The sequence below is a fragment of the Dasypus novemcinctus genome, chromosome 2 (genome assembly GCF_030445035.2).
Source record: "Dasypus novemcinctus isolate mDasNov1 chromosome 2, mDasNov1.1.hap2, whole genome shotgun sequence".
In the NCBI taxonomy this organism is placed as follows: Eukaryota; Metazoa; Chordata; class Mammalia; order Cingulata; family Dasypodidae; genus Dasypus; species Dasypus novemcinctus.
This window is the reverse complement of record NC_080674.1, coordinates 9,906,206-9,978,294: the sequence shown is the minus strand read 5'-3', so window position 1 is coordinate 9,978,294 and position 72,089 is coordinate 9,906,206. Positions and strand designations below refer to the sequence as shown.

The window sequence follows — 72,089 nt, the reverse complement described above, 5'->3', positions numbered from 1 at the left end:
GCATTTAGAATGGGCTTGCTGGTGCATGTGACCACCGGGCAAATGCATGCAGCATTTCCTGGTGGTTGGTGTTTGGACAGCTGGTGATTAGAAAATGCTGGACCCCACTTGGCAGGGGAGGATCCAGTTATGCCATACTGGGGAGAAACTGATAGTTTCCCCTGCCCAGGGCAGCTTCTCCATTCTTGGGAAACAGCATATGTTTTTTCTTTGAGAACCGTATCACCTCCTCCACTCTTAGCTTCTGTGGTTTGTGTGAAAGGGGTTGACTGCCCCCCACCCTGCTGCCCTCCACCCCCCAGTTCCAGGGGAATTTTCATCTCTCATAGAAGCGACTGGTGGTACAAATCCATGAGAACCCTTCTCAGCCTCTTCCCATCCCAGGCTCTTGTTCTGTTAGGCTTAAGGCCAGTGGGATGCCTGTTGGGTGTTGCTGGAGGCTGTTCAGGAAAGAGGCCCATGCAAAGAGGAAAAAATATGGACGTAGGGGAGGACAGGGCTTTATGGAGTGGCTGGATCCAGTTTCACTGCTACAAAGTTTAAACAATGCCCAGGACCAGGACACTGGCACGTGATAATGACAGGCAGTGATGAGGCTCCGTGGCACTACAAGAAATGTTTTTGATTCTCTGCCCTGATTCCTTGGCCACAAGGGGCACTTGCACCTTTGGTGGACAGTCCCACACCTGCCACCTGCTTCCCACCTCAAACACGTGTCTCTGCCTGAGGACTTTCTCTTTATAGGTAGAGAACTTATGCTGGCTGAGGCAGGAGAGGTCAGAAGCATAAGAGAGACTCAACTCACCATTACTGGCTTTGACAATGAAAGAGGTCACAAGCCTGGGAATGTGGGTGGCCTCCAGGAACTGAGTATGACCCCCAACCCAAAGCCAGCAAGGTTGTGGGGGCCTCAGTCCATGATTGCATGGAAGTTAATTCTGACAACAATCTGTCTGAGCTTGGAAGTATATTCTCCCCCAGAGCCTCCAGTAAGGAATGCAGCCCTGCTGACACCTTGATTTTGAACTTCTTACCTGCCTGTAAGATAATAAATGGATGTTGTTTTAAGCTAAGTTTATAATAACTTGTTATGGCAGCAAAAGAAAAGGAATGCACAGAATGAATAAAAGCTCTATCCCATGATCCTGTTCTTAGAAAACTGCCCGAGGATGTGCTCCGGCAAAAAGAGGGAGTAAATGAAGAAAGGGGAAAGATAAGGGATCTAGGAAATAGCATCTTTCATTGAAGGGAGTGGAGAGGAAAAGGCCCATGATGATAGCTGTGTGGCACATCTGGACAACAGCAGCCAGGTGGGAGCAGGGGTTGAAGTGCTTCAGGGAAACAACAGGAAACGGAGGCTGAACCAGTTGTGGGTTCTTGGAATGATGAGCCATAAATTCCTGGCAACCATACCTACATAGCACACCCAAAGCTCAGGCTGGTCTGGAGAGGGACACCACACTGAAAAGGTACAACCTTATTCAGAAGGCCCCCAAATAATAAGCTGGGAAGAAAACCACAGGAAAACAGAAGCTTACTGCCTCTGACATCTAGCAGCCAGGGACACTTCCATTGTAAATCATTGCAGGAGTGAAACTTGGCATAGACCACAGTAGAGGAGTTTGTAAATAAACTTTTGATCTTTCCTTTGAATTCAGATAATGAAACATCTGTGGTGAGAACAAGAGAAAAAGGAGGGAGTGTTTTTCCAGTTCATGTAACAAGAATTAGATGTTTAAATGTATTATTTAGAGCTACACAGTTGAACAAAAGAGGAACTAAATAAGTGATGTAGTTGTCAGGGAGGTGAGGGAGGGAAGGGGAATGGGGGATGAAACCTCATCAATTTCAGCAGGAAATCAATAGATAGTGTTTAGAGTTGTTAAATCAAGAAAGCTGAACAAGCACATGATTTAGAGACGTGGAGGTAACCCTCAGGAGATGAAAAGGCAGAAACAGTTAAAAGCGGTTTGTTTGCAGAGAAGAGCAGGGATGAGAAGGATAGAGCAAGGCATATTGGTTTTCAGTATACGCCCCCCTGTGCTGTTTGGCTCTCTAATTCTATGTGTGAAATCCTTATACACATATTCTTATGAAAGAGGAAAGAAGGAAAAGAAAGAAAGAAAGAAGGAAAAAAAGAAAGATAGAAAAAAGGAAGGAAGGAAGAGTGGGAGGGAGAGAAGGAGGGGCAAGAGCAGGAGGGAAGGATGGAAAAAGAGAAAGGGAGGAAGGAGAAAGGAAGTCCTTTAGAATGTTCTATAGCCAGAGCCCCGAGGAGATGCAAAGCTGGGAGTTCTTGGGCTGCCCCCAGGGAGTGCCTGGCGTCACTTCCCTCCTGCTTGGGTGGGGCAAGCCCCTTCAGGAACTCTGGGTGGGGCCCAGCTCAAGCATGGAGAGAGGCAAGAAGCTGTGGCGGGGAAGGACTTGGGCTGAGCCTGGCTTCCAGGCTCACCAGGGGAAGACCTTCATTCAGGGGACAACTTGAACAGGTCCAGCCAAGGAGCAAGAAGCTGACAAATGCCTGGGTCTCCTTCTCCCCCCTCTTCTGAGTGGCCTAAGAAAATTGAAGTGAAGTTCAAACTCTCTGACTTGTTCAAGGTCAAGGAAGAAGAGCTACACCTGGGATTCAGTTGCAGGATTGTGCAGTCCTTAGCAAGGCCAGCTGGGGTCCCGGGATCTGGTGGGACCCTTCCCATACCTGAGAATGAGGTCTCGGGCCAGGGTGCAGGGTCCTATTCTGTCAACCAGGTGTCCACCTTCCCAATGCTTGCCCCACACAGGGACTGCACATAGGATTTTAGGGTTCACAGAATCCACACGTGACCTCATCTAGTTCCCTACAAACAGGAAATGTTATTTCTTACTCATCAGTGGAATAAAACTAAAGCTCAGAGGGTGAACGATTGCTCCAAGGTCCTGCCTGCTGACTTGGGGCTGGGGCTCGTTCTCAGTGCCCAGAGACCTCACACATTCTCTGGACCTACAAAGACACTGCCTCTTTCTTTGTGGTGGGTAGTGTAAGAACAGCCTCTTCTCTCGAGTTGCTGAGGGGCCTAGAAACTTCCCTGAACCCATTCAACTTTATCTCTGCTTTGGCACACCCATAATGAGTAAGGCTTTCAGTGGAATGCTGAGTGCCAGAGTAAATCTAGAGCGCATGCTGGGGTGGAAAAGATCTTTTTAGACCTTCAGAGGTTTGAGTCTTTTATGTGGTCCCCAGAAATTTATGTTCCTAAATCAAACCTATTGTGAAACTTTTAAGTCAGATTAGTTCAGGGCCATCGGATGAGCTTGCATAGCCCGGGGAGGGGCTTTATCTTTTACTGGAGTCTTTTATAAGTGGAGGAGTAAAGAGCCGCAGGGAGAGAGAAAAAGCCACAGAGATGGAGAGAAGGAATCCAGGAGCTCAGAGAGGAGCCCAGGAGAGAGAAGAGCCACGAATGGAGCATCCTGAAGCAGAACTAGCAACGAGGCCTGGAGGAGAGGGGAGAGAGCAGCAGATGGGCACCGTGCCCTGCCATGTGCCTGATCGCCCACGGCTGGGCTCGGGGAGAAGGTCAGCCTGCAGGAGGAGGCAGAGACTGGCAGAACCGCCATTGTGCCTTGCCAGGGTCACCAGCAGCCAAACTTGGGGGAGAGAGCTCCACCTGATGCCTTCCTTTGGGGATTTTTCTCAGCTTTAGGACTGTAAGCTTTTAACCTAACAGATTCCCATTATAAAAGCCAGCCCATTTCTGGTCGCATTTAGCAAGCTGCGACACTGGGTTCAGACAAAAGGCTTCAATGGGTGCTAAACCTTGGAGGAAATGTTGAAGAGGAAGATATTTGCATGGTCTTAAAGTGACTCCTCACAGATTGCTTATTATTTGCAAGGGGAAAAATAGTAACTGCACAATGGATCAATGGGCCCATTGTCTGTGGGATCCCCTGGTAAAGAGGCCCTGCAGGCTGAGAAGGAGCTTGATGGCTGCACAGCTCAGCTGCTTTGCCAAGGTTGGGAGACCAAGCCTGGGTCTCAAATGACATGCTCACTTTTTGTCAGCATTCTCTTCTGCGGCCCGACAGCCATCATTTGTTACTGCCTGTGAATGCAATGTATACTGAAGATGGCATTATTTTTATGAGTACAATCGTACTAACACATCCTTCTCTTTCTGTTCATGGCACCCAATTTACTGAATCTCTGCCAAGAGCAGGGCACCCTGGAAGAGGTCTGTTAGGGGCTGTCGGTGTCAAAAAGGAGAATTGGTCTCAGCCCGGCATCAAATGCAAGGTGATTGCAGACTAGGGAAAAGGTGTGCATGTGGCTAGAACGTGACATGGGCAAGGCTGGGCATGGCATCGCAGGGAGGGTCTACGTCTTACCGGAATAGTCCGTAGACAGAAAGACAGAAATGGCCTTTCCTGTGAAGAGAAACAAATGATGTCTCTGAAGCTGCATGGGACAGCAAGCCAAAGCTCAGGCCGTGAGGCAAGGGTTGGCGGTCACAGCCAGGCTCCACTCGACTTAGTCCACCTTGTATTAAAACGAGCCCGCACTGGTATCTGCGACATGCAGTGCGGATTGCTGAAAGACCGTCCTTGCCTTTAGAGACTTTGTTTTTATGCTGGCATCCTGATTAAAACTCTCCCACACAGCCACCGTTCCCTTTGAGCCAAGCAGCAAGTCCACTGGCGGGTTTCCAGCGGCAGGCCTGCGCACGGGCGCGCGCCGCTGCTTCCGAGAACGCGCTCAGCGGCCTTTAATGCGGTGTGCGCTACGGAGTTGTCCTGCGGGCATTGCAGCATCAAAATATTTTCTTTCAAACTGAAAATCCCAGTAGCTCAAAAGTCATCGGAATGTAACGAACCAGGCAGAAATCGGATTTAATACCCTTCTCTGCAAACTGAACGCTCAGGTGAAGAAGGCAGGGCTGGGGGCTTCCCGAGGGTGGGAGGAGCTGGTGGCGAGGGCAGCCATCCCACCTGCGAATGGCAAGGCGAGGGGCTGGCAGAGAATAGGGCAAGGCCGAGATGCCCCTGCACAGTTCAGGGGAGTCTATGGAAATTGCAATCACCATTCTGTTTCTTAAGTCAAAGTATATTTTCCCTGCCCCTCACCTTGCCCTCGCAAAAAAGGGATAGCTCTTTGGAGTCCGTTTAAGGAGGAGGAACTTACTTTCCTTCTGGTGGCTCAGCGGTCTCTCGGCTTGGCCCATTTTGCACTGACAAGGTGAGTTGTGTTTCTGGAAACAGGTTGGTTTGGGTTTTGAAGGTATGGAGCTGTCAGACTTGTTAATGAATGGGCCACAGTGATGAAAGAGGTTGTTGATGTGGGAGGAGTGGGGTGGGGGGGTGGGGTATATGGGAACCTCTTATATATTTTAATGTAACATTTTTTGTGATCGACGTATCTTTAAAAAAAAGGCAATTAAATTAAAAAAAAAGACGTGGCTGCTTATGTCGTCTTTTTGTTGTCTGGGGGCTTGCTGAGACTGGAACTCAATGGTTTCTCGATCATATGAGAAAACCTTCACGTATTTAAACAAATAGCTCTCAGGTCCTCGGCACCTGTTAGGTGCAGTGGGGATCTCCTGCCTCTGGGGATGGCAGAGGTCTACACAGGCAAAGAGGAGAAGGATGCTGATGGAGGAAGGGGCCAGAGCAAGGACACGGGGTGTTGGAGGGAGGGGGACATTTTTCCACGGACTGACTCAGCTGAGAGCTGAGGTCAGGGGCAAGGAGGGTAACAGGAGAAGGAGAGGCAGGCACAGGTTCCGCAGGGTGGAGTACGCGGACGGCACCCTAGGTGCTGATGTGCCGCAAGAGCCACTGGAGGACTGTTGTCTTAGGATCCCTTGGCAGGATGGCTCGGCTGAGGGAGAAGTTGCAGAGAGGGTAAAAGAAATCGTCGGGACAGCTTATTTTCCCGGGTGGTCTGTGGCAAGGTTCCACCAGCTCTGGAACTTCTCACCCCTCAGACAGTCCCAGCGGGCGACAGGCAAATGGGGTCCGGGTCCTCGTTATCCAGCATTCCGAGTCTTCATTCATGGTCTGTGGCTTCAGAGACTCACACTGATCTTTTCATGCCTTTCTTTTCCAACTCAAAATAACAAATGGCCTCCTATGGTGCCCAGATTCAAAAGGCACATCAATGATTGGAAAGCAGCTTGAAAGTGTGAAGTACCCAGAGATGATACGTGATGGGTCCCGTGATCGTGCAAAGCTGGCATGGTCTCTTCGTCCCGCAAACTTCTGATTTTCCTTGGTTTCCACTGGCCTTTCTCCAAGTATTTGACGGAGAGTAGGTTTTGTTCTCAGCTTGTTTTCTTAAACGTGAACAGGATATCCTTTGTGTGGATATACAGCCTGGTTCAGTTTTGCTCTCCCCTTTGCCTCCCCATTTCTCTGTGAGGAGGACACGTTTCCTACACCCATGAGCCGCTCCGAGGTGACAGGGCACGCAGCGACGGCGCGTGGACACGAGATGTGGCGTTTTGCCGCCATCGGGGGCCTGCAGAGCTTCTGCAATAAATGGAAGGCGCAAAGTTGTGGGAGAATGGATCAGAACCTGTTCTACCTGGGCACCGTGCTCGGGTTGTCATCATTTAATTGCGTTATGCTCCAGCCCAGGTGCCCTGGGAGGCTCATCGATTCATTTGTTTCCAGTTCATTTCTTTAAAAATTGTGGCGAAATTCATATAAATGTGAAATGAACCATTTCTAAGTGAACAGTTGAGTAGCATTTAGTACATTCAAAATGTTGTAGGCCCTCTTGGCTCCCTGGTGTGGTGGTTGACCTTCCTCACCTCCATGTTAGCTGAGTGGGGTAAGTCCAATAAACCAGAGTGTAGGAGCTGCAAGTCTGTTGAGGCTCAGGGCCTGGCTATCACATGGTCAGCCAAATGCAATGAATGTCTCATGATGATGGAGGAGATTGTTGTTATGGGGGGAGGAGTGGGGTGAGGGGGGTGGGGGTATAAGGGGAACCTCATATTTTTTGAATGTAATATTAAAAAAATTAAGACAAAAAAATACAAAAAAAATGTTGTACACAAACATTTTCATTACCCCAAAAGTATCCCCGTACCCATCAAGCAGCCACTCTCCCTTCAGCCTCCCCTCCAGTCCTTGCACCCACCAACCCACTTTCTGCCTGTAAGGGTTTACCTCTTTTGGACTTTTCCTATCAGTGAAACTGGATAATATGGGACCTTTTGTGCCTGGCTCCTTTCACTTAGCACAGTTTCTGAGGTCCCTCTACATTGTAGCATGCATCAGTGCTTCATTCCTTCTTACGGCTGAATAATGTTCCGTCTATGGAGAGACCACATTTCGTGTATCCATCCATTCATCTCCTGGAGGACACTTGGATTTTCCCCACCTTTTGGCTGTTGTGGCTAATGCTGTGAACTGTGTGTACATGTATTTATTTGAGTCTCTGCTCTCAATCCTTTGGGGTGTATACTCAGGCATGGAATTTCTGGGTCCTGTGGAAATTCTATCCTTTCTGAAGAACCACCAAACTGTTTTCCACGGTGGCAACACCATTTTGCATTCCCATCAGCGATGCACGAGGTCCCTCGCTTTTAGGGAGACATTTGCTCTCGAGATCACGCAAATGCTGACGCTGCACCTGTAAGCCTCTGACAGTGAGCACCTCTGTAAATGTTATGCCCTTGGTGCCTCGCTCTCCTTACCCTAGTCCCGGCCCTGATCGAGCTGCAGGTCAGGCATGCTCTTTCCATTAAAGGGCCACTCTGAGCTGATTAAGGTGAATCCCAAGAGCCCCTCTGTGACTGGAAAGATGGTCTTTTCAGTTTCCTGCTGGGTTTATGCAAAAACTCTTGAGGCTATGGGCATCAGTTTCCTTCAGCTAGGTCTCTTACTGCTAGGGAAGCTAGAAAAGGTTAATTTCATGTCACCTTAATAGGTTTTGACGTCCAGTTGTTTGGTGAAATGCTGGCCTAGCTGTTGCTGTGGAGATATTCTGCAGTTGGGATTAGCATCTAGAATCAGTTGACTTCAAGAAAAGGAGACTCTCCTCCATAACGTGGTTGGGCCTCAGCTAATCAGCTGGAAGTCCTAAGAGCCAAAAGAACCGAGGTTTCCAGAGAGAAGTCCCGCCTCAAGACTAAGCCTGCGACAGCTCTCTGAGTTTCTAGTCTGGGCTCAAGACAGTCACGTCCACTCTTACCAGAACTTCTTGCCCACTGGTCAGCTTCACAGGTTTTAGACGCTCTCTCCTTATACCTCCTGAGGGTTCTGTTTCTCTGGAGAACGCTGCTGACACAGAGGCCCAGCCTGCAGTGCTTGTGCTAGTGCTTCTCCAGCTCTAATGTGCACCCAAAGCACTGGGGGCTCCTGCTAAAATGCAGCGCTCCCTTCAGTAGGTCAGGACTGGGCAGGCGTTCTGTATTTCTCATGGGTCCACAGGAGCTGCTGATGGCTTAGAACACGAGAAAAAAAATCACTAATAGGGTCACACAACTGTGAGGAGAACCAGACAGCTGGGGCTCCAGGTCTGACCATCTTTTTTGTTCTCTCACCTTTGCTCCTTTTGGAGTCCCCGCCTTCCCTCTCTCAGGTGCCTTCACAGGACCAGGAGCTCCCTCCCCCACTCCTGAGCCTCACTGCTCACCTGTCTGCCCTCTCTGTTCATGCTGCTTCTAGAACCAGGCACCAAGTTCCCGGGGTGAGGTCCGGTTTGACTTTTCTGGGTTAGGCATCCACACTGGACCGGCAGCTGGCAGCCCCCATTGGACACGCTTGCTGGGAGTGAGGGGGAAACGTTCTTTAGGATAAAAGTCACTTTTCCCAGGGGAGGAAGGAAGGGGTCATGGGAAGACAAAACAATAGGTGCCCATCTAATGAGGGAAGGGAGAGGAGCTTCAGCCTGCAGCTGCAGGACCCGGACTAGCTAAGGCAGGAGATTTTTCTTCTCAGGGTACCGACTGTGAGAAGGAAACCAGGAAAACCAATTGCATATGGAGAGGGTTCCCAGATTTGAGATTTTGCTTACCAGTGTTTCTATTTTCTATAAAAGTGACACGGCAACTTCCTAGACCTCACCTACACTGTCTCAGTGTTTCATAATCGTTTCCACATCTGGCACATGGACACCGGGGCAAACAGAAGTGGCTGCCTATGGCTAGAGGCTAGCAGGCTGGACTCTGGGTGCTCTGAGAGCTGAAGGGATCAAACCCCATGCCCACCTCCAACTTACCTGCCAAACAGCCCTGTGCTGCGGCACCCTGCTCGGAAAGCCCTTTGCTAGAGGGCTGTTCCAGGTTCCATGACCTTATCTTTCTTAAGAAATCTGCACCTTAGTGTCAAGCAGCATTGATGAGTATGGTTGTAATGCAAGGTGCCGAAGGAGTAGAGGAAATTATAACAACTAGCTCTAAGAAGTGTAATGACTACATCCAACGTTTTATTTATATTTTAGCTTTGTCATGGATCCAAATGAAAAAATGCTGTTTTCTTTTTAATTTCCCTTGAGTTTGTTTCATCTAAGCAAGCGTTAACCCAGTGATGAGTACCACCCTCTTCCTTCAGTCACTTACTGCACCTAAATGGCTTATTAAATGAAGAACCTTGCCTGTGCTACACTGACCACAGACGAGGAGAGGATTCGTGTGGTTAGAAGTAATATCTATTCATTGACTTATAGACCCATAATACCACAGAGAGTTCTATGAAACCATGTGACACCGGAGCCCTGGAGTTTGTATATTAAATCAGAACTAACTGGAAAAGGTTTCAAAGTGCTCCCTGGACTGTTGTCTATGCTACAGAGATATTTCTTCTTTGGAAAGTGCACAATATATCTTGTAATCAATTCCTTTTATTTTTAATGGAGGTAGAGGTAGAAGTGGAGCCAGGTCTCAAGGAAAAGTTCAGCAGTCAGACAACAGCTCCAGGCTCCTCCACTGTTAGCACTGGGGCAGAACCAACTTTAGTTCTTGTTAAGTCCTGGCTAGTAGGTATTTATTGGGAAAGTGGGGTGTCAGCAAGTGTCAAAATTATTTATCATCCCAAAGAACAGTACTTATCAGCTACTAGTCAGTGGAAACATGGCCAAAGGACAGATGGAGTAGATAATTGAGCTGAAAAGAGTTGGTGAAAGGCTACATAGTTTGAAATAACATAAAAGGGAAATACAAAAGGATGAAGCAACTCCTTGCCATCATCTCCTAACATGCCCTGTGCTGGAAACTACCTGGAACATCCAGGGTGCTCAAGAAATGTTTGCTGGAAGAGTAGATGGATGAACCCAAGCTTTCTTGCCTTTTCTTGCCCAAGCTCAGGAAAAGCAGACCAAAAGCAGAGATTATAAATCTAAGTAGGGACAAATCCAAGAACAAAATTAGATTAGAAATGTAAAACATTTTAAAATTGAGGAAAAGACACCTAGAACAAAAGTAATTTTAAAACGACTCAGTGATTAGTGGAATAATCACCAGCCTGGGAATTAGGAAACCTGGGTTCTCTACTAAAAATTTTTCCACTTGATATGTGCCTCAAGGAGGCACTATAAATCAGTGTTGGGAAGGGAAGGAATCATCAATAAATGGTGTGGGAACAAATGGTCTGTGAATGGGAAGAAATGTCTTTGTTGGACATGAAGGCATACTATACAATTGAATTAGTCTCTCTCTGGATATATAGATGTAAAGTTATACATATATAAATATTAAGAGATTTATTATAGACAATGCTTACATGACTTTGGGGATGAACAAGTACAAAATCTGCAGGGCAGGACACAAGTTGGAAATTTGATGAAGGTGACGAACTCCCCAGGAGAAGCCATCTGACTGAAGTAGAGATAGAAATTCTTCTTTGCTAAAATCTTCAGTTCTCCCTTTAATGCCTCCAGTAGATTGGATGAGAAGACTCCTTTCATTGATGAAGGCAATATTCTTTAGTGATGAAGATGTAATCAGCATGCACTTAACTGACTAATAACTTAAGTCCACAAAATACCCTCTTTGGAAGAACCAGGCCAGTTCTTTTTTGGTCAGACAACTGGATACAATAACGTAGTTGAAATGAAATTTATCATCAGAACAACTAAATAAATTCCAGTTGTATTGAAAAGGTAAATATAAAAGTGATAAAAGTTATAAGCTGTCAGAAAATAGAATTGTGTTACTTACTGGGCATCTGTAGGAGGAAACTTTATTTATAAGATAAATCGAAAACTACATAGGCAATACACAGACTGTTGCATTGACCAAGCTCTCATGATCCCAAGTGTAGCCACTGGTGGGTGCCTCCAGGTTATCTTGAAAAAAGAGGTATCACACCTTATAAATTTTTCCGAGTCTTGTATTTTTCATTCTACATTGTGCCTTAGAGAGCTATCCATTTTAGTACATATTGATCTTCTTCTTTCTTTCTAACTGCTCCAGGCAGGATACGAAGACAAATAAATCAATGCCTTCAAAATTCTGAGGGAAAATGATTTTACACTAGAATCACACTAGAATTCTATACCTAAAATATCCTTCAAGTTTAAGGGCCACATAAAGACATTTTTCAGACATGCAAGAACAGCAAGTATGTCCCTGTGGTAGGAATTACTAAAGGATGTACGGCAAGTGCAGTGAGCACGTAAACCAACAAAGAAGATGTGAAAGTTAGGAGACGGTGTTTTAGCTTCTCAGGCATGATCACAAATACCAAGAAACAGGTTGCCTAAACAACAGGAATTAATTGGTTCATGGTTTTGAGGCTAGAAGCCCAAATTCCAGGTGTCAGCAAAGTGATGCTTTCTTCCTGAAGATCTGGTGTTTGGGCGCTGGCTGCCAGTGATCCCTGGGTCTTTGGCTTTTCTGCCAGGTGGCAATGCACACAGCAGTGATTTTCCTTTCTTTCAGGGTTCTGTTGATTTCCAGCTTCTAATTCTCCAACTGGCTTTGTCTTCATGAAGTCTCCAGTAATTGGATTAAGGCCCAACCTTAGTCAGGTGGGCCATACGTAAAATGAACGTCTTCAAAAGTTCCTTTTACAGTGGGTTCACTCCCACAGGGATAGCTTTAGATTGAGAACATATTTATTCTAGGGGTACATGATTCAATCTACAATGGAAACAGCCCAGAAACACTCCTCCTCCATCCTCCTAAATCCTAAATCCTCCTGTGATGACCGCCTCTTTCAAGACAGTTCTCATACTTCCTGCTTTCTTTCCTCCTTAGGACACTCTCTCCTTCATCTTAGGCTCCTTCTACATCTCCGCAGCTCTCACGGTAACATATAAAGCCAGTCCATCTTCCCTTTGCTCCCCCTGGCCAGCTGTGTCAGGCCTTGGAACTTCCCCTTTCAAATGTGAGAGGCCGAGTACTTTCCTAAGTAGTCACCTCCCTCCCTAAGTGGAATTCTCATCCTCCTTACTGCGTAAGTATCCAACTTGTGGGGGTATTTAAATCCAGGCACTACTATAAAAGTTACTCAGTCAAAGCTCTTCTCCAAGCAAAAGGTGCTTGCAGATTTTTCTACTGTTGTGTTTTCTAAAATGGATTTCTGCTTTTTTCTTTCATAATTCTTCCTTTGGCTTTTCTTGATTTAATATTTGTTCTCTTCCTAATTTTCTGAGTTGGATGCTTAATTCCTTTATCTCCATTCATTCTTACTTTCTCTTCTTTTAATCAATAGACCTTATGTATTTTCCTCTGACCCTTGTTTAGCCGTTTCCCATAGATTTTTACATTTATATTGTTTTTTAAATATTATGACTTTTTGTTTGTCTGTTCTCTTTGATAGGAAGATTGTTTGAGTGTTTTTCCCCCCTGTCAGGTGGAAAGGTGCTTTTGTGTTTTGATTTGATTTTCATTTTCTTGTTTTTTTTGTTTTTGTTTTTTGCATTGCAATCATAGAACGTTTTCTGCCCTATTTTTAGTATCTGGAGGTTTTTTTCAGGCCTAACTATATCCAATTTGTATGCCACTTTTATGGGTGCTTGAACTAAAGTATTCTAGTTCATTGAAATATTAAACTATTTTCTTCATTTTCAGGGTGTGTGTGAATATATGCATGTTTGCGATATGATATCTGTATCTACCAGATCTACTTTATTACTTATGCTATTTAGGTATTCTGAAACTTACTTTTTGTCTAGTTTTTGTGTCAAGGTCAGAGGGAAGAACACAGATATTCAGAGCTATATGTATCCTTACTGTGACCTTGCACATTTATCTTCAGAAAGTAAGCATTTTAATCTTTCCTTTTGGTAATGATTAATGGTCTTCTGTCTGTTTTGAATGGTATTAAGATTACAATCCCTGCTATTTTTGGTTTGTATTTGAGTCTTGCCAACCTTTTATTTTCCGTCTTTAGGAATTACCTCGTTTTCGGTGTTGCCTCTAGGTGCGGCTTCGAGTTGAGTTTTGCTTTGGCACCCAGTCTGAAAGGCTGTCCTCCTTCCCTCCCTCCCTTCTTTCCTTCCTCCCCAGTGAATGTTTTCAAAGCCTCTGGTGGGTGTGGCGACCTCGGTCTCAACCTCCGAAGCCCCCCTGGGTGGGGGCCCACCCACCTCCTTGGAAGCCCCCCTGGGTGGGGGCCCACCCGCCTCCGTAGGCGTCTGGGGTGGCTCGGAGCTGCTCGTCCCCAGGAAAGCAGGGTCTTGAAGTGAACCCACTCCCGTGGGTGTGGACCTCTTGTAGGTGGGGCCATTTGGTGAGGCTGCTTCAGCTAAGGTTCTCCATCCTGTGGCTTGAGTCCTTATAAGTGGAATGAAATTCAGGCACAGAGAGAGAAAGCCACAGAGGAAGTGGCCGGAAGCTGGGCGTGGATAGAACCCGGAAGAGAGGGGAGAGCTCAGGAGCGCCACCACGTGCCCTGCGGCGCAGCGAGCTCAGGGCCTCGTTAACCAGCAGCCAGCCTCGGAATGCCGCAGGCTTTGGGGAGAAAGCATCGCCCTGGCCCGTCTTTCCTAATCTCAAAACCATGCATACATTCCCACTGTATAACCTGACCCACTTCACGGTTATGGCTTCAGCGGTCAAGGAAACGAAAACAGTGACCTTAATTTCAGGGCATACCTCCCCCTTGAGTGTCTTAGAGATGTTGCTTCATTACTTTCTGTTTAATGCAACTATGGAATACCCTGAGGCTAACTGATTTTATTTCTTTTATAATTGATTTGATCTCTCTGTCTAGTACTTTTTTTTTTTTAAGTACAGAAACTTCACTATGATTAAGTTTTGGTCTTAATCATTCTAGGTTAACTTTTTTTTTTTTTTTCTGGCACAGTGTATCCTTTCAATTGTGCAGATTCAACTCTTTTTTCATGGAAATTTTTATGAATTCTGTCATTAAATAGTTGCTTTGTTCCATTGTTTTGGGTTTCTTCAGGGATTTCAATTGTATATACATTTGATCTTTATTTTTATCTTCAATAGTTATCCTTTTCTCTCTAATCTTGTAAAATAATCCTTTCCTTATTTTCATTTAATTTCGTATACATTTCTAATTATTATTCTCTATGTTTCTTAATGTGTTTCCAGAGTAGGGTGTAGTTTCCTTTTTGCTTCTTCCAATTTTTATTCATTTTGTGCTCTTTCTTGGAGTATATCAGCTCATGTTTCTTTTCTTTCTGTTGAATAATCATACATTTCCTATATCTCTGGATTTTGACTTTTCCTTTGTAGCAGCAATAGCCTCATTGAATCTTTAAAAATTCAGGGTGAAATATTGTTAAAATTTTTATCTGCTCTATGGCAACATTTTTTCTGGGGCACATTCTTCACCGGTTGATAAATTTTATTGCTCCTTTTCTCATTATTTCATAGATCATCCTTATGTCAGTGCTGTGATAATTTTTTTATTACTTACCATTGATTGATAGTATTTCCCTTGCCCAGCTTACAAGTGGTTCCTGTTTGGGGCAGGGGTATATCAGAGCTAAGATGGCTTTTCGGAGACCGACTGCTTCCTGCAAATGTGGCTTTATGTGTGATTCTTTATGCAGATTCTACCCTTCCGTTTATTTCAGTCCAACCATCCAGGGGGGCTTTTCCCACTGGCCCTGCCCACCCCCATCTCTCACAGCTCGCGGTAGTATGGTCTAGGTGCTTCATCTTCAGGGCCGGCATTTCAGTGGCATTTTCTGAGTTCTGACTGCTGTGTTCTCTCTCCACTATCTGTGCATTTTCTTTTTACTTCTTCCCATGGGGCTTCTGCCCAATGTAGCTGTGTTTGTCTGTATTTACACACATTTTAGAGTCTGCAGACCATACTTTTCTCCAAATTTCACTGAAAAGGAAGTTTCTGCATTTTTAAAATTTTTGTATTTTTTTTTTGTTCTTGCTGCTTGCATTTCTAGTAGTGGAGAGGAGCAGCCTTGCATTGTCATGTTCACACCTGTTTTAGTTTGCCAAAGGCTGCCAAATACCAGCCTTTTTTTTTTTTTTTTTCTGGAAGAGTTTAAATTACATAGGAAGTTGCTCAAAAGTTTGAAAGAACTCACTGGGGGAAATCCTGTTGTCCTACTGTCCCTTTTGGAGGCTGCTTCTTGTTACACTGATCAGGCTCTCGGCCGTGCTAAGGTGTAATAGCTGTAGATCATCAGACTGCCTATGACAAAGCTCTCCAATTCCAACTACCAGATTTGGGCAGCTTCCTAACCTTTGTAAACATCTGTTTCCTTATCTGAGCAAAAAGGCATAATAAACAGCAAGACCAACAGCATAAGGTTGCTGGGCCAATTAATTATGACATCACATGTGAATCATTTACCCAATAATAGCAAATGCTTGGCAAATATGAGCCATTTTCTTATTCTTGATCTAGTCATATTTGCCACCTTTTCTTTTTCTTGAGTAAATTTTAGTAATTAGACTACTGCTAGACAACTAATGATTTCATTGACAGTTAAAGATGTATCACTGCACAGTTGTTCATGGTATGTGCTTATAAGTTTTTAAAATGTCTCCTGCATCTCCGGTTGTGGTTCCTTTCTAATTACTAATTATGTGCATTTATGCCCTTCCCTTTTTTCTTTTCTTTTTAACAAATTTTTTAAAAATGATTTTGTAAGAATATTACATTAAAAAAAATATATATGAGGACCCCTTCAACCCCACCACCCCCACCCCACCACTCCCCCCCCCCTTTTTTCTTGATTAGCTTTTGCTTGAGGTTTGTTTACTTTGTTGGTCTTTCCAAATATTGGTCTTATTTATCAAAGCTGTTTTTTTTGGTCTTCTGTTTCATTAATTTGTCTTTAAGTCAATTTTCTTGTTCTTGCTTTCCTTATTTTGCTGTTTGATGTTTTTCTAGCGTCTAGTGACCATGGCTTTTCTTATCAATTTCTATTCTTATTTAATAATAAAAAAACACATAAAATTAGGAATTTCTAAGTGCTTAATATTTGGTTAATATAAAGTAGGTGTTGGCAAACTGAGGCCTGCTACCTGTTTTTGTAAATAAAGTTTTATTGGAACACATCCAAACCCACTCCTTTACAAATTGTCATGGCTGCTTCCACACTAGCATGACAGAGATGAGTAGCCTCGACAGAGAATTTATGGCCTGCAACGCCTACACTACCTACTGTGTGGCCCTTGAGAGGAAAAGTTTGTCAATCCTTTTATATATAATTTATATATATATAATTAGATATAATTTTTATATATAATTTTATATATAATTTTGCCATTAATTTAATTCCAAATAGTCTGTAATTATGGTTTAGATCCCAAAAGTTATCCAAGAAAGTGTTTTAATTTCCATGTTTGAATTTTCTTGCTTATACTTTTCTTATTAATTTTTAATTTTATTGCATTTGGCCGGATAATGTGGCCTATATAATTTCTATTTTTAATTTTTTAAAGATTTATTGAGGTTTTCTTTTATTGCCTAAAGTATGATCGAGTTTTGTAAATGTTCCAAAAACACTGAAAAAGGATGCCTATGCCTTATAGAAAACAAATTGTGATATTAATGACCACATATACTAAATGTGATAAAATACATATTAATATAATATTTGTTAGCCTTATTCATTATATTACTCAAATCCTAATTATTTGCTTATTGATTCTTTGGGCAAAGATCAAGAACTCAAGACAAAGCTAGGATTGTAGGTTTTATTTCTTCTCCTATTTCTGACAGCATTAATTTGGTTTCATTTGTTACAAACATTCTCCAGTGGGGTATATTGCAAAAAGTTACTATTGTTCCCTTTGTTAAGAAACAAGCTAGAAACAGAGACTTGAAAAGCAGGTGCTCATTGAGGGTTGTTCTTTTGCTGCTCTTGGGACTACAGTATGAACAAGCCCCAGCCAGCCTGCTGGGTGATGAGACACATGTGGCTTGGTTTCCCCTGCTGCCAACCTTGACTCTGCTGACTGTTAGCCAACCCAGCTGCAGAGCCCCAGCAGCTGATCACAAATGAGGAGTGAGCCCAGCTGAGACCATCAGAGGAGCTGCCCTGTTGAGTCAGCTCAAATTGCCAACCCACAGAATAATGAGGTACGGAAATGGTGGTTGCTTTAAGCTACTAAATTCTGGCAAAAATGAACATTTTCATTACATATTTTGCCTTTCATCAATATATGCTAACTTTGTGCAGTATATGAATTTTCTCATGCATTTTGTTTTAACCATATTGTCTCTTTTACTTTCTTTTTTTTTTATTGCATTTTCTATTATGTTTTTGTTCATTGTTTTATTTTTGTTTTTTATGTGTCATTTTGTTTAAGGAGACTGTGTTAGATTGTATTTTCCCCAAATAGCCCTAACAATCTCCCATCCCATTGCTCTTTTTATGATGGAACCTTGACATACCCCCACTGAGAGGTGTGTGTATGGCGTGCTATGTTCTCATCCCTTGAATCTGGAAAGACGTGTGACTACAGTAAAAGCGATGCTATGTAGCTTCAAGGTTAGACCATAAACGGTGGACCCAGTGCCTACCTGGTTCTCTTGGGATGCTCATTTGTGGAACCTAAGCACCATCCTATGGGAAGCCCAAGGAGCCACCTGGACCATCTTGCTGTGCAGTACCACTTACGTTTTAGCCTCAAAGACTCTTTTGCTTCTTTGGAATATTTTCCCCCAGATTTTACATGGATTATTTCCTCAATCAGTTGAATTCTCAGCTTAATTGTCGCCTCTTCAGAGAACTCCTCTAAGACATTCTTACCTAAAATGTTTCTCTTGGAGTCTTGTCTCTCTCTATCCTCTTGTCTTACTTTTTCTTTTAAGCAATTGTCATAACCTGATATTATATTTTTTATGTATTTGTTTGCTTGCTTATAGAATGCCTTTCCCACCTAGAATACACACACATACATCCATATATACTCCAGGAGTACTGAGATGTTACCTGTCTCCTTTGCTGCTGAATTTCTCAAATTTGCTTTTTAGAAGAATGATTCTTCTTGGGGATTAAATTATGTACCCCGTTGTATTACTCAGGGTTCTACAGAGAAATAGAAGTGGCAGTATGTGATCATAACATAACATAACATAACATAACATAACATAACATAACATAACATAACATAACATAACATAACATAACATAACATAACATATAGGAATTGGGTCACACAACCCCAGGGATTGGCAAGTCTGAATTCTGTATGGCAGGTCACAAGTAGGGAAAATGATGGTAACACTGCATTCCCCAAGAGAAGTCATAGCTGGGAAGCCCAATCAAGGTTTTCAATTAATTCCCCAGGAGAAGCTGGCTGGCTGGCTGAAGTGGAGATGGAAGTTCTTCTTTCTGACTGCTAAAATCCTCAGTTCTCCTTTTAAGGTTTCCAGTTGATTGAATGAGCTTCCTCTCATTGCTGAAGACTCTCTCCTTTGTTGATTGTAGATAAACTCAGTCAAAGATACAATCAACTGACTAATGATTTAAATCCACGAAATACCCTTACAGTAACAATCGGGCCAGTGCTTGTTTAACCAGCTGGACACTATATCCTAGAGAAGTGGACATGTGAACTTAACTAGCACAACTGTAAGTTCTGACCCCTCATCCCGTGGGTATGAACTCATTTGTAAATAGGGTCTTCAAAGATCCTGTTAGGATAAGGCCAAATTGAATCAGGTGGACCTTAATCCTATATGACTGGAGTTCCTATAAGTAGAGGAAATTTAGGCATGGAAGTGGAAGCCAAAGGAGGAGACAGGAAGAGACAATTGGCCATTTGAAGGTAGTCTGATTAACCTACAAGTCACCACCAGAGTGCTGCAAACTTCAGAGAAAGCACAGTGCACCTACACCTGAATGCTGGACTTCTGGTCTCCAAACTGTGAGCCAATATGCTCCTCTTTTTTAAGGCAACCAGCTTCTGGTATTTGCCATAGCATCCCTGGCAGACCAGGACAGTTTCAATAAATATTTGTGGAATAAGTGGATGAATCTTTTTATTCATTTCTTGGCTCTCTATACTGTTTCCTGCATGTATTTGTTGAAACATGAGAAGATGGGGGTAGTATCTGTACTATCTTTGCATGTCTGAGAGTCTTTTCGTTGGTCCAACCCCCAAATGGTCTGGACTCACATTGTTTTGTGATCCTAATCCACTCCCCCCTCCCCCCCACACATCTGGATAGGACCATTGGCATTTAGTGGAATGGAAGACAAATCTGAAGCCAACCTGGTTTTACTTTTCGTTTATAGGTTATATTTTTCTCCTCAAATGGATGGTATAGGACTTTTTCTCTGCTCTTGAAATGTACAAATGCCACCTGAATTTGTTCAATCCTTGTATTAGTTTTCTATTGGTGCTGTGACAAATGACCACATATTTAGTGGCCAAAAATAAGGCAAATTTATTATCTTACAGATCTGTTGATCAGAAGTCTGATGCCGACCTCGCTGGACTAAGAGCAAGGTATCTGCTGGGCTGCCCGGAGGTTCAGGGGAGAACCTGCGTCCTTGCCTTGTCCACCTTCTGGAGACCACCTGCCTTCCTTGGCTCAAAGCTGAGTGTCGGGCAGTCCTCTGACTTGGTCATCTCTCTCACTGGGTTTTGTAGTCCCATTTCCCTTCCACTCTCCTCTTCTGCCTCCATCTTCCACATTTAAAGGACCGTTGTGGCTACATTGGGCCCACGGGCTGACCCCGGTTAATCTCCCTATTTAAAATCAATTGATTTGCAGCCTTCATTTCATCTGCAGCCTTAGTTCCCCTTTGCCATATAACATGACCTGTTCTTAGGATCTGGGACTCAGGAAGTGGCTGCTTTTAGGGTGGACATTCTTTTGCCTACCACAGCTGGAATCTACTTTCATTAATTTTCCCTGATGAGGTGGTGGGGTCTTTTAACCAGATGCAAGTTTTGTTTTTTCCAGATCAGCAAAAATTTATTATATCATTAAAAAAAATTATTCCCTTTTTCTCTTTGTCTGCTCTCTCCTTCAGTTTAGCACATATATAGATTGCATGTGAGTTTTATCTCTTTATCTGATTCTTCAGGTTTTATAATTTCTCAAACCAATCTTTTAAATTGCTTATTCAGTTTGTTGCAGTGACTAATCTGCTGTTCAGAGCCTCCATTGTATTTTAAATTCATTGCCAGTTATTTTAAATCTGAAATCAGTATTTACTGATACAGGATTTTTCCCTTTGATCAAAGAATATACCTTTCATTCATTTTGAGAATATGAATGAGAAATTAATTTTTTTTACCTACTTCATGGAGCAAATCTGTTCTGCAGGGAAACTTTGCTTTTATCACTTGCTAATATTCAGCACTTTTAAAAAATCTGCTTGCTGATTATTGTTTTCTGTGGTCCATATGAAATGGTTTATTAAAATTCAAACAAATTTTTATCAAGATAATATTTGTAGGTGGTTTTAAAAATCAATAGGCCCCTCTTCCACTTCTCCCCATTACCAGTTCACCTCACCAGAGCGAAACATTTAAAACTCCTTACTCTTGTAATTACTTCCTGAAGCAGGCAGAATTCTAAGTTGGTTCCCAAGAAGCTCACCCCTTGGTGGACACACCCTACCTTTGGGTATTGGTTGGACTGGTGAATATGATGGGATGGCATTTCCATGTTTAGGTTATTATTATATGGTGAAGATCAAGGATGTTTCCAGATATAATCCAGGTTCCCAATCAGTTAATTTTAAGTTAGTGAAAAGAGAATGCTTCCTGGTGGACCTGACCCAATCAGGTGAACCTGTTCGAAGAGCGTCTAGAGGTCAGAGATAGAGGAAGTTGGATTCAAAGCAGCAGAGATTCTCCTTGTTGTCCTTGAAGAAGCATACTGCCATGTAGTAGAGCACCTGCTGTCAGGGAATGAAGGAAGGCCTATAAGCTACTACCACAAAGACCTGCATGCGGCCTACCACCAGTTTAGAAGAGGACTTCAAGCTACAGATGTGACCTTAACTCCAGCTGATGCCTTGATTCCAACCTGGTGAGACCCTGAGCAGAGGAGCCACTTTACTTGGCTTGGACTCCTGACCCATGGACACGTGAAACAGCACGTTTGTGTTGTTTTAGGCACCAGGGTTGTGCTAATTGTTACTCAGCTATATAAAACTATCACACCTTTCTGTTTCTACATAATGTCATAACGTGCTTATGTTGCTAATTCTGGAATGATTAATTTTAGGCATTCATCTTTTGATGAAAGAAGAGTTAGTTCACTTATAATATCTGCTTTCCTCTTCCAATTTCTTTTTTCTTCCCAATTAGAGGTTTTTGGTTTGCTTTTGAGTTTAAGCTATCTTTATTCTACACCTCAAATAAAGTTATTTTTTTTTTCTTACACAAATGACACAAGTAGAAATGTATACTGTAAAAGATTCAGAAAGTAAAGTAGAAAGAAAAATAAAAAACACAAAACTTATGCATGATCCCAATGCCCACATTTAGCATTTTGCTATTTCCTCTTGGGCTTTTATTATTCCCCATCTTCTTACATGCATCGTTGGATTGTGCTATAAATACTTTTGTATTTTGTTCTTTCCATTTATAGTAAGCACTTCCCATTATAAATTTTTTTACCGCTACATACTATTCCACCATGTGGATAAATCATAGTTTACTTAATGATTTCCATACTGAGAACAGAGTAACAATGATGAAAATGGAATCTGCAGAAGGAAATGACTACCACATTAAGAATGCCCTATACGAGTATATGCTTGTGCTATTCAAGTAATACAGGATTAGCTGTGCTCTCTGCTTTTGTTTGCGTTCGTAAAGCTCAGAAAAAATGATTTCCCAGGGCCTTAACCATGTAAAAGAGAAGCTCCTCCATGTGAATACCCAACCATCTGCCTTAAACACAGATGAGATGTCTATGAAGGCAAAGTATTATCATTATCTTCATTTTATATAGGAGGAAAAATTATTCAAGATATTTTAAATTTCATCAGGCACGTCCTCAAAGTATGTAAGCAATCGTTTTTAGTTTCATTTCATACATTCAAAGGATGCCATTTTGTAAACGGATGTAAAACTATTACCCATTTACACTTTAAAAAATGTCTTACATAAAATAGTTTGAAGGCAGAACCAATTGAGTAAACATTTAGGTTAGTACAAAGTTGCCATGCAATACTCTTATATAGATAACACATTTTAAAAGACCTGGAATATAAAGAAATATAACCAAAATTTTTATTAACCATAACCTTTTAAAAACTATAAGCCACAACTTTTTCTTTTATGATTCAGAAACATATTTCCTCTTGTTGCCATTTTCATCTTGATGCCCACTGGCCTATGGATGTGCACTGGGGTTGCTAATGGGCATCTCGGCCTCCTACCAGCTGAAATGCTCCTTCCTCAAGAACCCCAGGCCTATGAGTGACTCTTTGACAGCTCTTTAAACTGCTTTGTACTACGTAGTCATTTTATAAGTCTACTGACTTCTTTGGATCTAAAGTTTCTGTATAGCCCAAACCTGAATTTGCAAACCACACCATGTGCTTAGCACATGGTGAGCATCCAATATACATTTTTATTTTTCAAACCCATTCCCTCCAAAAATGGATTTGAGGTATAAAACAAGCATTTGTAGGAACTGTAAATGGCATTTCATTCTAAGTAAATTATGCAAAAAATATAGTAAAAGTTTAACAGATGTTTAACCTTTGATGAGAAATTTACTGAATGCTTACTCTGTGGCAGATACCATGCTAAATGCAAAACTTCTCAATTCCCTTTAAGGTAAAGGTCTCTCTGCAAGGTCTCAGCCATTGCTGGCAATAGCCAACCTTATGCAGATCTTCAAATTTATGGTAAATAGAAGATACTCAAAGATTGATAAAAGAATAGAAGGAATCAGAAATGATACTACAAAATTAAGGAAATAAAATAGAGTAAGAATTTACCTTTTTTTTTTAAGATTTATTTATTTCTCTCCCCCTCCCAGTTGTCTGCTCTCTGTGTCCATTTGCTGTTTGTTCTTCTGTGTATGCTTGCATTCTTGTCAGTAGCACCAGGAATCTGTGTCTCTTTTTGTTGCGTTATCTTCCTGCATCAGCTCTGTGTGTGTGTGTGACGCCACTCCTGGGCAGGCTGCACTTTTTTTGTGTGGGGCAGTTCTCCATATGGGGTGCACTCCTTGTGAGTGGGGCTGTCCTATGCAGGGGACACCCCTGCGTGGCACAACACTCCTTGTGCACATCAGCACTGCTCCTGGGACAGTTTAACTACATGGGTCAGTAGGCCCTGGGTTTGAACCCTGGGCCTGCCATGTGGTAGGTGAATGCTCTATCCATTGAGCCAAAAACTGGATATCGAACTTTCATATAAACCCCAGACTAGTTAAGAGCAGGGTAAGGCCATGGTATAAGCACAGAAGCCAGAAAACAATGAGCTTGGCTTCTTGGCACCTAAGTGGGGTGGGGGAGTCTAGGGGAAGAACGAAACTTCAGGCTCCATCACAATTCACAGAAAATGGAACAGTTTTACTCACTGCTCTCTGGATCTAGACATATGAGAAGACACCCATTTAAAAAAATGCAAAATGAAAGAAAGGGGAGCAGTTTCAGACCTGAAATACTCAAATTTGCATTGGACACTTCCTCTAAAACACTAATGTTGCTGAAGGTCAATTCTCACAGTTCCTCTGACTGGACCAGTGCAATTCAGCCAGTAAATCTCAAGGTCTTCCCCAGTGAGTTTTAACAAAGGGCTCACCATGTAATGCTCCAAGGATGAATCCTAATTGTGCTTTGTTGCTCAAGACTTTCTCAGTTTTATCGTTCATCTGTTGGAAATTAGGACCAGTTCCATTTCTCACCCTGCAAGTCCTCAAATTTATGGTCTCTCTAAACTCTCTCAATTCTTCTTGCAAAATACCATTTCCTGTAAGAACTTTTTTCTTCCCTATTGTATCTTGTCAAAAACAGCCATTAGCAAATATCCAGTGCTCCAACATTCTGTTTTCCCACCTCCTGGCTGAAACCACGAGCTCATTGGGTACATTCTCCACCTTCTAGGATATATCAGATGCTTTACCTTTTGCTCCAAAGGCTTTAAAGTTGGGTTTCTTCTCCTGCCATGAGTCCTAAGGTCCATGCCACACATTTTTTTTGTCTTATTAAAGTGGCACGTCACTTCTGGCATCACTTTTTGAATTGTTCAACTTTTCTGTGCTGACAAGCAATGCAGAACTCTCTGAGGCCGACAATGACAGAGGTCTCCTCCTGCTGAGGTGATTGTGGGCTGGCTGTGGCTCATGGGTCTTCTTCCTAGAAGAATGCAGGCAGGGAGAGCAGCCCCTGTCTGAGAGTAAAGTAGATGGTGGTGCAGTGTCCTTCAGTGGCTCTTGAAGCTTTTGCTTGAAAAGATCACATGCCACTTCTGCTCCTGTTTTATTGGCCAAAATGAGTCACGTGACCAAGCTTGTTATCAATGTGGCAGGATGTGAAACTTCTCTCTGGGACTGGCAGTGAGTACCTACCACAGTAACAGACTGGGAGATCTTTGTAAGGTACACAACCAAAAAAGGGCTCATTTCTAGAATAGTTAAGGGGAACCTCTAAGCCAGTAAGAAAAAAGATAGGAAATCCAATAGAAATATGGGCAAAGAACATGAACAGGCAGTCCACAGAGGGGAAAGTTAAATGCTTGTTGTAAGTGTATTGAGAGATGCTCAATCTCAGTAGCAATGGGAGAACACAAGATACCCAACCAACTGCCCAAAATTGTAATGTTGGAGAATATCAAGTATTAACTTGAATGTGAGGAATGTCTTTATCCTATTGGTGAGATAGGGGTAGCTGCTCTGCGGGTATTTGGAAGGAACAAGTGAAATGGCATGGACAGAGTGAAATGACTGAATGTGTTCTGGATTTGAAAGATCTAGCTTTCTGGAAATACTATCATGTCATCCTCCAGGTCTACCCTTCCCTGCCCATTCAGAACTTGACTGGTGAGCATTTTGCTATACTAGAACTTTCCACTAGAATGAAAGTTCATGAGGTCCATGTCTGCTTCTCTCACCATTGCATCCCCACCACCTAGCTTGGAGCTCGGCATTTGGTGGACACTCAGCGTTTGGTAAATAAATGCATGTTTTGAACAGCATATTTAAAGCAGAATGCCTGACCTGTCTGTCTTAGTTTCCAAGGGGCTGCCATAACAAAGTACCACAAACTTTGTAGTTTAAAACACCAGAGATTTATTGTCTCACAGTCCCGGAGGCCAGAAGTCCCAAATCGAGGTGCATGCAGGACCATGTTTCCTCTGAAGTATGTAGGGAAAAATCTGTCCATGTCTTGTCCTAGCTTCTGGTGGTGGTTTGCCAGCCACTCTTGGTGCCCTTGGCTTGTGGCAGCCTCACTTCAGTTTGCCTGCATTGCCTCATGGCCGTATTCTACCCCGTGTGTGCGGCGGCTTGCTCGGTCGGTAGAGGTGGGGTCTGGCTGCGGACGAGGGGTCAGTCCAGCTCAGGACGAGGGGTCAGTCCAGCTCAGGACGAGGGATCGGTCCCGCTTGGGACGAGGGGTTGGTCCGGCAGCAGACGAGGGGTCGGTCTCACAGGGGTTGCGCGGTTCGGCTGACGGGGTCGCCCGGCGAAGCCGGCGACGAAGGGGTCGCCCGGAGAAGCAGGCGACGAACTGGGGACAAGGGAGGCCAGGCCCTTGTCGGGGGCTCTCAGGACTGGAGGGCGCACAGCAGAAGAACTACCACGGAGACAAGGTAAACACGCAAGTCCACTTTATTGAGGGAGAGGCAACAGTTTTATAGGGGCTGGGGAAGGCTGATTGGTCGAAGCCACGCCCTGTTCTGATTGGTTGCCGGCGAAAGGTCAGTGGGAGGTACTGGATGGGGGAGGGGTGGTGATTAGGGATTGGCTGTTGCTGTTGCTGGGGGAAGTGGCAGGGCTTAGTGATTGGTGGCTACTGTTGCTGGGGTAGAGGGCAGACTTGAGTTTCCCGCCAACGCCTGGCTGTTGCTGCTATGGGGGGGGGGGAGGGAAAAGGGCAGACTGGATTTTTCCGCCCACGCCTGGCTGTTGCTGCTGTCGGGGGAGGGGAAAAGGGCAGACTGGAATTTTCCGCCCTGCACCTGCGCAGGGAGAAAGAAGAAGGGTGCCGCCCCACAGGCATCGTGTGGCGCCATCCGGGAGGAGGGGCGGCCGCGGAAGCATGGCTGCCGAGAAGGGGAGACCCGAGGGCACTGTGCGCCCATGCCGAGCTCCCTTCAGGGGTGGTGGTGAGTCCGACCAGCCACCCTATTATGGGGGCAGCGGCTTGGCCTGCCGCGGCTGCTCCCCCGCCAGGCCAGCAAACCACACTTCAGCCCGAGGGGTGACCGCACGTGTGTCTGTGTGTGTCTCTTCTCCCCTAGAAGGACCCCAGTCTTATTGGTTTAGGATCCACCTTACTCCAGGTTGATCTCGTTTTAGTCACATTCTTCAAAGATCCTATTTCCATATTCATGAAGCCAAGGGTTAGGACATGAATGTATCTTTTTAGGGGACACAATTCACCCCATAACACTGCCCTAGAGCAGGAAGGTATGGATCTTGCAGTGTGGAGTTGTGTTGGCTGAGCATTTATTTGGGATCCAGTTTATCATCTGATATTTTAAACTGTATCTTTTGGTTTAATCTGTGTGTCCACACAGAGACTTACACAAGGGTAGAAATTTATCAGACAGCTCAGAATGGAAATATATTTTGAAAGCTTTCTATTTGAGGTGGAAGGGAACTCTGATAGCCCAGTCAACCCACTAGCCTTAAGCAATAGTTGGAAATGGCTGGATAATTTGAGGGTATGTCGTTCTTTCTGAGAAAATAGGGATTTTCAGATCACTCTTTTTCTGATGGCTTGAGTTGTGAATAAATTGGGCAGACATTACATTCAGAAAGTCTCTAAGCCAGTCTGAGAAGGCAGGCATTTGGTATTCTTAACACGGATCTTAAAAAGGACCCCTGAGTGTGCAAGGCCTATGAATTGGCATTTGTCTGTCCGATCTGAGAGTCTGATTCCTCTCAGGGGGAGCAGGGCTAATGCCGAGGGAAGCCATTGTTTGTGCAGAGCAGGGTGCATTGTTGATCCCAGCACCCCTTACTTCTCAGCGCTCCTGTGTGTGTCCCAGTATTCCCTGGCCAGGGAGCACTGCTGTCACTGGGTCACTCTCTCAGAGATCCTGATGTGTTAGGTGTGGGCTAGACTTGGGCTTCCGTGTTTTTAATCAAACCTCCTAGGCCCTTCTGTAGTGGACCAGAATTTAAGAATAACTGGTGGAGAATGTGTTAGCACTTAATTATATTTTTTAATGTTTTTTTTCCTGCTACTGTTTCGTGTGTTTTAGTACTGATTTCTAAACCAGTTTTATAATTATCCAAAGTCCAATACTCTTCTCCTTCCTTCTTCCCTCCCTCCCTCCCTCCCTCGCTCCCTCCCTCCCTCCCTCCCTCCCTCCCTCCCTCCCTCCCTCCCTCCCTCCCTCCCTCCCTCCCTCCCTTCCTTCCTTCCTTCCTTCCTTCCTTCCTTCCTTCCTTCCTTCCTTCCTTCCTTCCTTCCTTCCTTCCTTCCTTCCTTCCTTCGTCTTGTAAGAGTTGTTCAACTGATAGTTGGCAAGACTAGCCTAATGATCTTTTTAAAAAAATTTTAAATTTATTTTTTCATTTATTTCTTTCCCCTTCCCTCTCCACCCCAGTTGTCTGCTCTCTGTGTCCATTTGCTATGTGTTCTTCTGTGTTTGCTTTTATTCTTGTCAGTGGTACTGGGAATCTGTGTTTCTTTTTGTTGTGTCATCTTGCTGTGTCAGCTCTCTGTGTGTGCAGCGCCACACCTGGGCAGGCTGCGCTTCCTTATGGGGTGCACTCCTTGTGCGTGGGGCTCCCCTATGGGGGACACCTCTGCGTGGCAGGACACTCCTTGTGTTCATCAGCACTGCATTGGGCCAGCTCACCACATGGGTCCTGAGGCCCTGGGTTAGAACCCTGAACCTCCCATTTGGTAGGCGGACGCCTTATCCATTGAGCCAAATCCACTTCCCTAGCCTAATGATTTAAAGCAGTGGTTCTTAACCTTTTTTTGTTCCATAGACCCCTTTGCCAGTTAGGTGAAATGAATTCTACTATAATTGATTTATTGCATACATTGTAAGTGAAGGAAATGCTAGATTTCAGTTAGAGGTCAGAGGAAATAAACATAAGTTGATTTTTCTCAATTCAAGCTCACAGATCTCTTGAAATCTTTCATGGATCCTGTGGAGGTCCATGGATCCCTGGTTAAGAACCCCTGATTTAAAGCTTCTTCATTTGCTTCAAGAAATTCTGCCTGTCTTGTGGGTCCTGGGTTTTCAGCCATAACTTTTTCAACTGTTTGCTTTGTTTCTTTCTGCTGCATTGATGTTGGTCTACATTCCACCCTCATGTTGTCTGATGGCACTCAGACTTTCACAGCTATCTTCTTTTGGGTAGCTTAAATTGATCATTCACCCCTTGGGGAGATCAACCATTGGCTCTTCAGCTGAGTATCTGGCTAGGACAGAGGGTACCTGTATTAGGCAGGGTTCCCTAGGAAAACAGAATCAACAGGAGATATCTTTCAATAGTATGAGATTTTAAGAGTCTCTCATGTGACCCTGGGGATGCACAAGTCCAGGTTCCACAGGCAGGCTGCAAACCAGGGGCTCCAATGAAAGTCCATGAAGGTCCTTGATGAGTTCCTGGGAGACGTTGGCTGTCCAAAGATGAACTGGGAAATTCTCTCTGAATTCTGGAATTACTTCCCCTTTTAAGGCATTCAACTGATTGGATAGAGCATCACTCATTGCTGACAGTAATCTCGCTGATTAATGTAGATATAATCAGTCATCTATGGAGTAAAGTCACTGGTGACTAAAGTCGATAAATGTCCTTATATTACAATTAGCCCAGTACTTGCTTGACCAAACAACTGGGCACCATTACCTGGCTGAGTGGACACATTAGCCTAACCATCACAGTACCTCTTCTTCAGTCTGTTCACTGACCACAGCTCTGTCTCCTATGGTGTCCTGATGGCAGGCTGCTTTCAGAGAGGTAAATTGTGCATGGTTCTGCTTGGTTACTGCCTTTCTTCTTTGTGTCAGTCCTGGTTAGATCAGGATGTGACTCCCTGTGGTAAGAGATGTAGGCTTTTCCACCCCATTCCATGCCATGGCAGCTTTGATTTTCCCTTGTTCTGGTGGCTGTGCCATACTGGTACTTGGGTGCCAGCTTTTCTTCAGGAAACCCTCACCAGGCATGGCATGGGCTCCCACAGTCTACCAATGAAGGATCCACAGTTTGTTCTAGGATGCCATCAACTTTCCTTCACTTGTCTCCAAACTGGGTGTCTCAGAAGGTGGCAGTCCAAGCATGTTCTTAGTCTGCCTACCCTCTTCTGTGGATGCATTCACTGCAATACAACATGAGGAGAAACAAAAGCTTAAATAGCTTTGGAAAGGGTTTATCTTCCAACCTACCCAATCAACCACCTAAGTGACGATAAGTAGGATAGACATTTCTTCTGGGATAAAGTTAATTTTCCCATCACCCTTGTAATAATGATTATACCTTCTCTTTGAGCCCCTTTCCAGATTAAGTCATGCCTAGGCAATATCAGATGGGGGGTATGGGGACCAGGCTGGACAGAAGGGGAGGGGAGAGCTCTGACCCTGGATTCTGCCAAGCATAGAGCCAAGGAAGATACTAAAGAAACCTTTTTTTTTTGGCGGGGGTGGGGGGGGATTTAGAGTAATGAGCTGAGTGGGCTGTTATCAGAAATATCAGCCCAAAGGGTAGAAAGGCAGGAAATATTCATGAGGCATAGTATAGAAATTAGGTCACCAGGATAGGGCCCTGGGCTCAGCGTGAGGAATCCACGTGGGTGAACGGCTGGGAGACTGGCATAGAGCACAGCAGCTTATAGATCAGGAAGGAGCCTGTGGTCTCACCAAGGACTGGGGGGCAGCTTTACAGCCTTTCATATCCATGATTTCAATGGATCTTCCCAATTCTAGTGAGGTGGTTGGGGCAGGTGGTATTGTCCCTGCACTAGTTAGCTTTTACTGTGTAATAATCCACCCTGAGTTACTTGTTCTCATGGACCTGGGCTCAGCCGGGTGACTGTGACTGGGAGTCCGTTGGGTATAGCTGGGAAAATTCATCTTCCTCAGGTATTAGTGGGCTCAAGGGGTGTGGCCTTCTCATGGCAGTGGCAGATGTGCAAGAAAACAAATGGAAACACACACGGCCTCTAGGCTGAGACTGGGAACTGGTGTACTGTTACTTCTCTTGTATTCTAATGACCAAAGTCACCTGGATGAGCCTGGGGACGTGTCAGAGTCTTCCCAAGTTAACTGACAAAGAGTGAGGAGACAAGAGCGGTAAAGAATTGGGCCAGTGATGTGTTGACTACACACCCCATTTTCTAAGTATAGAAACCAAGACCGACAGATGAAGTGGCTTCTTCAGGGCACACAGCTCCTTGGTGGTTAAGATGGGTAAAAACTCACTTTGACCACCATCCCTCCAGTGTGTTCTTTTTTTTTCTCTCCCCTCCCTCCCACCACCCAATTGTCTGCTCTCTTGTGTCATTTGCTGTGTGTTCTTCTGTGTCCACTTGCATTCTTGGTGGCACCAGGAACCTGTGTCTCTTTAGGGTTGCATCATCTTGCTGTGTCAGCTTTCCGTGTGTGCAGTGTCACTCCTGGGTGGGCTGCACTTTTTTTGTGTGGGCCGGCTCTCCTTGTGGGGTGCACTCCTTGTGTGTGATGCTCTCCTACGCAGGAGACACCCCTGCATGGCATGGCACTCCTTGTGCGCAGCAGTATTGTGCATGGGCCAGCTCACCATACAGGTCAGTAGGCCCTGGGTTTGAACCCTGGACCTCTCATGTGGTAGGCAGATGCTCTTTCAGTCGAGCCATATCCGCTTCCCTCCAATGTGTTCCTAAATGACAGCTATGACCGATATGGGTGCAGTTGGTTGGTTATAGTTCTGTTACAGTGTCTGGTGGCAGTGAGCACTTGAATATATTCTCTGGAAAATAGATGCAATTTTTAAAAAAAGCCTAGGTTGTCAAAATATGATTTCCTGGTTGAATGAAATGGCTTTTCTGTTCAGGTCCTTGGGGTCTAAATTTATTTTATGTGGATTTATTTAAAGAATTGATTACAGTTCCCCTTCCATTTAGTTCTGAGGGTGATATAATTAGAAATTTAGACAGAAAAGACAGAAATGGCTTTAAATGATTCACGTACACCCCTAAAATTTGCAGAGAGGTAAAAATATAGATTTTAGGTAAAATAGACTGTCATAGACTCATTTTCAGGTTTGACTATTTTCAGTCTTCCTAACATCAATGCCCATTGGGCCTTTTATCTGTTTGTTTTGAGAGGAAAAAAACCTCAAAGAGCTCTGTCTGCTTGTCATTCTTTCTTTAGAATTGCTTGAGGAGAAATTTGAGACCAAGCACTATCTTTGCCATATGCCAGTCGAGCTGAATTCTGCTCGCATCTCTCTGTCTCTTCTATTGGTGATAGAGATATCGATATGTTTAAGTTTCAGTTTGTTGTCAAAAGCTTTTCATTCACTGAAAAACCTATTAGGAGCTCCCACTACAGAGGGATATCTTTGGGGATTTGGGCCAAATCCTGGTAACAAAACGTCTTGGGGCAACCACTCCATTTACAGCTTAAGGACATAAGAAAAGAAAAAAAAAATTAGAAACCGACTTAAAGGTGAATCTTGATCTTATTGGGTGAGGCACAGCGTCAGGCAACAGTCTGGCTTGCCTCTCTGGCCAGCTCTGGCGCAAAGTAGGTACCGCTTCCGCTAGGGTAAGGGTGGCTGGTACGGGCGTCACCGCCCTCGGCCCGCCCTTTGGCCCTCCCACCGCACGTCATCTCATGCCCCCCTCTGCTTGCCGAGCCGACCGCCTGACCTTATAAAGGCATTCAGCCCGCCCGGACCAATAGGGAGCCGGGGCCAGCAACAGCCCTCCCCGCCCCGGCCTGCAGCGCCTCAGCTCCCATACCATAGATAGGCAAAAACCCCGTGCTCACCAATCAGCTCTCACCCCGCACTAGCCCCACCCCCGTTCCCTCGGGCTTATATTGTCAAACACTTCCTCAATAAATCGGATCTGCGCCATCAGCCAGTCTCCGTGGTCTGTCTCCTCTAGCCGGGCCGTGTCGTCCTCGCCTCCTGCGACCCCACGAAACCCCGCAGAGGCTTCAATTGGGCAGGATCAGACTGGGTAAATGATTCAAGATGAAGTCATCTATGAAAAGAGGCGCTTTGAGAAGGGATGGCTCTTTCTCACATGGTGATCACTGGGCAGCAATGATGATAAACCTTCTGGTCTTGTGTGCCTCCACATTGAATTTGAAGTAGAGTTCTTTGCTGCTCAAAGTTCAGTTTCAACCACGGCCAATCTTCAACATTTGATTTCTAGGGACTCGTGATACTACTTGTCAATTTCTGTGTGGTCCTTTATATTTTCACCGCTGCTCTGGTAATAGCCACCATGGGTATACATGTCACCACGTAAGGAGGCAGGGCTTGTATCACACACTTCCTATGTGCTGCTTGAGATCTGAGGTTTCTCCTTATCCTCGTCTGCTTCAGATCCCCCTCTCCTGGCAGAAGAGCCTATTGTCTTGTTTCTCTCCTTGATGCTTGCCCAGTTTCCCCGACCATGACCTTGACTCCCCCTGACAGTGCCTCTGACCACCCCTCCTTATCTCTGCTGCCTTTGGCTGCCCTGGATACCCACCCCCTCTGACCAGCAGAGGAACCTTCCTGATCTGAGGGAGGTCTTCTCTGTAGACCCTGGCATGAGCTGGTCTGGTGAGGGGAAGCTGGGCATCTCTGATCTTTCCCTCTGATCCATACAGGGTTCTGGTCTCACTCTTGTGACATCTGTCATCTATGGAGGCCATACCAGGAACCTGTGACTCCAATCATCTCTCTGTTTTTCACACACATCCCATACTTGCACCCATGGGATCCTGAGCATCTGTTTCATAGATAGGATCATATTGCATTGTGATTATCTGTCTGTGCCACTAGATGGTAAGATCCTCCAAGTCAGTGACTGTAGCTTAATAGCAATAGCTGTCATTTACTGAATGCTTCTAATGGACCAAGCACTGTACCGAGTGCAATACATATATTATTCATTTCATCCTCACAACAGCCCCTTGAGGTTTTATTCACAGAGAAGATAAGGAACTTGCCCAAGTTCACATAGCTTGTAAGTGGCAGATGTGGAATTCAAGTCGGAGATGGCCTCATGCTAAACATTATCATGCCCACATCATGACTTCTGCATGTAAGACCTAAAATTTTATAGTATATCCAAATCTAAAAAATCTTGACCCCCAAATGTTGTGCCTTTGCCTAGATAGATATATGATAAAATCATTCATATGTTAAAGAAGACGCTGTTATTTCTTAGAAGGTATATTGATCATTGCTATTTAAGATCTTATAGAGGATTTTACTCTCCTACTCCAATTCTGGTGCATGTGGTGAACTGGCTTTCAGTGTCCATTCCAGCTTCTTTCTAGAATGTGCCTTCTATTGCAGAATCTAGAAGGCTAAAAGCTACATCACCTTTTCGGCTGCCTTCTTCGTGAAGGTGAATTGGGTCCCCCACTTCAGAGGCTGCTCACTGAGATTTGAAGGTGCAGGGGAAGAGGGACCTGCATTCAGCTGGTTTGACTGGTGCTGCTGTCAAGCAAGACTATGGGCATGACCAGGTTTTGCTACAGGAGCGTTTCAGATGCACGATTGGCCTCATGGATGTGGCGAGGTCATTGAACAGTGCTGGCAGCTGGCTGAGTACCCCAACCTCACTCATTCTGAAGGTGTAGGAGCTCAGCATTGCAGAGCAGGAGGAGACAGCGATCCCTGTAGCAAGGTGCTCTAGGGGTGGGCTTTCAGGCCCCCACATTCTAACTGCAGCTGAGGCAATGGCTTCTCGGGCCCTGGCATCTTGTTCTGGGAGTTATTCCCGGAGGCCCAGTTTACTCTTTCAATACCTCTGACAATGCTATGGGCACCAAATTCACTGTGGTAAGTCTTGCTCTGCTCAAAATAGCCAGAGGGGTTTCTGTTTCCTGCGAATGAGCTCTGACTGATACGACAACCTCATAACTGTACAAATGTTTGGTTGGCTCATTGGTGGGTTTTCTACTTTTTTGCATCTACATACAGCTAAAGCTTGTCATGGTCATTTGACGTGCTCATTCAAGAGAATAAGAAAGGAGGACACTAATGAAAAGAAGTTCTACCTAAGTGGCCAAATTTGGAAGCGACTGTATCAGAGAGAACGGCAAGCCTCAAGCTGGGCCCATTTGGAGGTGCTTCCTCTGAGCCTCACTGTGGTTGATTCCCTCCATCTTGAAATTTTCTCTATAGTGTCCTTTTTATTCCTGAATGTCTGCATCTTTTCTTTTAAGCCTGTGAATTTGGAGCTTTCTGCTGTGTAACTACCTAAGCCCTTCATTGCTCACTTCTGAACACAGGAAAAATGTCCTGTGCAAAAACCATGCCATTTAACTTCAGGGAAGTGTAGATGTTATTTTACCAATTTTACTTTTCTAACTTGCCAATTAAAAAGGTATTGGAGATTTGGGCCCAACGGGTATCGGGAATGAAAGAAAGAAGAGTGAAAGAAAGAGAGAGAGAGAGAGAGAGAGAGAGAGAGAGAGAGAGAGAGAGAGAGAGAGCGAGAGAGAGAGCTGGGACCAGGGGGTCTGCGAGTATCAGACCCCCTGATCCCAGCTCGCTTGTTTTTTCTCATTGTTTCCTTCTCCCTTTTTTCTTTTTTTCATTCCCGATACTCTTCGGGCCCAAATCTCCAACAAAAAGGGAGTGGAAAAATAATTTTGGAAATAACAGTGCCATAGGATATACTCAAAAGTATGAAATTTCAGATCCAGAAGGGACCTTGGCCATCATCTGGAATCCATGTTTATCCCCATTTTATAGGTGAGTAAACTGAGTGCCAACAAGATGAACAGGGAAATGCTCCCAAGCTCACATGGTGACTGCTGGTGGAGTTGAGCTCAGAACGTGGGGCTTCACTTCAGGAGAAGCTTCATGGACTCAGGAAGGGCTTCTGGTTGGTCTGTTTATTGTATATTGAAGCATGTGACCCTTCATAAGGGAAAGATCCTTTTTCCTGTTTTAATTACATGCACATCTATTAATTGGGATGATCTTCTAAATAGAATAGTATTTTTCTAATCATGGGAACTGGCATGTTGGGATTCTTTTTAAGCAGGACTGCTGCAGTGATGAATTCACATTTAGTGCATAAACACTTGCTAAATATTTAATATGAATGGTTAATTTTTAATCATCGATTTTTTTGGGCTGATATTAATTATCATCATTATTAATTTAAAAGGCATTATAGACATCTAGGGTAGTTTAAGAGAAGCCAAATGTCATTACAGAGGGTCAAGGGCAGATTGGCTCCATTCCCTTGTGACTGTGTTCCAAACAGACCAGAAGGCATATGGAAATGTGTTATCCAGAGAGAATAGGCAGGCGGTGACCACTGATCCCAAAGCCCGTTGCCTATGGTTCAGTTGTCTTGGTTGAATTTTTAGAAAATAAGAGTTTAATGAATTCCTGATGGGGAGATTATTTGTTCTGCAATGTTTCAAATCCTCTTTGCAGAGCACGTAGGAGAGCACCATACACAATTAAGAATTTGGTAAAAGTTTTCTGTTGGAATGGTCGAGGATGTTGGAGCCAATAGGATAAACTTAGGCTTGATTCCGAAGCCTTGCCACTAATGTACACAAATGCCAATTCCATTTGTTACTTTCAGACCTGAGAATATACTATGGGATACTCGTAAGGACTGGGCTCTGTCTTCAAGGATCTTACAGTTCTTTTGGTGGGGAGTGACATGACTAATTCACGTGATTAAGGTAAGGGTTAACAAAGTGGAACGTGCAAAGATTACAAGATTTTGTGAGTGAAGATTTTATGAGATGGAACACTTACATTGCCCCCCAGTTACACCCTCTTCCATTTATTATCTCCCTCTTTCCTCCTCTCCTTGGGGCCCACAGTAACAACCAAGCTTCACTGCTTGAAGGGCCAGATTCACAGATATTTGCAGCAATGCTGAGGGCTTGACACACTAGATTGTCCTCCCCATTGGGAGCCACCAATTTACTGAACCTGTGATTGGCTCTGGGGTTGGTGTATACTTAGGAGACTTGAATCTTTGGACTGGCCATGTGCCAGCTGGGCTCTGAGTCTCAGCAGAGTTGCAACACCTACTCTCTGGTTCGTTGGACTTACCCAGGTCAGCTAAGAGAGAGGTGAAGATGGTCAACCACCACACCAGGGAACCAAGACTGTCAAGCAGGAGAATCCCATCCATCAGTTATGTGGGATCTAAGCCCCCTCTCGATTTAGAGGTGGAGTGGACATCACTACCCCAGGGTCCACAGGATGGAGGAATAAAATATGGATTAGAGCGGACTTACTGCTATTCTACTATAGAATGATTATGATTCTAGCAATGGTAGAAATTACATCATTGATGTGAAGACAGAGGCCATGGGAGTTGATGAGGGCAAGGAGAGGGAAGAAGAGATGTGATGTGGGGGCACTTTCAGGACTTGGAGTTGTCCTGGCTGGTGCTGCAGGGACAGATGCTGGACATTGTATGTCCTGCCATAGCCCACTGGGTGGACTGGGGGAGAGTGTAAACTACAATGTAAACCATTATCCATGCAGTGCAGCAGTGCCCCACAATGTATTCACCAAATGCAATGAATGTGCCACAATGATGAAAGAAGTTGTTGATGTGGGAGGAGTGGGGTGGGGTGGAGTGTGAGATATATGGGAACCTCTTATATTTTTTAATGTGACTTTTTTTTGTGATCTATGTAGCTTAAAAAAAGGCAATTAGATAAAAAAATTTAAAAAAAGATTTTATGAGATGAAAGAGAGGTCAGTGTGGGTCAGTGGTTCTCACATTTCAATATCTGGAGACATTTTTTATTGCCACAACTTGGTGGGGGAGTTGCTATTGGTACTGCTAATTATCCTAAAACATATAAGGCAGCTCCACATAACAAAGAATTATGTAGCCCCAGATACCCTTAGTGCTAAGGTTGAGAAACCCTGGTTTAGGTTGAGGTCTTGGGCCTTATAGATTAGTGGGGAACACATAACTGGAAGACCCAAATTAGCCAAAGGTCAGGAAAGTCCTCCCCAAAGGGAAGTGGGAGCTGGTCTCATGGATAAGAGGTGAATGGGTATATATTGGAGTTGGGGAGATGGGTATAGAGGCAGAGCGAGCAGCTTGTGCAGAAGCTTGCAGTTGAGGAGGGTGGCAGGTAAGGGTCCTGTGAGGCTGGAGATGCAGGATTCAATGCAAAGAGAAGAGCAGAGAGATGAGGCAGAGCCTGTATCTGGGGCTGCCTTGAGTTGTGTCAAGGGTTTGGATTCATCCTGAAGAAAATGGAATATTTTTACGATTTTTAAAGTCTTAATGCAATGGAGTGACAGGATCAGATTTAAGTTTTGGAAAGTTCCTGCTGACTGCACTTTGGAGCTATGAATGCAGGGGAGTGAGGAGTTCTAGCAAGTGGCTAATGGACTGGTATTGGTAAGAGAGAGTGTTGGGCCATAGGATGGTGTCATGGATTGGATTGTGCCCCTATCCCCCCCAAAAGGATATGTTCAAGTCCTAACCCTTGGTCCCATGGATGTGAACTTGTTTGGAATTAAGGTAATTTTTTTGTTTGTTTGTTTAAAGTTTTTACTTTGAAATAATTTCAAACTTGCTGGACAGTTGCAAAAATAATATAAAACCCATAGAGAGTGGGGGCAGACCTGGCCCAATGGATAGGGCATCTGCCTACCACATGGGAGGTCCACGGTTCAAACCCTGGGCCTCCTTGACCCATGTGATGAGCTGGCCCATGCGCAGTGCTGATGCGTGCAAAGAGTGCCGTGCCACACAGGGGTGTCCCCCGTGTAGGGGAGCCCCACGTGCAAGGAGTGCACCCCATAAGGAGAACCGCCCAGCTCGAAAGAAAGCGTAACCTGCCCAAGAATGGTGCCACACACACTGAGAGCTGACACAACAAGATGACGCAACAAAAAGAAACACAGATTTCCTGGTGCTGCTGATAAGGATAGAAGCGGTCACAGAAGAACACAGCAAATGGACACAAAGAGCAGACAACTTGGGTGGGGGGAAGGGGAAGAGAAATAAATAAATTAACTAAAAAAAAAAAAGAAAAAAATATAAAACCAATAGAGAGAACTCCAATATATTAATATCCTTTACCCAGATACCTGGATTTACCAACTTTTAACATTTTGCCACATTATATCATTCCATCTATCTATCTACCTATCTTTCTATCAATCATTCATCTATTTTTATTATTAATTTTCTAAATATTTGAGAGTAGAGTGCAGATATCATGCTTCTTGAACTCAATATTTCATGTATATTTTCTAAGAACAAGGATATTCACTTAGGTAGCCCCATTAAGTACAGTTATCAACTCCAAGAAATTTAACATTGATAGAATGCTTATAGTCTATCGATCTATAATCTATTTTTTCAATTGTCCTAATAATGTGCTTTTGGCCATAGTTTCCTCTATTATTCAATCCAGTCCAGGATCATGTATTGCCTTGTGCTTTTTTTTCTTTTTTAAAGGTAATTCCTTTATTGAAACTCTCAAGTTTTCCATGAAACTTTATATACACAGTGGAAATACCAATTACATATCAGGAAAAAATATCTTAATCGTGTTGTTATACAGCATATTGGCTAATTCCAATGGATCCTCCTCTCTAACTGCTGACATTATCTTCAGGATTTGAATTATAGTGGAGTTCATTTCTGTCTTTCAAGCAATGCCCATTTTCCCACTTCTTTATGACAGGAAATGATGTTTTAATTTATTTTGATCTAGTACATATACTTTTGACTGCACACCAATCATTAATTTCTCACTAGGTATTGACTTAAAGACTTCCAAATTAGCTTCCATTTTCAGTGAGCAACCATTAAACCCTATGTAAAGATCCAAGTCCATCAAAACAGCTGCTGCTCCCTTGGTACCATCAAATGAGTGTACCATTCCACTGACACACTGATCTCTATTTCTTTTCATTATGTCCAAAAACTCAGCATGTGAGTTGTTTTTTTTTAAGATTTATTTATTTATTATCCCCCCTCTCCTCCTCCCACCCTGCTGTTTTTTGCTGTCTGTGTTGTCTTCTTTTCTCTAGGATTCACCAGGATTTGACCCTAGAGACCTCTGATGTGGAGAGAGGTTCCCTGTCACCTGCACCATCTCAGTTCCTGGTTTCTGCTGCACTTCACCTTGACTCTCCCCTTATCTCTCTTTTTGATGCATCATCATCTTGCTGCATGACTCACTTGTTTGGGCCACTGGCTCTCCATGCAGTCACTTGCATGGGCACTGGCTTGCTGTGGGGGCACACTTTCTCTTCTTCTTTTTCACCAGGAGGCCCCAGGGATAGAACCCAGGTCCTTCCATATGGTAGGTGGAAGCTCTATCACTAGAGCCTCATCTGCTTCCTTCAGCATGTGAGTTTTGACAATGAAGAAACATTGGTTATTTTGTTTGTTCTGACAGTTCAAATTGTTTTTCAAAATATTTGAGCTGAGTATCTTTGGAACAAAATTATAATCAGTCAAAATCAAGTTCACTTTCCCCTATTGCTACAACTTTCCCTTTACTGTTTTCAGCAAGATTTAGCAACTCCATTAAGTAAAGATCAGGGTTATTCTTTTCAAATTCACCACATCTTGTAGGATGACATCCAACTGTACTGAAAAACATATCTGAAGCAGTTCCCAAAAAGACTTCTTCAAAATAACAATTTACATTTTTTTTTTGTATAAGTAATAGGATACCATTTGTTTGTGCCAAATGCAGTACATCTTTGCTCTCTTGTAGATTTCCACCTATAATTGTAAACTTTCTAACACCAGTCTGGACAGCTCTCTCTATTACATCATGTAAACCATCTTTCTTCATGCAGGGGGCATCTAATATTCCCTATATTTAGAGAAGCTTTTACTTAGCATCACCCTGATGCTTTTGAATCCATCTATGAATTCCTCTGATCATAGGATCTGTCAAGTTGATGCCACTATCGATGAATTTAAAGTGACTCATGATAGTGGCTTGCCTTGGGCTTTTATTGTCTCTTTAATTGCTCTCCCTTACTCTTTTAAGACATTTGAGGAAACATACATACAAGATGAATTTTCCCCTCTCAACCCCTCCCAAGCGTTCCATCCAGTGGGATTAATCACATTCACAATGTTGTGTAACCCTCACCACCATCCATTCCCAAAACTGGGAACAGGATCTTTGAGAATGTGATTAATTAAGATGAAGGTATGACCAGCATCCTTATAAGAAGAGGAGATGGGAGGGGTCACAGACACCGGAGAGGTTGGAAGCCATGTGACAATAGAGGCAGAGCTTGGAGCCCTGCAGCTGAAAACCAATGAACACTGAGGGTAGATGGCAAACGACCAGAAGCCCAGGGGAGGCCAAGGAGGCTCTTTCCCTAGAGGCCTTTCTAGTGTCTTGATTTGGAACTTCTGGCCTCCAAGACTGTGAGATAGTAAATTTCTGCTGTTTAAAGCCATCCAGATTGTGGTCCTTTGTTATGGCAGCTCTAGGAAGCTGAGAATGACAATGACTATTGGGACTGTGGCAAAAGTGGGCATATGTGAGTGAATGAGGGGATAGAATAAAGAGTGCTTGACAGAAAGGGGGAGAGAGGAATGGGGATGAGACCCACGTTTCTGAGGGGAACAGCCAGGTATTTAGGGGTGCCAGTTGCTGAGGCAGGGCATACTGGGATGTGTGTGTACTCTCCTTTGGGAATAGTTGGAATCAATTCAGTTTGGGACACATAGACTCTGAGCTTCCTGAGATGCTCAACTAGGTAAGTTGATGGTTCCAGAGAGCACTGGACTGGAGATCATCATTTGTGAGTCATGGAGTTGATGACCATAGAGGAGGAAAGAGTGTGCCCAAGAAATAGTGGCAGGGAGGACAGGGGGATGATGAAGAGCCCACAAAGGACCCCAAAGTGGGGGCCAGAGCAGTGGGAACAAAACTAGATGAGCATGATCCAAGAAAATAAGAAAGAGTAATCTGGAGAAGAGAGGGCGGGGGGCACATACTGCAGCCCTGCAGATGGTCACTCAAAAGAATGACTCAAAACTGCCCATGGCTCTGGGGACATGGAGGTCATGGTGACCTTGAACAAGCAACCCACCTGGAGCACTGCAGCTGGAAGAGAGGCTGGAGGGCCAGGGGGTGAGGGGCACATAGAGTCTCTGCAGAAATGGGTGACAAGTTGGCTGCAGCAAGGGTCATTTGCAAGCTGTTTAACAACTGCTATAGTTTGGGCCCCTCAGAACAGCTGCAGACTAGGAAAGTACCAGAGCATTCTGGCTCATATCAGACCTGGCTTTGGCTCTGATAGACACGTTTTCCAAATAAAAAGGCAAGATGATTTATTTGGACATATTTTCTTAAAAAAAGAGGAATATCTGGTGGCCAAGAAATGGCCCATCCTTAGAAGGATAGTGATTTATTTGGTATGGTACATAATCAAATGAGAGGCCAAGATGATGTCAAGGTCATTTGAGGCTGACCTCAAGTAAAGCTTCTTAATTGTCATGCCTATGAAAGGCAGATACTTATACTAGTCACATGAGGCATGGCATTTCTGAAGAAAATTATTACTAAGGGGAGTAAAATGTACTGAAAAGATGAAGCTTTCTATACATTTTAGATGACGTATAAGTCTTACCTAGCAAGACACTTCCATTAGCACAAAAAATAATGGCCTTCTTCACCAAGATGGCTGTCACAAAGAAAAAATGTAGACAGTTCAATGATTTATTTCCCCATCCATATTCGAGTTTATTCATGGGAGATTCACCTTGTGAACTAATAATTTTCTGGGCCAAGAGAAAGCGGCAGGCGGTTTTCTTTTAAGAAATGCATATTTTTTTCCTTACAGTGTGTTTCTTTTGGCCTTAAAAATTAGCTGAGTCTATGGCTTTGATCTCAAGGCAAAGGCTTCTTTCAATTGCTTTAACCTTTTTCAAAAAGTGACCTGTTGGAATAAATGCTCTCATGCTGAGAATCGAAAAGTCTCCAATATCTATGGCACCATCGACACAGCAGAAAGAAACATGTTCTTGAAGTGGTTTAAGAAAAATTAAAGAGCCCAGACCGAGGAAATAAATCTTTTTGGAAGGATCAGCGTAAGAGCCACATTCCAGTGATTGGGAAAAAAACAAGACAAACCTCATGCTCATGTCCATGTGGAAGAAGACACCAGAATGGATGCTCCAGCACCAGATCAGGAACCCAGGGACTCGGCTAGGAAAGGGGATTCTGGTAGACCAGCTTTCTTCTTTTGGCCAAGCAAAGGATCCAAGTCATGGAGAACAGTAGTAGGGCAGGGAGGGGTGTGCAAGAACGGATAGGTGTTAGTGGCGGGGGGCTCTGGGTTTCAGGTTGGAGGCACGAGCAGCCCCCTATGCTCCCCCTGGGCTCCTCACCTCCAGGATGCTTGTCCCCTGTGCGCCCCTCGGTTGCCCCTTCGCTGCTCCTCCTGGTGCTGCGCTCACACTCTGAGCTCTTCTGTGCCCTCTCTCTCGAGCGCGTCTGGGTCTGGCAGCTCCTTTCCTTGGCCACGACTGGGACTCATCCTCGCGTTCTCTTCTCATTCGGCCTCTTTTGGGCTTGGGGAAGCCACCTGTACCTGCCTGTGGCTATGAATGCTTTTTCGGCTTTTCTGACTGCTTCTCACAGGTCAGCACCCTGACGTGGCACACCTTCTAAGGCCATGCTGCCTGCTTGCCAGGTGGCATGGGTGCTCCCGAAGGGGGAGCCCGAAGGCCAAAACGTCTGGAATCCTACCAAGAACGAAGCTCTGTGGGAGTTCAGGGGTGTGAGTGAGGATGGGGAGCAGGGAGACGGGTTTTGGGGGGCACAGGGTGGCTCCAGAGCTGCTAGCCTCATGGGGTAGGGACCGTAATTGCTTCCCCTACCCCTGTGCTTCTGCACTTCCCAGGCTTTCCTGCAGACAAGGCGGTCGGGAGACCGGCCAGGCCTGTGTGCAGAGGCCATTAGGCCTGCCCCTAAAGCCATGGCTAAGACCCTGGGGTCCTCCCTTTGCTGGCTCTGGCCACCTTCCCGGACATGTGTTCCAGACAGTGTGTGCAGCCAACCCGCACGTGGCAGGGGCACCGCCAGCCTGCACTGGACTCTGTGAGCAAGAAATAGCCTTTATGACGGCAAGCCACAGAGGGGCTGTGTTCTCCTGTTGTGGCATTGAGCATTGCCTGATTCAAAACGAGCTCAGCTCTCTCAGGGTCTTTTCCAGAACCATCTAAGCAGAGGAAGTGCATTTCCCTCTCCTCGGCTAATGTGCACTATCAGCTCTGTACTGTTGCTTAGGATTTAGGACTTGGAAATCTGCACATGTGACTGAGAGTCTCGTCTGTGTCCCACCGTGTCCTGGGCTTCTGAACTGCTGATTTGTCAGCACCCCTGGGCTGTGCTGGGCACTGCACGGAGGCCGAACAGGGAAGCAGTTTCTTTCTCCCATGAGCTTTTTGTTTTTTGAAATAAAATTTTATTGACATATATCATTCATACATGAGTATACATAAATAATAAGTATAGAGTCAAAGTTGTTAATTTACAAAACGAACAGACATGTCATCATACAGGGCTTCCATACTCCTCCCCACCACCAACACCCTGCATTGTTGTGAAACACTTGTTACAAACTATGAAAGAGCATCATCAAATAACTGCAAACGCGGGAAGTGGATTTGGCGCGAGTGATTGGGCTCCCACCTATCACACGGGAGGTCCTTGGTTCAGTTCCTGGTACCTCCTAAAAAAGACACTGAACTGGCACGATGGGCAGGTATAGCAAGCTGATGCAACAAGAGGCGTGAGGAAAACATAATGAGATATACAACAAAGCCGGAAGCAGAGGTGACTCAAGCGGCTAAGCGCCTCCCTCCCACATTGGAGGTCCCAGGTTTGGTTCCCAGTACCTCCTAAGGAAACCAGGAAGATGAACAGACATAGCAAGTACAAACAAAGAGTGGGTGGGGAGAAATAAATAAATAAAGTAAATCTTAAAAAAAAAGCACTGCAAACTATATCTTATATTTCCCCAACCACCTGAGTATTAATACCCTATGTTAGTATTATATGTTTGTTATAGTTCATGAAAAATGTTCTCATGTTTGTCCTGTTAACCACAGTCTATCTTCCACCACAGGATTCACCATGTTATACAGTCCCATGTGTTGTACAATTCATTTAGAGTGTGACTCTCATTTTCATCAGAGTTTTGCTGTCATCACCTCAGTCAATTTTAGAATGTTTTCATTATTCCAAAAGGAAAAATTTCATACTCTCTTATACCCCCCATTGTTGTCCCTTAGAATGGATATAATATCTTCTTTGCCATTGCTGCAACAATATTACAAACTATATTTTTCCTGTGTATCACCATATTCTTAACACTTGGCAGAAAAACATTCTTACATTCATATTATTCAACACAATCTTCATCCACTACCCAAATCACTATGTTATACATTCCCTCGATTATTCTCTAACTTTCTTTCAATTGCCATTTATGTCTACAGACTACCCCTTTCAGCCACAATCACGTTTATAAATCAGCAGTGTTAGCTATACTCACTATAATGTGTTACCATCAACTCTATTCATTTCCACACTTTTGCAATAAACCTTATTAAAAATTCTACACACATTAAGCATCAGCTCCCATTCTCAATCCACATTCTATCTGCTAGTAACTTAGACTTCAGAGTTTACCTCTGTGAGTTTGCTCATCATGTTTAGCTCATATTAGTGAGACCATACAGTATTCATCCTTTTGTGCCTGGCTTATTTCACTCAGCATAATAGCCTCCAGGTTCATCCATGCTGTCACGTGCATCCCTCTCATGAGCTTTTGATCTCAGGGTTCCAGCTGGCAGTGCCTGGTGTTTCTCAGGCCAACATTCTTTGGTGAAGCACACTGGCCAGCTCTCCGGGACCCTCATTTGATTCCATGTGTCATTTGCCTTTTTCATAAAATGCTATCCTCTTAAGTTGGCCAGACAGCTCTGACAAATACCACACAATGGCTTTGTTCAAACAACAGGAATGTATTGTCTCATGGTGGGGTGCACTGAAATGTGTACCCCTATTTGGACATATTCTTGGTCTTGGTCCACGTTCTGGTGGGTGTGGCCCTGCTGGGGAAGTCACAGAACACACTCGGGCCATCTCCCAGCCCTCGCCTGCTCCCCCTCCTTTTCTATTGCGCAAAGATCTTTCAGTCTTCTTCCATTCCCCAACCTGGGGAAGATGTTAAGTCTAATGTAAAGGCCCGACCAAACCTAACACATGGAAACTGGAAACAAGCAGCCCTAGGTGCTTATTAGGGCAGGACCTCTCAGCGGCAGGGCCCCCTCCCCTGGGGTGGATAAATGTGCAACCGTCAGACAGCACATACTGGTCTCTCTCTTCCTAGGTGAAGTGGGGCGTGTGGAGCCACCACCCACTAGCCCTGAGACGAGCAGTCGGCCTCCCTGGGAGACTGGCCACATGGGATCTCTTCCTCTGCTCTCTTGGACCCTTTGTGCTGTGTAAGTAATCAAGCAGTCATTTGTTGAAAGTCTCTGTTGAGCTTGAGCCTGTGTTCCCATGATCCACCAGACAGCATATCACCCCATAGACCTATCATAAATAAGATCTCCTCAAGATGTTACTTCAGTTACTGTGGCCCAGCTGCATCAAGTTGGGCTTTCCTCTAGATGACTGAAGTCCTTTATAAGCAGAGTGGAGGCCAGAGAGAGAAGCCACAGGGTGCAGCCAGAAGCTGGAAGTCAACAGAACCTGGCAGAGAAAGGAGAAGATGCCGCCATTTTGTTGCCATGTGACAGAAAAGCCAAGGACCAAGGAGCACTGGCAGCCAGCCTCAGAGTGCCACTGTCTTCTGGGAGAAAATGCTACCTTGCTGATACCTTGAGTTTAGACTTCTCCGAGCTTCAAAACCATGAGCCAATGAATTCCTGTTGTTTAATCCAACCCATTGTATTTGCTTTGCCAGCTAGAAAACTAATAGCATTGCTTTGGAGGCTAGAAGGCTTGCTTCCTCCCAGGGTCTGTAGCATTCTGGGGCTGGCTTACTTCAATTCTTGGGGCTCCTTGGCTTGTGTCCCTGGCTCCTGTCACATACAATGTCCTCTCCTTCTCCTGCATCTGTAAATTCTGAGTTCCCTCTATAAGACCTCTAGAAATCAGATTAAGAACCACCCTCATTCATTTGGGCCCCAACTTAACTAAAATGACATCTTCAAGATGTCTTATTTATACCCTATATCCACCCAAGCCTTGTGGATTAAGACTAAGAATGTGTTTCTTTCAGGGGTACATAATTCAACCTACCACAGCTCTGTTTATATATGTATTTCCAAGTGTAATGAAAGTTGGGCAGGGATGGAGTCTGCAGTCATTTCTTATGGGTGCTGTAGAAAAGTCCCACAAACCGTGAGCCTTAAAATGACACAACTGTGTTCTCCCACAGTTCTGGGAACTAGAAACCCAAAATCCACAGGGTGAATCTCCTTCCCTGTGTCTTCCGTGCTGCTGGTGGTTTTTGGGCCATCCTTGGCACCAGTCTGCCTCTGTCTCAGCTGTGGTTCTTCCCTGTGTCCCTCTGTTTCTGTGTCCATGTTTCCTTCTTCTTAGGAGGACACCAGTCACATTGGACCAGGGCCCACCCTTATCCAGTTTGCCTCATTTTAACTCATCACATCTTCAAAGCTCACGTTCATGGGACCAGAGATTAGGACTTTAATGTGACTTTTTGGGAGACGTGATTCAACCTATAACCATGCAAGACAAGCTCCTCAATATGAAGAGCCCACCCAGAGGACTTTATGAAAACAAATGTTTTTAAAGTCCAGGATACCCTGACTACCAACCTGGGGACCCAGAAATCTGAATTCAGAGATTCCTATTTGCCTTTAATGGGGATTTGGGATATATTCAGCTTGGAGGAAACCAAAATAACTTCTTAGGTATTGGTTGCTTAATGTGTAGGGGAAACCAAGGAAAACTACTTCCTCATTTGAAATTATTTTCTTGTTCTATCCATCTCCTCATGATAAAACCTTGAATATGATCTTGTGGCTTGGGTGGATTTCCAGAGTCCATTGAGGTGGCTTAAACTTGTTGTTAGCCTGAGTGACCGCCACAGAGCTGAGAAATCTTGTCCTGTAACTCCTCCTTTAAAATATATAGGCACAGGAACACTGAAAAATTTCCTGTTGCAAACTTCCTTAAATGAATTTGATCGTGTACATCTCTTTAGATTGTTTTTGGTAGACAGTAGTAGCCACGAAAGAAGTTTGAGGTAGGTAAGAGCTGGCTCTTCCTTTACAGTTCTGCTCCTTGGTTTTTGCGACAGCAACTTTAAAACCAGCCTCGGCCACACACAAGACATTGATTAAAGAAGCATTAATTTGCCCGCAGGTCCCAAAGTGTTCATCAACTTAATGAAGTCCCAGCTCCCAGGCCTTTAGGAGCTCTGACTACCAACTGGCAGAAAGGAGCCTTGAGGCAAATGCCAAGAGAGCAGAAGCAGAGTCTGTTGCCTTGACAGCTGGTGTCAGGCAAACAGAATTTTCGGAGTTGAAGGCTGGACACAGGCGATTCAGTACTTTTTAGTCCCACACATCTTCTCCAAGTATTCAGTTGTCACTGGATCCTTGAACCCCCTTCCCGCCAATCCATAGCTCTTGAATACCTTAATGTCACCATTGAGGGCTCATTTCTAAGCAGCCATCATGATAATTAACAGGTCCCCAGTTACACTGAAAGAAAGCATTTCTGATGTGTCTTCAGCCTTGTGGGATGATGACAGAAGCACATGTGGTCACCGTACCTGGGATGTGCGCTCCCTAAGTAAGACATTGGTGGTCTGGTGGACTAGGATGCTGGAAGCACACCTCAAAGCTCACTGTGTATTGGGAGGTATTTTCAAAAAATTTAACTATTTATTTATCTTCCCCCCCCCTCATTGTTTGTGCTTGCTGTCTGCTCGTCTCTCTCTCTTTTTTTTAGGAGGCACCGGCAATCGAACCTGACACCTCCCATGTGATAGGTGGGCGCCTAATTGCTTGAGCCACATCTGCTTCCCAGTATGTATTTTATTTTATTTTTATTTTTTTCCTCTTTATTTTCTTTTAAATGTTACATTAAAAAAAAATGAGGTCCCAGTATGTATTTTAAAGAGAAGTCCAGACAAGGAAATGAATGATGATGACACAGGTGAATAGAGTCTGTCCTTCCGACTCCCTTGCTGTACAGGTGACAGCAATAATCACTGTAGCTGCTGATGTGTGGCATTCTTCACTGTTCCCAGTGCCTTATTTTCATTACCTTATTTAATCATCATAATAACCCAGGGGAGAAGGGTCTTAACCCCATCTTAGGACAAACTGAGGTTCTGAGAAGTCAATAGCTAGTAAGTGTGGAGATTCTGACCCCAGCACCTGAGCACAGAACTTCTCTAAGAAAAGTCTTCAAAGTATTCCAGTTCTCTGGAATCAGAGAACTGGTTCTCTGGTTTTTGGGTTGGGCCCAAAGTCCATAGCAGTTCAGTCTGTGTGAGCTACGCCCAGGGTGGCAGACCACAGGAGCTGGTCAAGGAAGCCCTTGGTGGTGGAGAATGGATCTCCTGAGGTACTCCTGGTCTGAACAATAAGAGGCCAAAGCAGAATATCTTGGCCTAGGAGCCTCATTTTCCCAGGGGCCTAGGGGGACTCTTCCCAGGTAGGTAGATGAACGTTGGATTCGGAGCTTCTTGTGGCCACCCAAAAGTTGTCCAGGCTTGTCTACCACAGATCTCTCCCCAGATGAGCTCCAGCCCTGGCTGACCAGCCAGAAGCTCTGGGTGGGCTACCGCCCAGAGCAGTGTGAGCTCCATTCAATTCTGTCTGTTGAGGACTCTCTGGCCCACCCTGACCACAGGACTTGGTTCGTGGCATGCCCCCTTGGAGACTTGCCTCCTTCTTGGGTCTCTCTTAAGGAAAATCAGGAAGTCCTCATTTTTATGGGCTTTATTTTCCCTCTGCACTTAACAGTCATCTGTATATATGTAGTTTATAAATGAATTTGATGAACTTCAGTTCTTTGAAAGTTTCCCACTGAGCTCATTGTTTATGAGACTAATAGCAAGCACGGAGCGATGGCATTTGTTGGCAGCAGAGGATGGTGACTGGACACCCAGACTTTGGAGCCAGACAGTTTAAACTTTGGCTTGGCTACTTCTTCCTGACTGTGCTTCTGTTGGGCAAAGTACTTAACTTCTCCATGCTTCATGTTCTTCATCTTAGAATGGGGATACAATAGTCCTTCCCTCCCAGGGTTGTTGGGCATTAACTGGGTTAATTCATGTGAGAACTTGCTCCTGAGCCAACACCGTTGTATGGAGTTATAGTGTGACTTAAATAACCATCTTCTCTCCTGGAGTTCTGTTTGCTGATCATAAAATTTACTAGTTTGACACTATGGGCCAAATGTGAGAAATGTTCCTGACATTGTAGAGGGTTTGAAGAAGAAATGGATAGATGTGAAGAACCCATTGGAAGTGGCAGGAATAGATTCCTCCACAGAAAGCCTGCAACCACGAATTTTTAAACCTTTGGTAGCTGGCTTAGTTATCATCATCTTTATCTGAGTTTTACTTTGCTAAGTACCGTTCATCAATTTTTGAGTATCTGAGTTACTTGAGGTCGTTCATTTCAAGGCAAAACGCTAAAAGTCAAAGCAAAATCCAGAGAACCGGAGTACTTTGGAGGCTTTTCTTAAGTTGCGGCCATTTTCTGCCTTTAAAAGCACTGACTTGACTTTCACAAGAGCCTATAGAATAATCTAACAGAAAATGGAAACCAAGAGCACAGCCATTCCCTTAAATATTTTATACTATATTCAGATGTGCATTTTTCAAAGATCATTTCCTTGACATTTTTGGGGGGTTATATTCCTTGGGAGTAAAATAAATATGTTTGGCTTATGCTCATATCAACTTATTTAGAGTTATAAATAAGAAAAAGATGCTTCTTGTCATTTGTACTGGAAAGTACAAGGATTGAGGGGATATCTTGGGAAGACAGAGTGGAGAATTAATACTACTGTCCAGATCACACCGAGGCCGGCTAGCTTGTTAGACAATTTGGCTGAGCCTATGAGAGTTTCTACCAGGAATGAAGCTCCAGCATTGGCCCAGCTCAGAGAAGAGGCATGATGTCCCAGGTCACACAATTCATTAAGTGCCACCGAGTGACCGAAGCCAGGTATCCCAGTTTTCCCGTCTGTGCATGTCACAACCTCTCCAGCTGCTCATGTAGATTACCTGGTGGTCAGAGCACTCTGGGTGCTTCCTCCAAGGCCAGAGAAGGACCCATTCAAGGGAAGAAACACAGTCATTCTCATTGGAGCCTAGAGTATTGGGCAATGCTCTAGGAAAAACTACAAGAGGAACTTTGAGCAATCTCCCAGCAATGGATCTAAATGAATCCATTCAGGTGATTGCACCACCACTGTGGGAGGTAGGAGGGAAATGGTTTCCCTTGAGGACTTCACAGTCTAACTGTGGTTGGGGAAGGATGGAATATGCGAGGTGCAAGAAAAGTAACATGGAAGGAAAGTTTGTGACATAAGGACAAGCGAGAGAAGACCCTGGAAGGGTCAGAGAAGAGGATCCGAAGTCTGGGGTCAGGGAAGGTTGTGGGGAGGCAAAGGGGTCAGAACAAGGACATCAGGTTGGAGAGATTTCACCCAGGGGTGGAGGAAGGGGAAGGAGCAGGACAGGGGAAGTCGCTCTCCAGAGACAGTGGTGGGATACGTCCCCGTGTAAGCCTGGGGAGAGGCCTGATGGGGGCAAAGAGGAAGAGAGAGTTGGGAGGCGGGCTGGACCCAGGCTGCAGACCTCGATCCCAAGCTGGTCAGGCTTGAGAGAAATAGAAGTTTGAAGGCATTGGGTGATGTTAAAAATAAATCAGTTTTTTGAAATACCTCTTTTATAAACAATTTTTAAAAATGAAGAGATCATTTCCATTATGTAACTTTCCAATTTACTTATTTTTTAACTTTAAATTTCATACAGTGCTTCTTTCCGTCACTTTCTTCAATCCCATCACTAAAATAATGCCCTCATGGAAGAGAAGCAGGTATGGGAAGAAGAGGGAAAAATACATATTTGCTGGAAGAAAGAACAGTGCTGCACTGCATTCTTTTTATCCTGAGTTTTGAATTGGACACAAGAGCAGCCTTTTCGTTTTTTCTTTTCACTTATACGGTAGTATAGTTTGGGTCTCAGACACTTCAGAAATTTGGGAAACATTTTATTTGGAACTATTGGTATGAAGAAAAATATAATGGAGATGGTTGATGAAACCCCAGATGCTGTTGGATAGATGGCTCGCCAGCTGTTGTCCTCTACTCCTGCTCAAGGGATTCCTCATATTAAAATTGGAGCCCAAGCTCTGCTTCAGAATCCTTTTGAACACAATGCTCTTGGGCAGTCAGTCCCAATTGAGTTTACAATCTGGTGAGGCATACTTGTCTCCTTGCTGTGAGAAGAGGGGTTTTCTCACAGTGTGTTGGGTATCACAAGCACCTGGAGAACCTGTCCCCAAACAGGTTGCTGCCCCCCACCCCCCTCCACCTCCCTGCTCTCCTCAACCCCAGTATTTCCAATGTAGTAGGTCTGGGTGGGACCCAAGAATTTGCTACCGATATTGCTGGTTTGGGAACCACACTTTGAAAACCGCCATCTTGAATTTTCAAACAATCCACAGGTAGTAGCTTAATTTTCCATTTTAATGAGGTTTTGGTGGGTGAAGAAAGCAACAGTTCAAAGTTTACTTAAAATTTCCCCCACTTCCTTGTTTTCTGTATTCTTAAAATATATATATATATTTGCTTTAGATTCCTCAATTAGAATGCTTTACCAACTTATGCCTTAAGTCAAGAAAATGTCATAGTCCAGGTTCCTTCATTTTTTGACCTTCCCAGTGACCATAGTATGTTAGCTGAAATAGAAGTCAATGTTTTAGGATATGAAATGAGTAGTTTCAGAATATAAAAAGAGCTGCTGGGTTAGAAGAGCAACGTGTTGGGAGTTTACGACATGTGCCAGTTTCCACACTAGGTCTCAGGTTGAGTACCTAGGGTGGTGAGGTGGCTGGTTGTAAGAATGACAAAGGGTGACCCTGAGCTTAGCTATTGCTCAGGCAGTCTGCAGGAGACCTGGTCTTCAAGAAGAGGTCCATGGCAGATTGACTTCTGTACCCCAGAAAAAACACATTCTTCATCTCAATCCAATCCCGTGGGTGCATTATAAATGGATTTGAAGATATTATTATGTTTTAAAGTGTGATCAACTGAATCAGGAGAGGTCTTAATCCTATCATTGGAGGCCTTATAAAGAGAAAGCCATTGGGAAAAGTTGGAAGCAGGAGTCAACAGAACCTGGAAGAGAAAGGAGAGGACATGGCCATGTGATGGGAAAGCCAAGGAAACCAAGGATGGCTGGCCAGCCAGAATGCTACCAACCCTGGGAGGAAGCAAGACTTCTAGCCTCCGAAACCATGAGCTAATACATTTCTGCTGTTAGGGCAGTCCATTGTGTGGTACTTGCCCCAACAGCGAGGAAATGAAGACGGGGTTTCAGGGAAGCCAGGGGCCACGACACTGGAGCCCATGTTGCCCTTACTGGCTTGGGAGACTCAACCAGAGAACGGGTCTGGGGCCATGCTCACATCCAGAGAACATTCTACTACACACAAAACCCATTTCACTTCACTTTCTAACTTTGTGGGAGATGAGACCATTCCATCTCAAACGTGAAGATCAATTACTAACCTTGAAGCAGGCATTTTTTTTTTTTAAAGGTAGGACCTTGATATAACTGATACTGCAATTAAGCAATGCTATTAACCCTTGACTCCAGAACAAAGACTTGAGTCTTCTGAGATGAGATGCCTGCCAAACATCTGCCAGGGAAAATAGAAGTAGTAAATATGTCAGCAGGTGTGAGGCATCTGAAGACGCTGTAACTAGGCGAAGTGCAGCTTTGATGTGCAGCGAGCCTGCCAGGGCCAGTTCCATGGCTTTTATTTGGATCTGAGGAGCTCTGACTTCACATCCTGTGGCGAATCGCACTCCAAATCTGTCAAGAGGATTACCTTGTTCGTTAATGTGTCACTAAAATTTAAGATGCCACCTTTCTGCTTCTCAGGTAATTCTCCCAGACATAGTTGAAATGTGTTATGAAAAGAAGGTTCCTCAGTAGAACGATATCCCTGCGGAATATAGACAGGACGTGTGTTTGACTTTTAGCTACCTGTGTTACTTGGCAACTAAGTTTTAGTGGCACAAAGGTCTGCAGTATCTTTGGTTCTTTGTAATTTCCCTTTATGGTGCTTTTTGTTTATGTGACTGATTTCTGAGTCAGAGTTTCTGTGTACCCAGTGATTGCCTTCCATGAGTAAAGATTGCTGGGAAGAAAATCACTGTGCTTTTACGACATCCACACTATTCTCCCTGGTTTTTGTCCTTTGCCTATTCCCCCATTCTTGCAGTTGCTGTCACCCTGGGCATCTATCGTGTTCCAAACTTCAAAACCTTCAGACCATGGCTTGATGTGCAGTGAGAAATGGAGGATGTGGGGTATCTGCATTCTGGCTGACCCTCCCTCCCTTCCTTTCTTTCCTTTTTTCACAGGATTATGTTTTATTTTTCTAAGACTCTTTAAAAAGAATGCCATAAGGTAAACAAAATAAGGAAGACTTCCCACACTTTTAAAAATCTTTCCAATGACTTGGCGAGCGCTGTATTGGCCCAGCTTTCTCTTTTAAATCTTTTCACTGCATCATTTGGAAGCATAACTGAAAAAGAACTCTTGCTTTGCTGTACATATTGTGCAAACAGTCCTTTTCAGAAACGGACTCACAAGCACATCCATAAGTCTTGTGAATAAGGACTCAAGTCCTGCAGGCAAAGTCGTGCAGAAGACAAGACTCGGAACGCCCCCATCATGGTGGTCTCCTGACCTTGGCCGTGCCTTGCCTCCCGTGGCTTACCGCTGCAGTGCGGTTCTGGTTCTGACTCTTAAATTCCCCGAGTCGGGGTTGGATCACAGGGTCAGGGCACTGTCCCCACGTGACTGCTCTCACTTCCATCACCAGCTGCAAGGTCAGGGGTTCCTGGCCACCTGCATTTCTGCACAACTGGCTGCAAATTCGGGGGCTCCCCGCCCCCAGGGTCAATAATTTGCTAGAACGACTTACAGAAGTCAGGAAAGCTCTTGGATTGAGAGTTTTAGCCAAAAGGAGAGGTGCATTGGGTGAGGTCTGGGAGAGTCCCCAAATGTGGGGCTCCTGGTTTCTCTCCCCATGTCACAGTCCTGGCACGTCGATGTTTCTTCTCAATCCTGGAAGCTGGCCCCAGTTCCTGTGTCCACAGCTTTTCCTGGAGTTTGATTACAAGGGCACGACTGGCTGAACCCACATTCTCCTGGTTGAACTCCATCTCCAGCACCCAGCCCCTCCCCAGAGGGAGGGCTGTTACGATGTGGTCAAAGCCCCCAACCTCTCAACCATGTGACTGGTTTTTCTGGCATGGACAACCCCCATGGAAGACTCTCCACCTGGAGTCACCCTCCCGCATAAGCTGTCTGGTGTGGGGTGACGGTGGGGGCGGGGCTGCTACAAATAACAAAGACGCTGTCATGGGAAATCCCAGAGACACAGAGGGTAGGTCCCAGGAACCAGGGACAGACGCCAGCCAAATTCTTTATTATACAACAGCTGCTTTGCTTATTTTTATAAGAATTCTTTTTAGAAATGTTTATAAAGGCAATCATTAATGCCAGTTATGCCAACTAACTTTGGCATAACTATATACAGTGGAAGCATATGACCCTTCCTTTGTTTTTTTTTTGTCAGACCATTTTGCCCACAAAACTCACATAGAGTGCATGAGAGGGTTACTCTTTAACAGGAATATTAGCCCTGCCTCTGGATTTGCATGATTTTAAAGGAATGTATACTAATATATGGAAAGTATAATTGCCATGTTTAGAAAGAGAAAAAATTTTAGGGAAAATGGTTTACGTTACTAATAAACTAATGATTTTGCAAAGATAATTCGGTATTAAATTAATCTTAATTCTCTCCTTACCTTTAGGTATTCATTCTAATGCTTTTTAATTAAAGTCCTCTACAGGCTCTGGTTATAAGGAAGAGTGCTTTGTTGTATTACTTCAAGTACTTAGGTTCTAGGAAAGGCTAAAACATCTCTGTCCCCCCCCTACCCAGGAAGTCTGGCTGGTCCTTTCTGCTCTCTTCCACCTAGAAGGCCTTTTTCTTTCTCTTTTTTGGTGTTATTCAGCCTTTGAAATCTCACATCATCATCTTTGGTGCATCTTTGTGGGCCCAGAAAATATAGCCAACCATTACATTCTATAGTGTGTATTATGAAAACTGCAGGTGCTATTTTTTTCAACGATAAATTTTTAAACCCTAAATCTCATTTTACTGTCCTTTTCTGAATAGCTTATCCTTCTGAAGCCCCTTGTCACTGAGCTTCTGTCTCAGGTCTCTGGCCAGCCTGCTGACGGGCTGTCCTTGGGTCAGGTGTCCTCACCTGGCCCGACCAGCTGTGGTTGGGTGTGTGCTCAGCGGCGGGTGGACGTGGCTTCATGGGGCTGCCTCTCCTGCAGGGACTGTGGTCCCAGCTTTTTAAAAATTTTCTCTTAGGAGGTACTGGAGATTGAACCCAGGACCTTGTGTATGGGAGGCAGGTGCCCAACTGCCGAGCTACATCTGCTCCCTGTGGCCCCAGTTTTGATCAGCCTGCTGGAGCCTGGCCTAAGGGGTTCATGGTGCAGGACTGTGGGAATGTGCTTTCAAGGCCATTTCTTCCTTCCTTCTACGAAGGAAATAGAGTCAGAGACTTTTGCTTGAACCTGCAGTTCAGACGGGGTGGGGCACCCAGTGGTCCTTATGCCAGCGAGTTGCAGGAGGAAGAAGAGAAATAAGGATGCATTTCTGGTCTGGGAACTAAGCAGTGACAATTTCGGCTCTGCACTTGCTGAGAGCAGGAAGCTGGCAACACCTTCCCTCTGTTTTTTCTTTCTTTCAAGATAATCAAAAGAAATGAAGCGGGTCAAGAATTCTGGATTCTTATAAATCTGAATAGCTGGGCAGGTAGGACGTAGACAACGACTTCTAGAAGGGAAATGGCCAGGCTCCTGGTTTTTAAATGAAAGGCATTTGAAACTTTGAAGGACGGAGGTGAGGGGCCTTTCCCTCAGTTTTTATAGATGAGTCCCAAACTGCTATTTGTGTTTGCTAGCTTCTCTGGAGAACCCTTGTTCATGGAGAATGATTTTCACATTCTTATCTGGTGTGTTCTTTAAACCTTCCTTTAGGTTAGAGCTTGGCCAGGTTTAAAGAGCTCTGTTTGATACATTGTCATGCTTCAGTTCTAGTTCATTTGTGGCACCTTGTCATGGCTGAGATGCTTTATTAGAATGGTGACACCTATGTTTTTCTGACAACTCATTCAAATTTAAGCAGCTTCCTGAAGGTTCCCTTGGCACAAGCCTCTTGCTGGTCATTGCAACGCACAATTTGCATTTGAATCTTAACGCTTTCAGAGGCTCATTCTCCGGTAACGTGCTTAGGGTAATTGGCTGCGGGCTTGTCTCTCGCTGCCTTAGGCAAATTGAAGGAATACCTTCGAGCCAGCCACAGGTGAGCACAGAAGTGCCCAGACAGTTAAGAGGCTGTTCTCATCATGGGTGCCCCTTCCTCCTGCTTGAACTGTGCTGCTGGTGGCGCCGGCAATGGCAGCAGAAAGAAATATGATGTTCAGCTAATGGCTTGAGAAGGGGGAGGGAAGGACGCGGGGTCACCTGTGGCATATCCTATTTTGAGCTGAGCCCAGGGAGATTAATGCTGTCACTTGCTTGATTAGCGCTGCCACTTGCTTGGCTCTAGACTTCGAAACGTATTAATTCCGCCAGAACAGCTTGCATCAGAGATGTCTTGTCCATGTTTGCAAGTAACCTTGTAAAATCCCACAGCTACAGGCTGACTGGGTCTCGGCAAAGGCTGGCTTTCGTTTGCTTTTACGACAAGGGCTTTCAAAATAATACTAAATTGCTTACGCTGGAGGTTGGAAGGTAACGGGTGTTTTGTGTCTCAAGTTAAAGCTCTTTCTAGCAAAGAGTTCTAGAGTGAGCATCTTAAATCTATTCAGATGTGTATGTGCATTTATTCATGTGAAATATAAGGAAATTTCTTAAGATAACCTTCCTAAGTACAGCATCATGATGTGAATTGGTAAGTGTTCCTACCGCCAGAAAGCCTTCTGTGTTTGGCGTTTTAAATGCACCATGTACTGTGTTGCTTGGCTCAGAATTACCTAGGTTCTGGGGTTTTGCAGGTCAAATCATGGTTTTCACTAGATATAGTGAGAGCGTTTTACATACCATTTGCCCATAGATGGAAAGTAGTTCTGCATCTAAAATCTTTTTTTAATTCTGTGGACTCAATTCCCTCCTCGTGGGAGGCTGGGAATTTGGTAGGTGCTTAAGCTTTGGAGCAAATGCACCTGGGTTCCAGTACCAGCGCAGACAAAACTTTGCAGGTGAATTGGAGTAAATTGTAAGTCTTGTCACTGAATAATGGAATATGAATTTTAAAATCCTTTTGATATGTAATGTCAATATTTCCTTTAGAAAGGTTTTATACTCCCTCTGATACTTGTTCTAAAATTCATCGGAAGCTATCATTTAAATACTCATACTAGGATACAGGAAAATTGTTTTGTTATTGTTTTAATGTGTGTTTCTTTGATTACTTGAGGTTGAACACATTTTTTCATATGCTTATTGGCTTTTTAAGGTCTCTCTTTCTCTCTGTGAATTGCTTATTAATGTGGTTTGCAAGTTCCCTTGTTCACTCTCTTTCTCTATACAATGAAGTAATAAAATGAATGATAAAGAAAACTTACTTACATTTAGGTTCTATAGCAATCTGGCTATGACTCATTTTAAAAATTATTTTATACTGGGCCCAAAATATATTGAAAGACCTGGAGAGTCTCTGTGAACCCCACACTGTTCATACCTATCATTTTGCAACAGATTTTCTTCCCTGCTCTCATTTTCCTCCTTTTTGTCATAAGTAGGGTAGCAGTTTGATATGGTTATGAATTCCAAAAATAAATATTCGATTATGTTTGTAATCTGGTCTGTATCTCATTATATTATGATCGGGGCTTTGATTGGGCCATGTCTTTAGTGCATTGAGTCTCCCGCCCCTTGGTGGGTGGGGACTCACAGATAAAAGACAGGGCAAGGAACAGAGTTGGAGGTATTTTGATGTTGGTGTTTTGATGTTGGAGTTGGATGCTGAAGCCTTAAGCTGGAGCCCCGGGAAGTAAGCTCACAGAAGAAAGAGAAGCAAGCCCCAGGAAGAGAGGAAACTTGAGCCCAGGAAGAAGCAAGCCCTGGGAAGAGAGGAACCCTGAACCCAGAGAGAAGAAAGACCCTGGAAGGAAGGATCCCAGGAAGCCTGAACCCTCACAGATGTCAGCAGCCATTTTGCTCCAACACGTGAAAATAGACTTTGGTGAGGGAAGTAACTTATGCTTTATGGCCTGGTATCTGTAAACTCCTACCCCAAATAAATACTCTTTATAAAAACCAACCAAATTCTGGTATTTTGCATCAGCACCCCTTTGGCTGACTCTGCAGGTAGTTTCATGGTAGTTCTCTTCTTCTTCTTATTTGATCATCTCATAAACCTTCAATATTTCCCATGGAAACCACACTCTACCAGCCTTTGGCCGATTAGGATGGTCCAGGCCACACTTGATACTGCTGAGCTCTGGGCACCCTCTTTCTTAGGTCCAGGGTCCAGCTCTGTACTGGCCTCACGAGAACAGACAGAGTCTTGTTCCTTTGGGTCCGAGCTGGAGGTCGGGGTCCTTCCATCATTCAATGGCTATTAATTGGGGGACAATCTTGCGTTCCTTCTAAGGGCTGGGGATACAGCAGAGAACAAAGCAGAAAAAAGTCCCTGCCCTCATAGAGCCCTCCTGTAGTGCAGGAGTCACACCTCCAACAGGACTCAACTCAAAACATCGGGCGTGTCAGAAGAGGAGGTGTGCTACAGGTTAGAGCGGGGCGGAGTGTGGGGAGGGCCGAGGGAGGGGAGGGGGAGGTGCGGCTGTGTGCGCGGTGGTCGGGAAGGCCTGGCTGAGAAGGTGGGACCCTGCGGAGGCAAGAAGAGGGAGATGAGGGAGCCCGTCATGTGGGTCTCTGGGGACAGGATAGTCCAGGAAGAGAACAGCAAGTTCAAAACTCCGAGGTGGGTGCATGGGGGACGGGAGATTAGGAGTGACGGGAGGAATGGGCTGTGAGGTTGGGGTGCTACGGGGAACAGACCAGGGGAGGCCCCTGTTGGCCCCTGGAAGGTCTTTGGCCTTGACTCCAGGTGAGGAGGGACTTCATTGGAGGACGAGCAGGGGAGTGGTGTGATTCCCTTGGCGTCTAAAGGGATGACTCAGGCTGCTGGGGTGAGAGTAGGCTTCTGGGGAAGGGACAGGAAAAGGGTGGGAGTAGGGAGGCCAACGGCAGAAGGCTGCTGCGGTAAGTCTGGCAGAAGAGGGTGGAGGCTGAGAGCAGGGTGGAGCAAAGGGGATGGGGAGAAGCGGCTGGCTCAGTTCGCTAGTGCTTGGGGCGTTTGCTGGCGGATTGAATGGGGGGTGGGAGAAAGGAGGAGTCAAGGATCAACCCCAGGGCTGTGCCTTGAGTAAATGGAAGAATGGGGTTGCCAATTTCAGAGATGGGAAATCTGTGGGAGAAGTAGATCTTGGGGAGATGCGGAGTTGGCTTGGAGGTTAAGTATGAGATGCCCATTAAACAGCTGTTCACTGGGGTCCTAAGGTTAAACTTCTCAATTTGTGGCCTTGATTTTTTAATTTAATTTTTTAGCAGTTATCTTTTTTTATTTTTTATTGTGTTTTTTTTTTTAAGATACATAGATCACAAAAAATGTTACATTAAAAAATATGAGGTTCCCATATACCGGCCCCCCCCACTCCTCCCACATCAACCTCCCTCATCATCGTGGCACATTCATTGCATTTGGTGGATCCTTTTGGAGCACTGCTGTACTGCATGGATTATAGTTTACATTGTAGTTTACACTCTCCCCCAGTCCATTCAGCAGGTTATGGCAGGGTATATAATGTCCTGCATCTGTCCCTGCAATATCATTCAGGACAACTCCAAGTCCCTAAAATGCCCCCACACCACACTTCTTCTTCCCTCTCCATGCCCTCAGCAACTCCCGTGGCCACTGTCTCCACATCAGTGACACAATTTCTACCATTGCTAGAGTCACAGTAGTTCTATAGTAGAATACCAGTAAATTTGCTCTAATCCCTATTTTATTCCTCCATCCTGTGGACCCTGGGATGGTGATGCCCTCTCCACCTCTAAATCAAGAGGGGGCTTAGATCCCACATGGCTGATGGATGCGATTCTCCTGCTTGGAGTTGTAGGCACTCTCGGCTCCTCGGTGCATTCATAGTGGCATTATTCACTATTGCCCAAAGTTGGAATCAACCCAAATGCCCATCAGCAGATGAATGGATAAACAAAATGTGGCCTTGATATTGATATCCTCAGCCCTGGGATGTGTACAGGGCAGGACCTAGCTAGAGGGCAGGATGGGGCTGGCCCAGGTGGTGAGTAGCTTTCCCCATGTGTTGAGCAAGGAAAACCGTTCTCTGTGTGTCCTGAGGGGATAAAGGTTGGCAAGCACTGCCCTAAGATAACCTACCATTGCTTTTGCTCATGATTTGTGCAGCTTATCTAAGACCACAGACAAAATGATTTTTTTCAGAGTATTATTTATGTGCTGAGTAACTTCTAGCCTGGTTCTCGCAACAAGCCAAATGCAGAGTTGCACTTTAAATCACTTTGAAATTCACATCTTCTTCCATTCCTTCTCTGTCATCTTGTCACTTCTTTTATGCACATCTCCCTTTTCTTCAAAATCCTACCATAAAATCTAATTGCTGGAGATTTTGATCTCTGTTTTCATTTGGAGATGAAACTGTTTGAGATAGATGATTTCTCTGAGTTCACAAATTCTCCTATAGTGTTGTATACATCAATAGAAATGGACTTAGAAGCCCTAGTCTTCTGGAATGAAGATTCACGGGTCCAGTTACAACCTGAGCAATCTGCTGAAAACAGGGTTTCCAGGAACATGCATGCATTTAAGTGAAATTTTGGAGTTTTCCCATTTCTGTTAATTTAGTCTACAATCATCTTTTCAAAGCTCCAGAATACTTCTCATATAAAAGCAGAGAGAACTGCAGAGCGTATTAAACATGAAATTACCATAGAGCAATTCTTTGGTGCTTATCAGTAAATTCCATTGTAGTTTGGGTAGGGAGTCCCCCGTTTTAGCATGCCCATGTGCCCAGTTTGTGTTTCCTGGTGCTAGTATTTAGAGCCCAACCTTGAATCAATAAAATATGAAAGGAGACCTAAGTTTGGTGATTTTCTTGCTTATCCTCATAAAGACAATTCACAAGGGTGTTTTTAAAAGCCAGCTGTCTCGAGTACTTTGTCCTGTCGGACTGTGGGAAGAAATATTATGGCTTGGGAAAGCCCAAGAGCTGAACCAGGACCCCTGTGTATTGCTTATAAACAAGTGATTTCCCACATTCCAAAGAAAAGATCCTGTAAATCCAAATTAACCCCTTATGCACAGATTCAAACATTAATTTCAAGAATGGACAATTGGTGGACATTTATTCATACTCATTTATTAGAATCCTCCCAGAGGATTCTACACAGCCACCTCATCTCACCAGGTACATTATTTTTCTATAACCAAGTTTATAGCAGTTTGAAATTGATGGTAATACACATAAATTTTTTAATATGTCTTTGTTATTGGTTTTTAACTTCATTTTATAGTGGTCTGTACAATCCAAATCCTTTGTAATGTGTTGAAATTTGCTTTATGGCCCAATATACTGTTGATTTTTATACATGTTTCATTTATGATTGGGAAGAATTTGTGTTTTCCATTTTTTGGGTGCAATATTCTTTATAGGCACCTTAAAATTATTGATTATATTGTTCAAATCTGTTATAACCTTAATAATTATAACATAAATTTATATAATATATACAACAATAATGTATATTTTATATATATATATTTTTTTCCCAATCGACACTGTTTCATTTGTTTCTTTCTTTAGGAAATTGATGCTTTTTTTTCTTTTTTTTTTAATTAAAATTTTTTTTCGTAATTATTTTAAAAAAAGATATATGGATCACACAAAATATTACATTAAAAAATATAAGAGGTTCCCATATATCCCACTCCCCACACCTCCCACTTCTCCCACATTGACAACTTCTTTCATTAGTGTGGTACATTCATTGCATTTGATGAGTACCTTTTGGAGCATTGCTATATGGCATGCATTATAGCTTATGTTATAGTTTACAGTCTCTCCCAGTCCATTCAGTGGGTTATGGCTGGATATATAGTGTCCTGCATCTGTCCCTGCAATATTATTGAGGACAACTCCAAGTCCCAAAAATGCCCTAACATTACACCTCTTTTTCCCTCTCACTACCTTCAGCAGGTCCTGTGCCACTGTCTCCACATCAATGATATAATTTCTTCCATTGTTAGAGTCACAATATTTCTATGGTAGAATACCAGTAAGTCCGCTCTAACCCATATTTTATTCCTCCATCTTAAAGACACTGGGAGGTGATGTCCACTCCACCTCTAAATCGAGAGGGGGCTTAGATCCCACATGGCTGATGGATGGGATTCTCCTGCATGCAGCTGTAGACTCTCTCAGTTCCCTGGTGTGGTGGTTGATCATCCTCACCTCCCTGTTAGCTGACCTGGGTAAGTCCAACAAACCGGAGAGTGGGTGTTGCAACTCTGCTGAGGCTCAGGGCCCAGTTGGCACACAGACAGTCCAGAGATTCAAGTCTCCTGAGCATATACCAATGCTGGTGCCAAACACAGGTACAGAAAAAGTGACAGAAGAGGCATGTGTAGAGAGATCACATCTGAGTCCAACTCTATCACAATCAGGAGCACAAATTTCAAAGTGGGGCCCACTGGCAAGGTACTGAACTCCAGAGCCATCTGTCATGACCATAGAGCCTGTTTAATGTATAATAATATAATTATATATATGATAGATATTTATTTGTCCATCAGATTTATCAATCGCTAGAAGAGGTGTGTGACAATGCCCCATATGTTTGTTGAGTGGAATTTTTCTCCTTGTAGTTATACTTTTTTCTTTATGTATTTTGAGTCTATTTTATACGGTACACACAAATTTCAAACTGTTTTATCTTCCTGGCAAATTAAACTTTTATTTATTTTTTAACCCCATGTTGATTTTGTTTTAACTTCCTGTATATACATGTTGTTTGCCTTTAAGTTTGTATGCCTGATATATAAATTCATATATATGTGTGTCTATATTTATATCTCTGTTTATCTATCAACCATCTATCTATTTCTTACCTATAAAATACCTTAGCTTTCTTTTGGTTACTATTTTCCTATCCTATCTTCTACTCAGTTTCTTTTAACCTTCCTGTAACATTTTATTTTATATGTTTCTTTTATAAGCCATATGCAACTGGGTATTTTAATCCAATTTGACCATCTTTGTTTTCAAACTAGAAAAATTAATCCATTCATATTATCATAACAACATAAATTTGGATCAATATCTATCATATACTACTGTTCTTGTTATTTGCCCCTTCTTTTTCTGCTTTTTTTTCCTCATTTTTTTTCACTGCTAGTTTAGAAGTTTTACACTCTCTTAGTGTCTCGAACAAATCTAGATAATCCTGACTATTTAGGTGTTTAATGCAAAAATATGTTAAATAAATGTTTATACATGGTTACTTTTCATTGAAATCAATTTCTATGTGAAACCAAAATATGTAGGAAAGAGTGGCTCAGAATTTTTTTTAAAAGATGCTGAAATTTGAAGCTGGCTGAGGATTAAGAGTAGGATGTTGTTGATAGGATTGTAAAATTGTGCAGCCACTGTGGAAATCAGTTTGGCAGTTCCTCAGAAAGCTGAACATTGAATTACCATATGACCTGGCAATCCCACTTCTTGGTATATACCCCAAAGAATTGAAGGTAGGGATTTGAACAGATATTTATATACCAGTGTTCACAGTAGCATTATTCCCAGTAACCAAAAAGTGGAAACAATACAAATGTCAATCAGCACATGAATGGACAAACAAAATGTGGTATATCCATACAAAGGAATATTATTCAGCTGTAAAAAGGAATGATGTTCTGATGTAAGTTACAACATGCATGAACCTTCAGACTTGACTGAAATCACCCAGAAATTACCCAGACACAAGACAAATATTATTTTATCTTGCTTATTAGAAGTACCTAGAATATGCAAATTTATAGGGACAAATAGTAGATTACAGGTTACCAGGGCTGAAAGGGGATGGGAGAGGAAGGAGATGCTGCTGCTTAAGGGTTGCAGAGTTTCTGCTTGAGGTGATGAAAAATTGGGGTAATGGATATTGGTGATGGAAGCACAATATTGTAAGTGTAACTAACACCACTGAATTGTACATTTGAAATTGGTTAAAACTGGAAGTTTTGAGTTGCATATATGTTGCTATAATAAAAAGCTAAAAATTTTTTAAAACTTTAGGGCTGTACATGCCAAGTTCTTCATTGTAAACTCCCTTGAGATAAATCCTTTCTCTGTGCTAAGGTTCATGTGTTTCAGTTTGTTTTTCAGAGACTCAAAAAATTGGTCATTTTAAAATTAGATGATATGCTTTCATAATTTGATGGTTCTCCCACCAGTTCATTAATTGGGGGACAAATTCATGCTTATGGCAGGGGGCCTGGGAGTTGAGAAGGTCCTCACCCTCCTGGGATTTGGTGGGTGCCTGTCTCCATGCACCTGTCGGGGGTCTTCTTTGTCCCCGCTGCCAGTGTGGTCGCCTAGGTGTCTTAGCTCACTTCTGGGGCGTGAGGCTGGTGCTATTCTCTAATGCTGATGCACCATCATTTTCTCCCTTCCTTCCCTTCCAGGACTTTCCACTTTATTCTAAAGGATGTACTTTTCCTATTCTCTCTTCTGACTTTCACTGTATCTCTTCTTTCACTATATCTCATCTTGTGCAATATTTGCAAAGAGGTGGGAGTAAGATGAGATGGGATTAGAAACTATGTAGAATGTGGGTCTCATTCTACTAGGGCTGCCGGTTGTTTGCCCATCATCTAAATCACCTTGTGCTGAAGACAAGGAGGTTCTGCTGTTTGCAAAAGTGGGTGACCTATTTTGAGCAAAGGACCTTTGTTGTGTAAACTTATCCACATCTGCATACTTGTATTTTCTACTCCTTTATTTGTCCTTATTATTCTTTTTTAAATACCCTTTGGAGAAATATAAACCTTGTATATGCTGAATCAAGGACAAAAGATATTCTTCATGCTAGAGAGGTCTAGTGAGTCCTGGACATCAGAAGTGGTCTCCAGAGCAGCCATCTCCTAGTTGGAAAACTCAAGTAGTTTGTACAACCAGGACAAAGATAGTGAGCAGAAATTCTAAGAGTGAAAGAGCTGTAGACAATTGTGATTTTTGTGTGTGTGTGTGCCTTTACAACCCAGGATGTTTCTTTACATGATAATGAATTCTATTTTCTTAAAGGATGGGCACCTGAAGACAACCTAGAAAAGTCCATGTGTCTTTGCATTTGTTGACTTTGCATCTTGGTTCAACAAATCTGTGTCTTCCTGGGACATTTAATATAATTCAACCCTTTTCCCCCAGCTTGTCTTGATTATGTGGCTTGGTAAAGGAAATATGACTACTAAAAGGATAGGATGATTTATGTTATTGGAAATCTGGTTATTACTAAGACATTCTTGAAATTTTGCTGTTACTGCCTTTAAATATTAATTTCATTTCCTGAAAGAATGAGCTAAAGAATTCAAGTGATTCTAAAGCACACGGAGCAGAAGCTAGGTAGGTTCTCAAGAAAATTGCTAGGAGGTGAGCTATGCAATTTGACAGCATTCATACATTATATTGTTGTAAATGCTTCAGACTGTTTAACATTAAATTGTAGTATGTGTTGTGACAGAGTACAGTAGTTTCAAAGACATGACAAGTGATTAATGTTGTACTTAGTGGGATAGTTTCTAAGAAATGAGTTAGATTTCTCAGATATTGAAGCAGTTTAAGCTGTATATTAACTATTTAGGTTTACTAGGGTATCATTTATTATGCTGAAGCAGTAATGGAATAAGACCCATTCTAGTGAGCTGAAAGAATTAAAATTTATGGTAAGTTGATTTGATTGGAATTGTTTCAGAAACTACTTACCAAATAAGTAGGTAGGTATGATGGAAAAACCTGGAACAACTACCCAACTCATAATAATCCATTTCAGTGACTACATGTGCCCTGCTTGTTCCTGATGAAAGTCACTCTTCCCTCATCTCATCATGAGGTTTGTGTGGGTCCAATATGACCCAGACTCACTGTTGCCAAGGCACTTAACCTAAACTAGAGTCTTAGCAACTCACCTCCCTAATCCCAATAACTGGAGGGGACATTAAACCAAGGTTAAATACATCCGGGGTTGCTTACGCTTTCCCACTTTTAAAACCAAAAGTCCTAGGTCACGGGAACCTCCTAAGTCCTAGACAAACTGGAATTGTTGGCCACCTTAACCTAAGCTGGCTAATCGGAGTTCTTCCCTTGGAGATTTGGACTGAAAATGAGAGAGTGGAGCCTTTCATTTTCTGGTCACAAAACTGAAGATAGTACTCTAGAGCATCTGGCAGCTCTGCTTCTAATTCCAGGACTCATCTATTCTGAGATCATGAAATCCACTTGCAGAGAGAGATGGAAACAGAGTATCTGAATCATAGAGTCCCTTGTTCCATTTCTACCTGCCTTTAGTAAGGACAATGTGCCTATATGAGTCAATGGGCTTTCCACTTTGCCCAAACAATTCTAATTGGGTTTCTGTCAATTGCAACCAAGAAATCCTAAAAGAGTATGATTCCTACCAAACCAGCTCAGCAATTACTCTTCTCTTATTAGTTATATTTTTTTCTTCATAAAACTGACAAAATAAAAAGTAGAAACAATTTTAATTGCAATGAGAGTTTAGGTTGGAAGGGACATTAGAGGACATGAATTTGGTATAATTCACTCTTCTCCTCTGGTTGTTAAGCCCAGACTCACCATAGCTTATAAGACCATCATGAATCCAGTACGTGGTATTGAGGCAGGATAGAACAGGGACCTAAGGAGGAAGGGGGCAGAAAGCCTAATAAGTCACACAAGCAGAAACCGAGGCAATGGCTTGCTGACTAACACAGGCTGAGGCAACAACCTGCTAACTTATCTTAGCCCGCTGACTCACACAAGCAAGTTAGGAAGGGGCAGCTTACATCACACACCCTACAGCTTCCAAGCACACACCCTGCAGCTTACAGCACACACAGCCAAAACTACATTATCAGAAGGCAGCCAGTGAAGAAGAAGGGGTAAGAGGGGTACCACCGTCACCCACCCACCTGGTTTTCAGGTTACTTCATGCTTCATGGGCAGTGACCAGAGGCTAATCACCTCCAGTCAACATCCCTGCAGAGGTCATGGACAGCAGCCAGAAGCCAATCACCTCTGGACAGCAACACCCACACTCCTAAGCAAATCAAACCACCCAATAGATTTCCTTTGTTTAGCCTCAACTATGCCAATGAGTGAGACCCTGGAGTACTGTACCTCCATAAAACAGGGGACCCCAGGGTAGAAGGCCCAGGGTGGAACTTCACATTTCTCCCCCTGAGAACACCCGCCTTCAACTCCGGAGGTGTACTTCTCTTCTCTTATTTTATCCCACAATGAGTTTTCTGCTTGCTTAATTGATTTATGGCTCATCCTTGAATTCTTTCTCCTGACAAAGCCATGAACCTAGAATCTGACTCTGATAACAGTGTGGGGCTTGGTCTGCAGATGCATGCTGCCACCGTTTACTGACTTACTGTTGAATGGATGCATAGATAAATGGAACTTAATCCATCACAACGACCCCATTCATCTTAATTTTCCATTTGGATTTTGGAAGGGAATCTTAGAAAATTATAGCATTGGACTATTAAGGGTCAAGGGGATGGACATCTTGTAACCACAGAATATCATGTATTTTGAGTTATAGATTACATAGAAGATTTTGGCCATTTTGTCCCAGAGTTTCTCTTTTAGATGTTTAAGAAAATGGCTCTCCTCTAACATTGATTATGTAGAGTGTATACTAATCATGTTCATATTTCCTTTTGAGAAACTTTACATTTTTTTTTGGTAACTTGTTCTTTGCTGCTTTGGAGAAAAAACTGTTTATTCCCTTAGTCACCATCGATCAAGTGCCTCCCTCGTGTGTAGAAGTTCAAGGAGTTAGGAGGCTCCAACCACCTTACTGTGTGTGCAGGAGATGGAAGGTTCTCATTAGGATTTTCAGTTGCAAGTAGAGGAAAATGCTACTTAAACTGGCCTATACAAAAACTGGGAATTTTTTGGTTTATTTTATGGAAAAGCTGGACCAGGCTCCAGGGCTTCAACACTGTTGTCAGACCTGGTCACTCTCTCCAGCTGCCAGCTCTCCTTCCCCTGGGTGAATTCTTTCTCAGATACCCCCCTCACCCCTCCCACTGTGACAAGGTGGCTGCCTTAGCCTGAGCCTCTAAGTCTTAGTCCCAGTCTCTTCAGGAGGGGGTGTGGAAGGGAAGAGCAAGTGTCTCTCCATTAGCAATCCCACCTGAAGTCCTATTTTCTCCCTTGGTCCTGATTGGCTGTGTCACTTTTCATCCCCCAAATCAGTCCCTGTAGCTTGAGGGTAGCAATATCTTGATGATCACCTTAGCCTGGGCCAGTTCTCCATCCTGAATCTAAGGGGAGAACCCAGAAAGGATGAGAGAGGAGGAGTGGATGGTAGATGGAGAAACAGTAATCAACGTTTACTGCTCCCAACGTTTACTTCCTGCCCTCTCGTTTATAGGGGGAGGAGAAAATGGGGTGAGTGTGTTACAATTGGACAAAAGAGGAAGTAAGAAAGCAAGTAGTGACAGCAAAGTTGGAAGGAAAGACAAACAGAAATCACGTTAAGGAAGACTTGGCCACATCCACAAGGTGGCTGACTCTCACCCATGCCTCCTCCTCTACGTGAGCAAATAGGACATGTGCTGATGGGAATATATTTCAGCCCTGGCCATTGGAACATGTCACTGGAAGGGTTCTCTGTCCCATTGTGTAATTATTATCATCATTATTATTTTTGACTTCTTGGTTTTTTCCTGGTTCTAGATATTTATGAAGAGTCACATGAGAAATCAGCATGTGGACAATGTCATGTGTGCCCAGAAACATCAGAATCATATGGGTCCTCCCTACCTTAGACCTCCTGTTGGGGGGTTCCCCCCAAAGGCATGTCCCCCATCAAAGGCATGTTCAGGTTCCAACCCCTGGTCCTGTGGATGTGAACCCATTTGTAAAGAGGACCTTTGAAGATGTTACTAGGTCAGGTGAGGCCAAACTGAATAGGTGGCTTTAGTCCAGTTGGCTAAAGTCCTTCTAAGTAAAGGAAAATGTGCATGGAAAGAAAGACAACTGGGAGGAGCTAGAAGCTGGGAGTCAACAGAACCCAGAAGAGAGAAGATAAGATGTTGCCATGTGCATGGCCATGAGACTGAAAAGCTAAGTCAAGGATCACCAGTAGCCAGCCCCAGAACCCCAAAGTCTTTAGGAAGAAAACATTGCCTTGCTAATGCCTCCATTCTGGACTTCTCCTAGCCTAAAACCATCCAGGAAATTCTTGTTGTTAAGTCAACCCATTGTCTGATATTTGTTTTCACAGGTGGAAACTAAAACACTTACTGAGTCAGATTCTGGGAGGAGGAGTTTGGAATACTTTAAACAAGTGTCCAGGTGATTCTGAAGGGCAGGAAGCATTGAGAATCTCAGCTCCTTTTGTGTGGAGAGTTCCTCTTCTTTGCAGCCTGGAACATATCCTCTCAACCTTCAGAATCTACCACCTGAAGAACGTGTAACAGTGATATAAGGGCAGTGGCAACCAGAGGTTCTATGGGGAGGGACAAGGAAGAATAGGGGTAACATGGGAACATTTTTGGGACATTGGAATTGTCCTGCATGATATTGCAATGATGGATACAGGCCATTATACATTTTGTCAAAACCTATAGAATTGTGCTGTGCAAAGTATGAACTACAGATTGCAGGTAGTAGCAATGCTTCAATATGTGTTCATCAATTGTAACAAATGTACCACACTAATGAAAGATGTAGTTAATGGGGGAAAGTGTGGGAAGGGGAAGGGGTGGGGTATATGGGAATCCCCTATATTTTTGATGTAATGTTTATGTAATCTAAAGCTTCTTTAAAAAATAAAAACTGGGGAGAAAAAAAGACCCACCTCATGGATCACTATCTTGCTACTTTCAAGAAGTTTGATTAGCTATTTCCTTCTCAAATCCATGGTATTTGCTCACATTTGTATATTAGCATTTTCATCTTGTATTGTACTGATACATTTGCTATGAGTTTCCTCATCAGGTGCCAAGGTGCTTGCAGGTAGAAATCCTACCTTACAAGCAGTGGATTACGTGATAGAGGAGACCAGGAGGAAATCAGAGAAGTCAGGGAATGGCAAAGACTGAATGTGTCATCTCCAAGGAGGGAGAATCAGTACACCAGGGGCTTATCAGGATGGACCATGGGGCACAGGCAGAAAATATTAGAAGTTACCCTTCCATCTGTTTTTCAATGCAATCTTTCATTTTCTATATCTGGTTGTGTTTATAAGGTACCTAATAAACAGTATGGTAGTGCATCTATATTATAAAAAGATAACTGATGGGTTTGTAAATATACATATATTGAGAGTTCAATTTTCAAAAGACTTTAAAGGAATTTAAACAGAGCATTTGAAGCCCTTTGATTTAGTAATAGCACCACACCATGTGGAACACACTTCATGATGTTATCCGGTAAGTATGGATCTGTGTATATCAACTGAGAAACATTTGAAGAAATGGTCCTTCCTGAGGATCCCTGCTATGATTTTTGATATTTTCAATTGGATTCTACTCATTAGAAATGCTGACCTCACTCCCAACTCCCGAAACTGATTTCAACCCCTGCATTAATGGGCCCTGCCTCTGACAGCATGGAAGATGCAGGTGTGGATGAGGAGGGGGCGCTCTGGGAGAGGGCTCAGCCCAGCATTTCTCAGTGAAAGGGGGCCAGGTAAGAGAGTGGACATTTGTGGGAGAACACGGGGAAGACCAGGCAGTGCACGTTAGATATAAAGCTCAGCGGGCCTGACCAGGT

The 72,089-nt window shown here is 43.8% G+C and overlaps 1 long non-coding RNA gene and 1 pseudogene across 1 annotated transcript; one reads left to right on the top strand and one right to left on the bottom strand.

The window, feature by feature from the left end:
* Positions 1 to 39,182: 39,182 nt before the first annotated feature.
* LOC101442810 (deoxyribonuclease TATDN1-like) lies at positions 39,183 to 40,565 on the bottom strand (annotated as a pseudogene).
* Positions 40,566 to 48,641: 8,076 nt separating this feature from the next.
* LOC131280038 (uncharacterized) lies at positions 48,642 to 58,838 on the top strand. The gene is made up of 2 exons (XR_009187601.2): positions 48,642 to 48,718; positions 51,688 to 58,838. It is a non-coding gene; the product is annotated as an uncharacterized lncRNA (long non-coding RNA).
* The last annotated feature ends 13,251 nt before the right edge of the window (positions 58,839 to 72,089 follow it).